General features: G+C 38.1%; 3 protein-coding genes across 3 annotated transcripts; 2 read left to right on the top strand and 1 right to left on the bottom strand.

Annotated features, from left to right (window-relative positions):
* Nucleotides 1-5,827: 5,827 nt before the first annotated feature.
* LOC140146350 (beta-catenin-like protein 1) lies at nucleotides 5,828-32,364 on the top strand. Its single transcript, XM_072168164.1, has 12 exons — nucleotides 5,828-5,933; nucleotides 9,717-9,890; nucleotides 17,329-17,435; nucleotides 18,301-18,538; nucleotides 19,043-19,136; nucleotides 20,047-20,211; nucleotides 21,714-21,772; nucleotides 22,584-22,732; nucleotides 24,637-24,812; nucleotides 25,140-25,318; nucleotides 27,513-27,726; nucleotides 28,172-32,364. The coding sequence occupies exons 1-12, from the start codon at nucleotides 5,904-5,906 to the stop codon at nucleotides 28,258-28,260; spliced, it is 1,674 nt and encodes a 557-aa protein (XP_072024265.1). The 5' UTR covers nucleotides 5,828-5,903; the 3' UTR covers nucleotides 28,261-32,364.
* Nucleotides 32,365-37,199: 4,835 nt separating this feature from the next.
* Nucleotides 37,200-43,567, bottom strand: LOC140146349 (glutathione peroxidase 2-like). Its single transcript, XM_072168161.1, has 2 exons — nucleotides 43,230-43,567; nucleotides 37,200-39,226 (listed from the first exon to the last, which is right to left on the bottom strand). The coding sequence occupies exons 1-2, from the start codon at nucleotides 43,482-43,484 to the stop codon at nucleotides 38,711-38,713; spliced, it is 771 nt and encodes a 256-aa protein (XP_072024262.1). The 5' UTR covers nucleotides 43,485-43,567; the 3' UTR covers nucleotides 37,200-38,710.
* Nucleotides 43,568-57,913: 14,346 nt separating this feature from the next.
* Nucleotides 57,914-59,954, top strand: LOC140141309 (melatonin receptor type 1A-like). Its single transcript, XM_072163140.1, has 2 exons — nucleotides 57,914-58,958; nucleotides 59,785-59,954. Exons 1-2 carry the CDS (start codon nucleotides 57,914-57,916, stop codon nucleotides 59,952-59,954), a joined length of 1,215 nt encoding a protein of 404 aa, XP_072019241.1.
* Nucleotides 59,955-65,471: the final 5,517 nt, after the last annotated feature.

Genomic DNA, 65,471 nt, shown 5'->3' with positions numbered 1-65,471 from the left:
TTCATGACATAGTCTCCTCAACCCGGGCCTCAGCTGCAATGGTTTGAGCGGAACAAAACTGGCGGTGTTGGAGACTATGAGAAAAAGTTTCCTACTGCGCATGCTCGTGGAGCCAGAATTCTGGCTCCAGACGAAAAAAGTGCACCAAAATTTTTCATGTTACGAATTCAGGCCCTGAATAAGGCAACGTGAAGGATTGTGGGTAATATAAAGACGCCGCAATTCTGGGCCTGGAAGGATTCAGGCTAGTGCCATACTTTGATCAGAGCTGATCAGCTCGTAATCGACGGGAATTAGCTGGAATTATTAGGTTTTTATCACTACGCGCTACGCCGAAAGTAGTATAGAACCACGTTATTGATACAGACTCATATAGTTGACCTGACTGATCCATAATGTACGTGAAAATTAACCAGAGAAAGTATAGGACTGCATTATAAATTTGTGATGTTTCTGGTGAGATGTCACATGGCAATTCTCAAAATAAAATTACTTGATATTAATGCGCGAAGGCCCAACGATTAAGCTCGATGTACGGTGTCTGATCTCCGCCAAACTCCCCCTTTTATAATTCATATCCCCAAATTTTAGTTTTCCCCCTTTTGCGAAATGCTTTCCCCCTTTTTCAAATATTTCCCCCTTTTAACTTTCCCCGTTTTCAAATAGTTTCCCCTTTCGACTTTCCCCCTTTTCAAATAGTGTCCCCCTTTTTTTCAAATAGTTTCCCCCTTTTCGACTTTCCCCCGACTTTCCCCCTTTTCAAATAGTTTCCCCTTTTCGACTTTCCCCCTTTTCATATAGTTTCCCCTTTTCGAATCCCCCCTTTTCAAATAGTTTCCCCTTATTTTAATTCCCCTTTCAAATAGTTTCCCCGTTTTCAGAATTACCCCTTTACAAATAATACCCTTTTATTTTCACCCATTTTGTAAAATTAATAGTTCCCCCTTTTTACAAATAATCCCCTTTTAACTTTCCTCCCGCTTTTCACAAATAGGTTCCCATTTTAAATAGTTTCTCCCTTTTTAAATAATACTCCCTTTTTGTTTTTAATACTCCCTTTTTGTTTGGGTACTCCCCGTTTTCCGTGCGTAGGCTTTACCAGTAAGCCTGGACCCTGGAGAGTACCGTGCACTCACTAGAGCTCATTTCGCTACATCCATTATTGGAAAGGCGTTCTACATGAATTTGGATACCAACGTAGGTAGATTTATAGCCTGTTGTGCAAGCGCCGCTAAATTCAATGGGTTAGGGATCCGTCAACTTTTATGCACATTTATAGAGGGGCTGTACAAAGAGCAAATCCGATATGATTGATAAACCAAATGATGTTCAGAATGTTAAACGGGTGAAATGGCATGCATAAATATTTATGCTGGTCAAATTCATAGCAATGATGTTTGAAAGTCTGTGAAGAACTTGTCTATAAACAGGGATATGTCAGAGACAACAAACAACTGGCTGCCATTGTTACAGAAGCCTAGATAATAAGAATTGTTTGTGCTATATAATTATTCAAAAGGTTTTTTTAAAAGTTAGCACCAAAGTTTAAAACAAGCGGTCTTAACAGTGAAATGACAATAAAAGCATACATTTATAAAACGGGCCTGGACAAAATGGGCATTGCATATTTATGACAAGTGTGGCTGTGTGATTTTATGCAACTTTATTTTTAAGCCAGTTCCGAGTAATTTTCTCTATTCTTTGTTTGTCAACAATCCCGTTAACAATAAAAAATAATGTGCTTTCTAATCAAAGGCTCTATGGCGTATATTCAATTGACCAGACAAATGAACCAGGGACTTCGGTCAGTGGTGCACGCCTCAAAAATCCCAAAAGAATTAGTAGGCCCTATATGTTAGATGAAGAATTAAGTAGCAATTAAGGGGGTACTACACCACTGCCAATTTTGTGCCTATTTTGCATTTTTCTCAAAAATTATGGCGCATTGGGGACAAGGAAGATATGTATATTATAGGGGCAAGGACTACAACTACTGCACAGGAAATTTTATTTCAGCACAGCCAACAGTTGTGGAGTTACAGTCAAAAATGAGGGAAAACCAATATTTGATCAATAAATCAATAACTACTTGCTTTGTGTTGCTGTATTTTCAGTACAGTAGTTGTAGTCCTTGCCCCTATAATATACATATCTCTTACTTGTCACCAATGTGCTATGATTTTTGAGAAAATTGCAAAAATAGGCGCAAAATTGGACAGGGTGTAGCAACCCTTTAGCCTATAGTCTTTTTAAAAGTCGAGACAAGTCCAAAATAATAACGATTAATAAGCCAATCTAATTGATTCGAATTCCAATCTCCTGGCCTTTTCCTTGGTCTTTATTTAGTTGCATGATATAATTCAGATTATGATTTTTCTTAAATGTAGATCTATATCCTATAGAATTCATAAATTACATAATAAGTATCATTTTATTCATTTTATTTAGCTCAAGAATTTGTATCAGACAATCACGTGCTTTCAACGTGTAGGCCGGACCTATTTCAATATCGAAGTACATGGGACGTGAATGCACGGTACTATAGATGGTCCGTGCCTACTGGTAAAGCCTACGCATCGTGAAAAGGGGAATAGAAAAAAGGGAGTAAAAAAAAAGGGAATAAAAAAATAAGGGAGAAACTATTTTAATGGGGGAAAAATCTGTAAAATGGTATTATGTAAAAGGTGAAAAGAAAATTCGAAAAGGGGAAACTATATGAAAAGGGGAAACTATATGAAAAGGGGAAATTCGAAAAGGGGATACTATATGAAAAGGGGAAATTCGAAAAGGGGGAACTATATGAAAAGGGGAAATTCGAAAAGGGGAAACTATATGAAAAGGGGTATTCGAAAAGGGGGAAACTATATGAAAAGGGGGAAATTCGAAAAGTGGGAAACTATATGAAAAGGGGGAAATTCGAAAAGGGGGAAACTATATGAAAAGGGGGAAATTCGAAAAGGGGGAACTATTTGAAAAGGGGGAAATTCGAAAAGGGGGAAACTATATGAAAAGGGGAAATTCGAAAATGGGGAAACTATATGAAGGGGGAAATTCGAAAAGGGGAACTATTTGAAAAGGGGAACGTCGAAAAGGGGGAACTATTTGAAAAGGGGGAAAGTCGAAAAGGGGGAACTATTTGAAAAGGGGGAAAGTTAAAAGGGGGAAATATTTGAAAAAGGGGGCAAGCATTTCGCAAAAAGGGGAAAACTAAAAATTTGGGGATATGAATTATAAAAGGGGGAGTTTGGCGGAGATCAGACACCGTATCGATGATAATTTATATGTTCGAGTTCTAAAAGATGCCGTCATGGGGCTGTACAGGCTCAGTAAGTAGGCCTGGCCTTAGACTGCTCTGCATTCCCCCTTTTTTTGATAAACAATTCATACCGGTACCTTTTTCCATGCATAAAACATAATACATCTGCAGTGACTGCCCTGCCCAGAGAAAAGAGGCTCTGCATTCCCCCTTTTTTTGATAAACAATTCATACATCATGCATAAAACAAATACAGGGTGAGTCAAAAAAAGTGCAATAGAGCAAATAATCGATATTTATGCAAGAACCAAGTCAAACTTTCCCATTATTGAAAAATTGTATAAATGCCACACTCAAAAGTCACCAACTTGATATGAAGTGAATCGCGACTTTAATTTTTATAAGTCCTTTTGCTGCGATACCCAATTTCGTTATTTGTCCACGAGGTACCATGTATTTTGAATGAGAGCACACATGCACGGTAAAGGCATTAGCTCTGAAATTGACATCAACTTAAAAAAGGTTGATTTTTGCGTTATTTTAATTTCTTTTTTTCTGTTCAAACAAACTTTCTAACATTACTTTAAGTCCTTCATACCTCACTCGACTCCAACTCCTGTTTTTTATGTCCAACTTTTTGTGATTCACTGATTTCACTCCACTTCAATTTGCGCGCATTTTATTTTGACATTTGAAAAAACCCGCCTACAAATGTGTATGTTTTTGATTGAGAATAAACATCTTTAAAGTAAAGGTAAGATAAAAATAACAACAAATAATGTTTCTCTTCCTTAAAAAAGACCAAGCGCAATAACACTTTGGGTGCTCAATTTAATTTCAATGCCAATGAGGTTAAGAAAATGGCAGTTGTTCCAAATCTACCTTTACACAGCGTGCGCTGACATTCAAATTTTAGATGTCTCTTGGACAAACATTAAAATTGGGTATCGCTATAAAATGTGTCATAAAAACAAAACGGTAAATGCTAATTCCTTTATTTCTTCACACAAAGTTGCTGATGAAAATATCATAATTATATAAAATGTTTTCAAACATAAAAGGTTCAACTCGGTTCTTTAATAAAAATGGATTCTTTTCTCTATTGCTCTTTTTTTGACTCACCCTGTACATCTGCAGTGACTGCCCTGCCCAGAGAAAAGAGGCTCTGCATTCCCCCTTTTTTTGATAAACAATTCATACCTTTCCATGCATAAAACATAAAACATCTGCAGTGACTGCCCTGCCCAGAGAAAAGAGCACTTTTCTCATTGATGGCCGAACTGTTGGATCAGAACAGGATTGATTTTCCATGGTCAGAGGGAGGGGATGATAAATTAAAGTGGTCTACTACAGTAGACTAGCCTGGCCTAGGCATATAGTACCTCCATTCCGGGGGCCAAAAAGACTAGGCAGGTACGCAGAATTTTTATTTTTTTGGGGGGGGGGGTGCTGATTTTTTAATGGACTTTTTTCCAAAGGAGGGGAGCGATTTTGTGAAAAGTGTACTTTTCCCCCCAAATTTGGACTTTTTTTGTCCAAAAAAACCGTAAAAACCTAATTTTTGGCTCGCGCGCTACGCTCGCAAATTCTTAAATTTTGGGACTTTTTGTATAGGCATACTTTGGCAAATTTGGGGAGGTGCCGTCGCACCGCGGCCCGCACCCCTGCGTACGGGCCTGCTATAGGCTAATTATTTTAGGCCTATCAAGTTCTCCGTGTCACGAATCTGACAGAAAAATCCACGGAATAGTAAGAAAACACAGAAATTCACGGAAAATGACATGTTTTTCCTATAATGAAAATGAAGTCTGTCTTCAAAGATGTCAACTAAAAAAATAATGTAATGTAAGTAACTTCTTTACCCTGATTCTTAGCGGTTCGCATCTTCTGTGACTGTTAACCTGGCCTACCTAGCACAAGGGCACCTTTATTAAATCTAAATCGCGGAATTTACCGCAGGCCTATATTCAAATCCACCCATCAAAACAGCATTTAATAGGATATCTCATAGAGCACCTTTTTATGAAGCTCAACGAGTAGGTCTACACAAAATCATCCCATGCACACTTTTACAACGATCTATATCTCCTCGTTTTTGAATTGAACTTTTCAAATTTGACAAGGAAAACCCAAAACCACAGCGTTGGGATATAGGCCTAATCATATGACAGATTTAAGTTCAAAATGGCTTTCTCCATGAATTGGACCCGGGAATTGGATCATCAAAATGACAAGAAACTCATCAAATTTTATAATATATAGGTTCTTATCAAACATGAATATGTTCTTATCAAAAATAACCCAAAAATTGAAATTTGAATAGTTTAATTATCTTCTCCGAGGGGGATACTAATAGGCCTATTCAGATTGAAATGGACATTCTTGTAATGAGTTGGAGATCTTTTTAATTTAAATACTAGTAGTTAGGCCTACTTAATAAATAAAACTAGGCCCTATTCATTTTGATAAGATCATAATGATGCTCAAATGATAGGCTACCTGGGCCAAGCCCCTAGTTTACGATGACCCCGGATCCCCCTGGGTAAAAGCAAATCTGTTACCGCCCAGCACTACGAGTTGTTGTTTTCCGTGTGGGGAAATTGACCGATGATTTGTGTTCTTTATTTGACAGAAATAACAGAATAAAATGGATATTGGGGAATTGCTTGCATTTCAGGTAAACTGCCAACAATTCGATGATTAAATATTTACAATTCTATTTGCTTTTGCTAATGTATATCTCCCGTAAATAGGCTAAAATGTAGCGTGTTCAGTGTCATGTGTAAAATACGGGAAGGTTGCCGAATTCTACATCTACAATCATACATTATGCATAATAAACATGATGAATTTGTAAGTTGTAACTGTACTGCAGCTGCATATTGCAAAGCACTATAATATTGTGCAGTAAACCTTTGATGAGAGCGTATTTTAAGCGTACATCGCGTATAATTTACTTGTCTCAGACTCTGATTGGCTGCTATTCAAGGCGATCATCTGCTGTTTCCGATTGGAAATTTACATACATGAATGAACTTGGGCTTGGCAAGCCAAGAATGGCATGTGCTGTACGCATTTAATATTAGCTGTGACTTTGCAACATCACGGTAGTACGCGCTCGCAAAGGTTTACTACAATTTATTATACATGTATAGCTTAGCCAGAGCTGCAGAGGTAATCGCACCTCCGTCAACACGATTAACCGTCGATTTCCACTAAATTCTCCGCACGCAGGTTCGAGGTAAAAATATTAAACACATAAGGTATATATTTATTAATATGCCTATGTGGCTATGGACCCTTTGTCATGACAATATTTAATGACATACAAAACATATAAGTTTACCAAAGTGTCCGTAAACACGGCTGGTCATCGCCAGTGTATTCAGGCAAAAAAATGAAAAAAAAGGAAAGAAAGTCTGTCTCGGATAGGCAGGCTCACATCACACACTATAGGTGGCTATTCGTCCATAGGTAGGCATGTTCACAAAATTTTCAAGTACCGTGGGATATTTCACATGGAAATTATTTTGTTTAAAAAGGTGATTATTTTAACTTAAAAATGAGGGGTCAACCATGTCTGTAGGTCAAAAACTAGCGAAGTTATGGGCAAATGTCTGTTTTTAAAAAAAGTAGACACTTTTCTGCGACCATCATTGACAATGCCTTACAATGACTTACTGTACAAAAAAAGCATGTAATGCATCATATTTTACCACAATGATCCATTTTAAACAAAGGCGATTTTATTTTATGAAATCTAATTGATAACTTTCACTGCATGCTGACTTCTGTATCAAGGATAAAGTACCAGCACTTTTTAGACTACGTCGTCAAGTTTCTGGTGTCGAAATTTCAAATTTTTGTATAATTTCCCTATGGGGATTACACAGTTAAGCATTGACTGTGAGCTACTGTGGTCCAAACTTTTTGGATTGAATGTCGCCCTCTATAATAAGCAATGTGGACATGTCTACCATAGGGAAGTGGAATGTGCATGTATGGTCCAAAAATGGCTTTAGGGTTCATACCACTAAATCCGCCTGTGAAGCGGTTTCAGGTAAAAGTTTGTCACGACTATAGTCCCAACTTTGCATAAAAAATGTGCAAAATCGGTACAATATTAACAATTTTAGTGTTGCAAATCATGTTTTGCTAGAACTTGTGAATGTGATCTCTACTAATTTGAACAGAAAACGCAAAAATTTGAGTGATGTTTACGATGATGAGTGCATGAACACACGAGGTCAAAACATGGTTAGCAGTCGGACGTAAACACGGGAAAATCAGGTCTTTTTATATACCGTAGCGCTATTTTTCTCAAAAAGTAGACCTAAAATATGGTGTCATTTTCAGATATGTTATGCAGAATTTTGTTCTGATTAAGATGATATCAAATATGGTCACGTGTCATATGGTGGGACCCCAAAATAGTGGGAGGCGTTACGGTACATTTTTCTCTCCTCTTTCAGATTTAACTTGTTGGTACAGAGCTATTCTTTGTCCAATTGCATTCTACTTTTCAAATATGTTTCACAATTTGAAATTATCATTTGTTTAATTAGTGAAAAATATTAAAACGTTAACGAGGATAAACCTGGAGGATAAGCGGTAGAGGATAAGCGGTAGAGGAGTATGTGCAATCTCTATGAGAAATGTTGTGGAAACATGATATCTTTTTGAATTTTAAATTTTATCATTGCCAAATTCTGTGCTACACATGCAAATCGTATCTCAAATCAAAGCTTGTTTATTCATTATTCATATTCAACTATTAGTTTGATTTATTTCATGTTTACAAGTACTCACTGAGAACCGCAAGTCACAAGACCCACAATTTTTCCCTATTCACTACACACAAATGCCAAGATTTTCAGTCACAACATGCATTTTGGCTTTAAATTGTTGTATCTTGAGAATTATACACCCTAAGAATAGGAAAAGTATACATTTTTGGAAAGCATTTTACCTCAGGAATCCAAATATGCAGTTAAAATAAATGTAGGATACACTCTAAAGAAAATATTTTCAAAAATGTAATCAACATTTGGTGCGTAAAGTTACGTACATTTTCACACCCTGTGACCCTGTACCACCACTTTGGTCAATCATAACATAGCAAAAGTATACATTTTATTAAAGCTCATAGTGTTGCCTGTCACAAAATTAGATTACATTAGAGGTACCGTATTCCATATCAGTAGCAAATGCAATAAATTATCAATTTTCTAGTAAAATTAATTCTTTTTATGATATCACCCTATATATTTTACACACCCTGTATACCAACATCATTTTTGCATTGTTGGATTCCTTGGAACATAAGCTTTCCAAAAATGTATAGTTTTGTTGGTGTGAGATGTATAGTTTTAGACATGTATCAATTTAAGTGAAAATGAGGACAAATGATCAAAATCAGTGTTTGTAACGCAAATGTGCCCCACCATATGACACATGACCATATATATTTCAAAGTAAAATGTAACTCGACTTATAGCCTAAAACGTGACCCCTATTTTGCACGTAAAGTCTATATGGAAAGCTATTTTGTGGCATGTACCCTTTACTGTGGGGCTCAATGGATAAAATTACTAAAAATGTATTTGACAACCAAAACCTAAGTGATGTTGACTTACGTTGGTACTGGCATACTGGATTCATAAACTATCACATAGTGCACACTGCAATCTATGTTCCACCAAGTCGACACTCGTTAACGCGCAAAAGCAATTTGTGTGTAAATCAAGACCATCCAAAACAGCTTTCTTACAGTAAAGAATAGGAGGTCATCTGGGGTCACATAAAGAAGTGTACATTGTACATGTGCCTGCTGTCACAATTTCACACACCAAATTCTGGACAATTTGGTGACACTATTTTTGTCTGTACATACATGTAACTTCAAAAGTATATGCACTAGAAACATGATTGATGACCCCTTATTGTTTAGGTAATTTGATGCTCTTTCAAATGAAAGAACCAAAAAATGTTGAACTTCAAAATTTTATGAACATCCCTATCTCGGACATAATTTGGTAAAGTGCTATATCATATGCTATAAGAAAGTGAGCTATGCGATATATTTTGCAATATTTATTTATTTTATTTTACAGTACAAGGCACAATATATACTTTTTGATATTCAAATACAGAAACATACATGTAGTATACAAATACACAATGAACAAATTGTTTACAATGGTGAAATGTGTACAAAAAAGAACCAAACTGCACAAAAACAACAAAATTGGATCCCTATAACGATACTGAAAAAAAAAAAATGTGAACATATGGGCAAAAAACAATTACGGCCAACTAACGCGTAGCGCTAAGCGTTAAGTTGGCAATTGGCATTCATGTAGCAATGCACGCTGGTGTACGAGACATGTACATTTTTTTGGCCTTATGAAGAAAAGTGATAAAAATTTTAATGTGAACGATGATTTGTTATTATTTACAGCCAGACAAGCCTGATCTAAAGAGACGTCATGGAGACGATGACGACGATTACCCTATGGAGGGCGCTATTCGTGACACTAAGCAACGGTACAGAAGAGGTGGAATAGAAGAAGCACCTAAGATAAGTGAAGAGGAAAGAGAGAAGATATTGCAGATGGTGGATGAAGAACCAGAGGTAATATGACCATATAAGGGATGATGTTCACCTTATAAGGGAGTAATATTACCTTATAGGGATGATATTCACCTTGTTATGGGATGATATCCACCTTATAAGGGATGATATTCACCTTATAAGGGAGGATATTACCTTATAAGGGATGATATTTTTCACCTTGTTATGGGATGATATGCACCTTATAAGGGATGGTATTCACCTTATAAGGGATGATATTCACCTTATAAGGGATGATATTCATCTTATAAGGAATGTTATTCACCTTTAAATAAGGGATGATATTCACTTTATAATAGCCTTGATCAAGTCTTCCTCCTTACTTTTTCTCTATTCGTGCTCTTCTTAGGACCCATGGTATTATATACTGGACTAGCTCTCTCAGATTTTTAGTCGGGTCAGAATGTTTGTGTTGGTGCTGGCAACATGAGCTAGGGAGGAAGTATACCTTGTGGGCATGGTGTGCATTTGCTCAAACACTACCCCTGTAGTGCACAGTACATGCCTAGGGTAAAGTATGGTAAGAAAGTAATAGCAATTCAAATGTCAAATAGATTTTCAGTTATGATGGTAAATAATAATTTTGAAAGAATAGATAAGGTCGCATGTCATAAGGTGGTCCACTTTGCGTTACAAGCCAAAAACTTACCAGAAAATGAGTTTTGAAGGTTTTGACCCCTTTTATTAATCAACATGACTTTTGAAGAAAAATTATGTTCCGTTTTTGCGAAAACGGACAGTTTCTGCCTAATTAATGTACAGGATTCAATGTAAATTTGAAACTTTAAATATGCATTTTTCTTGTTTTCGACTATTATCAGAGCAATTTACATTGCACATCATTGGAATAGAGTTTTTGGAATATTTTGTATCAGAATAGGTTCCAAACATGTTTGTGAACATCTTGGAGTCAATAAATGACTCTTTCAATAAAAGGCGCCTTGTATACAGGGTGCGTAAAAAGTACGTAAAATTAATAAATTATTTTTTTGAATTTTAAAGGACAACTTGTTAACACTTCAACCTACACAATTTTGAATGCAAATTTTGAATTTGTCAGCAAATTTCACCCCAGAAAATGTATACTTTTAGCATAGTAGGGTGATAATATAAAGCGTGCTATGGCAAAATGCTGTTTCTTCTAATTAGATATTAGAAAACAATAGAATACATAAGGAATTACAAGTGCATTCCTTGCAAATCAGCGTACCACTTTATAAGTAGTAAACTGAAAAAGTTTTAATGTTTCAGAACAATACTCTGATGTGTTACTCACAATTAAATACTTAAAACAGCCCCGTATTATGTACTGTTTAAAAGATATTCATTGCAAACATGTTTGGGTGTGACAAAAAATAACATTTCCATTCACACAGCACACACAAACCTCCTCCTGATCCACCTGCTCCTGATCCACGTGCTCCTCCAACCCCCGCAATTTCAAACGTAAACTGCTGCCATTTTTTTGTTTAAACTTCTGTTTTATTTGACATTTTCCACAATTTTTACCCCATCCTTCAGCTTTAAAATGATACCTAGCTCAATAGGACAATTGCAGTATAACATTTTTCATTCCGCCCCATTTAGAAAAATGTAACACCTCCACCTTTTTAGGGTACGAACTTGTGACATGCGACCATAACTTAAAAATTTTCAATATGATATTCACTTTATAAAGGATGATAATCACCGTGTTATGGGATGATATCCACCTTATAAGGGATGATATTTACCTTGAGGGATGATATTGCACCTTATAAAAGAGATATTCACCTTATAATAATGGATGGTATTCACCTTATAAGGGATGATATTCACCTTACAATGTATAAGGGATGATATTCATCTGATACTTAGGGATGAATTTACCTTGTTATGGGATGATATTAACCTTATAAGGGATGATATTCACCTTATAAGGGATGATAAAAAGGAAGGAATATGGGATCATAAGGGATGTGTCTCTGGACCTAGACCTAAATGCTAGGATCATTCATGGTTGACCTAAAAAAAGGAATTTTGCACTATCTGCGTGTTTATTTATTTATTTATTTAATCTTTCTTTAACCAGGGTAGCCCCTTCAGTAACTAGTACTGATCTCCAAGGGGGCCCTGAGTGACAATTCACAATATACATATACATTGTACAATTTCATAACAGAGATTAATATAAATTAAATTAAAAGCAATGCATGCAATCAAAAGTTACATGATACATTAGTTACATTGTACATCAGGTTCATTTTTACATTAGGTCTGGTAATACCAATAGTTACATGATTAAAAACTGATAATATTATAACAATGTACATGTTTGGCAATCAGATATAAGGAAAAGACAAAAAGATGAATAAATTTGTGGAAATTGATAAAATCTAATCACAAATCTGAAATACAGGTTTTAAAAGTATTAAGGGTCATGGAAGAAAAGTTTCTCACGGATGTCTTGAGGAGTTCATTCCAAGCATAACATGATCTGTAGTGAAAAGTTCTCTTGCCAGGATTTATGTTCCATTTTGGAATGGCAAGAGAATTGAAAGTTTGGCTTCTGGTACCATGAGTATGAAGAGATTGCATATAAATAAATTGAGAGGATAAGTAAGATGGCGCATTATGGGTAAGGCACTTGAACACAATAATCAGAAGTTGTTTTTCCCATCTTGTATGTAGTTTATCCCAGTTAAGAGACTCCATCATATCATTAATAGGAGTTCTTATATCTGCTGACAAAAGAGTACGAGCAAGTCTATTATGGTGCACTTGAAGTGAAGTTGAAAGGGTGTTTATGCAATTTGTCCAGACAGGACTACAATAGTCAAAGTGTGGCATGACAAGGGCATTGGCAAGCATTTTAAGGGTATCATTTGGAAGATAATACTTAAGTCTACGGATTATGCCAATGCGCTTTGAGATATTAGAAGAAATATGGCTTACATGTACATGTTCATTCCAAGATAATAATTCATCAAATACAACCCCAAGATACTTGAATTTATCAACTCTTTCAATATTATTACCATTGTATGAAACATCAATATCATCAAATGTATTCAACATATAACTTGTGCCAAAAATCATGAGTTTTGTTTTCTTGATATTCAATGTGAGATTGTTTTCATTCAACCAAGAGGCAACATTAGACAAATTACCATTTAATTCTGCTTGAAGAAGTGATGAATCATTAGAACTACATATAAGAGTTGTGTCATCTGCATACATTATAGTTTTACAGTTAACAGAGTTTGGAAGTGAATTTACAAAAATGATAAACAATAAAGGCCCTAAGATTGTACCTTGCGGAATACCAATATTCACATCTTTAAAGTCAGACATAGTAGAAGAAATATTAACAGCTTGAGACCTATTACTAAGATAAGATATAAACCATTTTAGACATGAGCCAGAAATACCACATTGCTTTAATTTGTTAATTAGAAGACTATGATTGATGGTATCAAAAGCCTTCTTGAGGTCAAGGAAAATTGCACCAGTTAATTTTCCATCATTCATATTTTAAGAATGTAGTCAGAGGTGTCAAGAAGGGTTGTAGTGGTTGAGTGGTTATTCCTAAAACCAGATTGAGATGAATGAAGAATACCATGTTTAGATAAATAAGAATATAATTGATTATGAACAGCACGCTCTAAAATCTTAGAAATAATACTTAATACAGAGATAGGTCTATATAGTTACTTACATCTGATTTGTCACCATCTTTATAAATAGGTGTGACTTTTGCAAGTTTCCAATCAGAAGGAAATACAGAAGTGTACAATGAAAGATTACATATATAAGTAAGAGAGTCACATATAATTGGTGCAGAAAGTTTCAAAAGTTTCACATTGAAATTATCAAGACCAGAAGATTTCTTATTAGAAAAATTACAAATTTCGTCAAATACAAAAGAAGGAGTAATAAAATCAAAATTGAAATTACTAGATACATCATCATTATTACATTCATCATTAGTAACATCATTAGCATCATCACTTTTATTTACATTATCAAATTTTTGAGCCAGAGTAATTCCAATTGATGTAAAGAATGAGTTGAATTCATTGGCAATGTCTTTATTACATGTTGTAAACCCATCATCAGTTTGAACAGATCTGACATTTGCATTATTTCTTGGAATTAGTTTTTTTATTGTTTTCCATAACTTAGTAGAATTATTTACATTTTCTTCAATGGCATCAGTACAATATTTCTTTTTTAAGTGTTTATTTAAGTTATTTACTTTGTTTCTTAAAGACTTGGCCATCTTCCAATCTTCTGGATCATTAGTTTTATGTGCTTTTGAAAAGAAGTAATCTCTATCTTTAGTCAGTTTAATGTAATCCCATTAATCCACTCAGGAAGATGACCTTTAATTCGTTTCTCTCTAAGTGGGGCATGTTTGTCACAAACATCATTAAATTTTTGCTTCCAAACATCCCAAGCACTATTAACATCATCATAATTTTTGATTTCATTCCAGTTTATGTTCAGATTGATGTTTTCAACAAAGTCATTAGGATTAAATTTTGTGAAAGAACGAGTTTTAATTATTTTTGGAGGAAGTTTAACTTTTTTATTTTTACGTATTATATAAATCATGCAATGATCACTAAGACCAAGATTATGAACTCCTGATGATGATACCTTATCTGGTTTGGTAACAAATGCTAAATCAATTTTAGTTTTACTTGTTTCAGTTATTCTTGTATAATCTTTAATAAGTTGTTTCATGTTACTGTGAGTGGCAAGAGTATTTACTTTACTTGCCTCATACCTTTTACATAAGTCTAAATTAAAGTCACCTACAATTATTACATCATCACAGTAGCGTAGCCAGCGGGGGGGCAGGTGGGGCAGAGTGCCCCCCCTGACAAAAAATGAAAGAAAAAGTGCCCCACAAAAAAAAATGAGAGAGAAAATCAGGAGGGCAAAGGAAAATAAAAAGGGCAAGGAGCCCCTTTTCTAGCAAAATTCAGGGCCAAAATAGTGTAAAATACAAAAATTTTCCGCGCTATGCGCGCAAATTGTAACAATGAAGCCCTTTTTAGCCGCATAATGGGCTAAAATAGTGTAAAATACCATTTTTTTCGCTACGCTACAGCACATCATCCCAATAAGGCCCTTTTCGGGAAGCTCAAGACATACAGTCTCTATGTATTGTATGATGCAACTGCAATTTTTTAGTCTGTGCCCCAAAATTTTATTTTGCCCCCCTGACCAAGAAAGCTGGCTACGCCCTGCATCATCATATAAGGAGGTGTGGTTTTGAAATACTTGATCTAATTTGTCAATATAATCTACCTTCGAGTTGGGTACTCTGTAAACTGTACCAAGAAGGAGAGGCTTTGTATGTGGCAAATTGATCTCGATCCAGAGTGCCTCAATACTATCATCATGCAAATTAGATTTTTCTTTAAAAACAACACCATCTTTTACATAACATAAAATACCACCATGCTGCATTCCTTTCCTATCAAGTCTACATAAATTGTAACCTTCAATAATAAGTTCATTATCAGTATCATCATTTGTTAACCAAGTCTCTGTTAAACATAAAATATCAATATTATTATGACTAAATAGAATTCTTAAATGATCAACTTTGTAGCGCAGGCATTGGATATTGAGGTGAGCAATCTTAAATCCTTTAGTTATATTACAATTAAAATCAATAAATGGTTCATCACAAAAAGGAAGTTCATAAAGACAAGTTCTAAAGAAGCAAGAATTACACCAATAAGAGGCACTAGAGTTGTAATCAATAGGTACACAATTAATGTGAAAATGAAGAGAACATTGTATACAAGAAACTATAGGCTGAGATGCTCTAATTTTACGGGAACAGGTGCCACAAAAATTCTCAGCTTTAGACAAATTTATAATTGAATGATTGTTATGAATATTATTTGGTATATTATTTCCATGAGAATGATTATTCGGAACATGGTGAATAACGTCATTTGCTTGCTGACAAGAAACATGTTTATGTTTATCGTCAATACATGTAAAATTTAGATTAGAATCTTTGTCAATAGAATCATCACAACATTGATCAATAGTTATTGAAGGAGATTGAATAGATGGAGTGGTTTGTTGAGATGAATGGTTAGTAGCACTTGAAACAGCATGGTTATCATTGACAGTTGAGCACTCTGTATTTTTACCCGGTAAACCTGGTAACCCACAATCCGATTCAGGCAACAACCACCACGTTTCTACTAATGCTTAAAATAAGGGTTGTGGTGTGTACCGGAAGTACTGAAAATATTTTCCTGACCCCCAAGCTGCTTTTAAGGTCACAATGTGATACATATAGAACGTGAAAATTTCCCACTCAAAAACGTAAGTCCAGTTGCCTAGATTGTAGTTCAAAATAATTTATTACAAAAAAGAAGTTCAACACACAGCAACCGTTAACCGTTGTGTTTCCACTGACAGAAATACCGGGTGTCACACCACATGGTCTACCTCATGAGGTGGATCACGGTTGCCGGGTGTCCACACCGCATCACTCTGAACAGATCTGTTTCCACTGAGCACATTAACCGGTAACACTCTAAACTAGACCACATTACCCGTCAATCGTTCCCCAGTAGAAACACGCAGATTGTTTTGTGTTTTTAATATGAAAATTGATACATAGTTTTCATGTCATACTCTATTAATGATATCAAAATGCATTCAAATTCAATGCATTTTGATATCATTAATAGAGTATGACATGAAAACTATGTATCAATTTTCATATTAAAAACACAAAACAATGTGCAAGATTCAATTTTTTTTTAGGTCAAGCATGAATGATCCTAGCATTTTGGTCTAGGTCCAGAGACCCTACAAAACCAAAAAAAAAAATTTTTTTGCAATTTCGGGTACCCGGTTACCCGCCCGAAAAACGTGCCGGGTACCCGGGCACAAAATTACCCGAAAATCACACCCCTACTTATAATAAGGGAAGAGATTCACCTTGTTATGTAATGATATTTACCTTATAAGGGATGATATTACCTTGTTATGTGATGATGAATATTCACCTTATAAAGGATGATTCAGCTTATAAGGGATGATATTTGCCTTATTAGGGATGATATTCACCTTGTAAGGGATGATATATACCTTGTTATGTGATGATATTCACCTTATAAGGGATGATAATCACCTCATAAGGAATGATATTCACCTTATAAGGAATGATTCACCTTGAGAGGTGATATTCACGTTTTAGAAGCAAGTGTGACATAAAAATCAATTAATAAACCAATCAATCAATTGATCAATCAGTCCAATTTTGTTGGCAGGTTTCCAGCCTTGATGAGGTGGGACTAAGGAGAGACTCATGCTGACCTTTGAGAAGAAAGTCTATAAAAATCAATCAAACCAATCTAACAATTAATCAATTTAGTAATCAATTAATCAATCAATCCCTCAATTTTGTTGACAGGCACCCAGCCTGGATGATGCTGGACTGAGAAGACTCATTCTTACATTTGAGAAGAAAGTCTATAAAAATCAAGAAATGAGGATTAAATTCCCAGATATGCCAGAAAAGTAAGTAGAATACTGTAAAACGTTTATTGGATGGCTTTGAGTGTGATCAATACAAGAATATGCAGCATGAGTCATGAAAATACTGACCGCGTCAAATTAAAGGCAAGTTCATTATTTTCATGACGAAAGCGATATTCTTGTATCACACGAATTTGATGTTATTAATTATTATATAATCAAAGATGCCACTTTCCGACTTTTGTTGTGATCAAAAGTTTATCCAACTTTGAATTAAAAAATAGCAATTTGAAAGAACCATAAGAAGTAATTGTAACGGGCCTATAATTTTGTTTTGTTTTTCAATTTTTGTAAAAAAAAATGCATACTTGTGAAAATTAGTAATCACCAGTGGCTTTCTAGGCAGTTCTGAGTGATAAAAAAAACTGGAATAGCCCAATAACTTAGCATCGGTTGCCTGGACAGGACCAGAATTTGTATTCAGGCATATTGGCAAGGTTGTATATACAATATGCAAGAAGTTGTTTGGAGGGTATGTGACAAAATTGAAACATTTTGCCTTTGGAACTGGGATGAGAAATATTTAGTTTCAGGTCAATCACCCCAATTCACATGGTTTATGAATACAGAGAACATTCTTTAACCATGTGACTTGGGGATGATTTGATGTGACCTCCACTTCGGAGATGAGTCTGGTATTTATTCCTAGCTATTATGTGAAATGAAACACATGTAGCAGCCGACAAGTGCATCGTTTTGATATGGATGTACACAATTGTCCTTTTCAGTCTCTGTGCAGGTCTGCAATACCCTGAAGAAGTGCTCGCGACCCACATATTTGGTCGCGACCCACTTTTGGCAAGCCATCAAGGACCCCTTTGCAATCACACCTTTTTTTTCTATGCAGGTTTATGGAATCGGAAATTGATTTAAACGACTCAGTACAAGAACTCCATGTGATTGCAACCACCCCAGATATGTACCACCACCTCGTGGAGCTGAATGCCGTCAAGTCATTGTTGCAATTAATCGGACACGAGAACACAGATATATCCATCGCTGTTATAGATCTATTACAAGAACTCACTGATGTAGACACTTTAACTGAGAGTGAGGAGGGGGCCACTGCATTGATTGATGCGTTGGTAAGTTATTATTAAAATGTAACAGTTTTAAGATGAATACCCCTCATCACCCTCAGCCTTACAGCATTTCCTAACTAAATCTCTGATTGGCTCAATATGAAGGAGATTTGGTTTACGCCAAAGTGTGATATTTCCCAAAATGGGATATACTCTTCTGTCGGCATGTTGAAGTCGGGTTTATGAAACAACGCGTCTGTCAATGTACATGTAAGTGGTCCAGCACAAAGATTAATCTGTTCCCAGTGAAGAAAGTCATTGGTTTTTGTTAACTTAAACTAACGGTGCGTTTTGTTGTGCATTTTGAAGTGATTTGGGGAAAAAATTGTTTCTGGGCTAGGGTGGTTGCCATCCGTAACAACTTTTTCCATTTTGCTTTTTGTTTTTTAACTTGATGAGCAGACAGAACTTGGACAGGGTTTGTGCATGGTTTGTGCCCTAGTCGCCAGACTAGACTTCTGTCATATTGCGAAGGCTCTGATTAAGAGTTTATATTTTTCTTTTTAGCTTGATGAGCAAATAGTTGCTACACTTGTACAGAACTTGGACAGACTGGATGAGAATGTGAAGGAAGAAGCACAAGGAATACATAATACATTAGGTAGCTAATGGGCTATTCCAGTTGAAATCCATACACCCCCTGTGGAAGATGTGACCATAATCTTCCACACAGGGAGCGTGAATTTCAAATGGAGTCAACCCATTCAGTGTTGTCTGCTCCAAAATGGGCTGTTGCAGTTGAAATCCATACACCCCCCCCCCATGGAAGACATGACCTTAATCTTCAACGCAGGGGTGTGAATTTCAAATGGGGTTACCCATTCAGTGGCGTCTGCTCCAAAATGGGCTATTCCAGTTGAAATCCATACACCCCCTATGGAAGACATGTCCTTAATCTTCCACACAGGGAGTGTAGATTTCATATGGAGTCACCCATTCAGTGTTGTCTGCTCCAAAATGGGCTATACCAGTTGAAATACATACACCCTGTATGGAAGACATAGCCTTAATCTTCCACACAGGTAGTGTGAATCTCAAATGGAGTTACCCATTCAGTGTTGTCTGCTCTAGAATGGGCTATTCCAGTTGAAATACATACACCTCCTATGGAAGACATGACGTTAATCTACCACACAGGGGCGTAGATTTCAAATGGTGTCACTGACCCATTCAGTATCGTCTGCTCCAAAATGGGTTATTCCAGTTGAAATCCTATCACCCCCTATGGAAGACATGACGTTAATCTTCCACATAAGGGGTGCAGATTTTAAATGGAGTTACCCATTCGGTGTCGTCTGCTCCAAAATGGGCCATTCCAGTTGAAATCCATACACCCCATATGGAAGACATAACCTTAATCTTCCACACAGGGAGTGTGAATTTCAAATGGGGTTACCCATTCAGTGTTGTCACAACAAATCATAAACAAACCGTTTCTGGTTTTGATTGACAGGTGATGTCAGGCGTGTAATTCTGACTTTTATTATAAACCATAATTTGTTTTCTTTCAGGTATTGTTGAAAACATGACAGAGTTTCGTACTGAGATGTGCCCTGATGCTGCCAAACAAGGTCTTATGCAATGGTTGTTAAAGAAGACAAAGCCTAAAGTGGCGTTTGATGGAAATAAGTTGTACGGCAGCGAGATCCTGGCTATTTTATTACAAGACACAGAAGGTGAGGGTTGCAAACCCATGAGAACTACCTGCCGATTAGCAAAAAAGAAGTTTTCATTATCAATTGGACCAGTCAGCAACATTGTTAGATTAATTTCACCACCCAAAAAATATTGGTTTGAATTATTTGCAAAATTCCATCTGATTGGTGATTAAAATGAAGATATCATGTAATTGACCAATCAGAGGCAATGTTAGATCAGCAGGTAGTACTCACAGGGGTTAAAACACACACATGCACACACCCCTGTCTGTGTTTGCCTCCAAACGTGGACATTGTGTTTTGCTATCTAACCGAGGACGTGTGTATGATGTTTTCATCGCCTAACCGTGGACTAAAATGGCGGATTTTTTGTGTGTATAATACGAAACAGAATTTTAGCCATCACCCTGCGGACGGTAATTTTTACACGTGTGGTCCTCGGTTTCAGGCAAATAGCGTTTAAAGCATCTAGCATGCATTTGAGGTCTTTTGCAGCAGTTTGAGACCGAGGACAGTCCTCGGTTGGAAGTAGGTCCACAGTTTAGGGTGAAAAATCTTGTGTGTGTCCTCGTTTGTCGGCGAACACGTACGCACCCCCACCCCCAACTGGCGTTCGCCTCCAACCGTCTACAAAGTTTAGTACTATGCAAACACGGACGTCTGAATCCACATTTTGTCGACATACCAAGGATGTTTTTCGCCATTTTGTGTGTGTGTGTATAAATTGCAATTCTTAATTTTTGGATGTAAATCCAGGCCCAATTACTGCCCCCTTTGGCCAATGTGACTCCCGGCTGGTCCAAGCCCACCCCAATGATAAACCAGAGTGGATAAACCATTATAGACAGAAAAATGTTGTGTAATGTTATTATGGAATTCTGTTGGCACACTTATCACACCATGTTGACAGATCTATCAATAAGAGTATCAGTATGGGATAATTGGAGGTATTAGTGGCTTTGATTTTATTCCTTTTTAATAGGGAACCTGGACTAAACATGTGTTTTATCCCCATTTTACAATGAATCTAATTCAGATACAGATGTTAAGGGTTGCAAATACATTATGATGATTTATTGTTAACAATATTTCTGAATAGAAAGCAAAGTAAAACGTTGACGCTAATCAACATTATTATACCGGCATAACCGGCGTATTCAACGGATGTTATTACTCGGAAGATTTGTTGATGGTAGTGATGTTGAGATACCACCAAACCAATGACGTCACAGGAGTGGACGACATCAAACAAGAAGATCAACTTCATCACCACAACATCTTCTTGTTTGATGTCATCAACACCTGTGACGTCATCAACGGTATCTCAACATCACTAGCAACAACAAATCTTCAGAGCAATATCATCCGCTGAAGTTTCTAGTTGAGCTGGTGAAAGCGCTCAGGTAAGTTGACCAAATCTGAGTAGCGTAGCAGTTTATTGTTTACTATTTATATATACCACCACATATGGATATACATCATTTAATATTACAAAAGATTCTTTCTATTTGTCTTTTTAGAAAACAGAGAGTTATTAGGGGAACTGGATGGCATTGATGTCCTTCTTCAACAGTTAGCGGTAAGTTAGAAAAACAGAATTGTTCTATACCATAGTCAGTCAGCTTAACTAGTTAATAACTGCACATCAGTTAGAAGGGCATTGATTGTGAAAAATCAAGGTTCAAAGCAAGATGTTTAGATTTTTCACAATGCCTGATACATATAACTGATGCAAAGTTATTAACCGAATTCATAACCGTCACTCCTCACCTGGCTAAATCTGAAGATTTTATTCTCAAAATTTTTTTGAAATAAACAAGTTACATTTCGCCCTTCAAAAAATCCAACAGACTTAACAATTGCAGCAAAGCAAAATTACGCCATGTGCAAATACGGTAGTTGCAAATGTATCAAAATGTTCTGGTGCAAATGATGTGCATATGTGGAAGTAATTTTATTGTGTAATTCCACGCTACGCTATTGATGGATATCAATAACATCCGCGCCTGTATGTGTATGTCATCTAAAGTGCAATTTGATTGGGACATATGTATGGTGTGATTTGCAGAGGCTATGAATTGATATGATCCATGGGCACCTGGTAACATGAAACAAGACTGCCATGCTACCAAATCTCAGGTAATGATTCACTACATAAACACAAGGATAAGAACTTTTTAGATTAATATCATCAAAATTAGTAATAACTTATAAATCCAAATCATTGTGTTATTCCATTTGAAACCCCTGCTTCCCTATGCAGACACAGGGAGTGTGAATTTCAAATGGGGTTACCCGACAGGGTGACTTCATTTGAAATCTACACCCCTGTGTGAGAGATTAAGGTCATGTCAGAAGCACTGTAAGAAATATTTTTGTTTAAATTTCAGGTTTACAAAAGGCACGATCCTTCAAGTAGTGAAGAAACAGAGTTCATGGAGAATCTATTCAACTGTTTATGTTCAGCCCTGATGCTTCCTGCCAACAAGGGCAGATTTCTGAGAGGAGAAGGGTTACAGCTTATGAATCTCATGCTCAGGTATGATGTATAAGTTTACTGTTGTTTATTGTTGAGCCCTGTAGAAGATATGCTCTATAAGTTCCATCACACGGCAAAAAGAGACTAGGGCGACAAAGGACAAGCTATCTGACTTTTATGTGACACTTTTGGACAGGTTATCAATTTTGAGTGTTGTACATGTCTTAAATATAGAGATATTTTGCTCCACAACGCCATTTTCCCCAGTGAAATCGGACATTCCTAAGCGAAGATATTGAGTTTGTATGTTATGGTATTATCAAAATGGAAATTGAGATATGGGCTAAAAATATTATTGACAATTTGAGTATAGGAATGACCATGAAAAATGTCTGAAAAAAATACAAGATGCCAGTTATATTCTGGTTTGAAACTATCAGAAAATATTTTAAACATTATTAACATCACAAATTTGCAACAAACCCAAATTGTGAAAAATTCATCCCGGGCAGATTTTTTTGCTTTTTCTCCATTTACGATCCTGCCCAAAAATGTTTTCGATATACCACGTCACATATACAATGTATGTGTTGAGAAGCTGCTGGGGATGCCAACAGCGATTTATACATTTACAACCAGATGCTATTGCTAGCTATGGATCATGATGCTTGTAGTCGCCTGCTCCACAGCCGAATGAAGAAGTTTACAAGGGGCATGTCAAAGTAATTAGAGATTAAAAAAAAAAAAGCGTAGTGATTTATAGTGCGCTACGCACAGGCACAACGCCTAGACGTTGATCCACAAGCCTCAGCACACTTTACAGGGTGTCGCTGACCACTACGGCCCACATCATTCCATAAACCATTAAACAACAAATCAGGGACTTTGCTGCTTCAAGAGCGCACACCCTAGACATTCCACAAATAACCATCGCAACCAGGATCAGCTCCCCGAGTTTCGTACGGGTTACAACGAGACAAATTAGCAGTAAGTTCCTTGTCCAGGGGAATTTCAAGCTAACTCAATTATTTTCCACGATAGCGTATTAGGCACCACCAGGGTTCGAACCCGCAACCTCTCGCACCATAGTCGAACGCCTTATCGATTGAGCTAACTTGACTGCCGAGTCAAGTTAGCTCAATAATAGGCTAATACATTTAAAATCCACACTCCCCCTGTGGGTGATTTTGTAAATATCTTCCACAAAGGGAGTATGAATTTTAAATGGAATGGATTTGTTAGGTAGCTCCATTTGAATTTCATACACCCCCTGAGAAAGATTCACCTTGAGTCATCCACAGAGGGAGAGTGAGTTTCAAATAGAGTTGGTTAAAGGGGCATTTCGTGATCCACAGCCTCATCCCCCCACTTTTCTCAAAAAAAGTTGAGATTTTTAAATCACTGGAAACCTCTGGCTACATAATGTTTATGTACAAAATATTTCTTGCAGATTAATTCGTTTAGCAAAGATATCGTGAAATTTGAATTTCGTTCTGGTGCACCAGAACGAAATTACAACGCATTGTCTATGGAGCAGTGTAATACACATAATCATGCATAACTCGTAAACGCAATATCGGAATCAACTGAAATTTTGGGAATATGCTTTTTTCGTGGATATGTACTGAAAAATATCATAAAAAGAGGATGCTAGGATCACGAAATACTCCTTTAATATGTTAATTTCATATCTTCATAGGAGTTAATGTTTTTCGTGCTGGTCATAGGCTTCAACATGAAAAGTCCAAATTTTAAGGTATTTTCTCAAAATATCTCAAGAACCGCTGAACCAATACAGGGCTTGTTTGTACTCGTTTTAATGCATTTTGCATACCGATTCTAAATATGGTCATGAAAATGTTCAATTCTGAAATTGTTGAAATTTTAAAGAAAATTTGGAACTTGTCGTCTGTATTCAAAGATGTTCTCACACTAAGCCCTTGTTTTATTCTCGCCTGTTACAGGGAGAAGAAGCAATCAAGGTTTAGCGCCCTCAAAGTATTAGATCACGCCATGACGGGAGCTGAAGGAGCCGATAACTGCGCTAAATTCATTGAAATCCTTGGTTTGAGAAGTCTCTTTCCGCTCTTCATGAAGACACCAAAAAAACTGAAAGGAACAGCAGAGAAAGAACATGAAGGTAAAGAAAGTTGCCCAAATATCTTGGGAATACACCCAAATATATTAGAAATACACCCAACTGTCTTAGGAATACTTCCAAATGTATGTATTAGGATTACACCTGTCTTAGGAAAACACCAAATGTATTAGAAATACACCCAACTGTCTTAGGAATACACCCAATTCTAATGTGAATACACCCAGTCTTAGGAATATACCCAAATGTCAAAATTTGATACATCCATCTTCTGAATACACTCAAATAATACACATAAATGTGTTAGGAATACACCCAAATGTCTTAAGAATTATACACCCAAATGTCTATTTTTCTCCCACCATACAGAGCATGTGTGTTCAATTATCGGCAACCTTCTCAAAAACACATCAGGACAGCTGAGGCAGAGACTACTAGGTAAATTCACAGAGAGTGATCACATCAAATTAGATAGACTCATGGAGTTACATTTCACATATCTGAACAGAGTACATCAATGTGATGATAGGATAGACCGGGAAAAACAGGTAAGCTTTCCTATGTATGTGTGTAGGGCTGTGTTTGCATGCGTATAATGAGAACACTGCTGGGTAAATTCACAGAGAGTGATCACATCAAATTAGACAGACTGATGGAGTTACATTTCACATATCTAAACAGAGTACATCAATGTGATGATAGGATAGACAGGGAAAAACAGGTAAGCTTTCCTATGTATGTGTGTAGGGGTGTGTTTGCATGCGTGTAATGAGAACACTGCTGGGTAAATTCACAGAGAGTGATCACATCAAATTAGATCGACTCATGGAGTTACATTTCACATATCTGAACAGATGTGATGATAGGATAGACAGGAAAAAACAGGGGAGCTTTCCTATATGTACATACTGCATGCGCATAATAAGGACACATGGTAAGTTCAAAGAGAGTTGTCACAGCAAATTAGACATACTATATTTTGGAATTTAATTTATATCTAAATAGAGTACATCTGTATGTGTTTGCAATCCTTGCCTAAAATGCCCTAAACCCTAACTTTAAAAATTTGCAGACTAATGACCCTCTGAATTCATGGCCTGTTCTGAATTCATAACCTCATTAATATACACGATACATGCGATCCAATCATTTTTATTTATGTGGCAAAACGCAAACGCTGAACGCGGTCACTAATAAACAACAGTGGACCTCCGCGCCATCAGCGTAAATATTAGTAACCTCCGCGCGCGCCGTGTTGTGGGTCGAACAAATTCCGAGAGCACTGGCCGCCGTATTTGGATTGAACAGATTGTGATTCGCACTTCTGTTATTGGTCGTCCTGTTTTAGCCTGATCGATTTTTGGAAAGGCAAAACGTAAAAATTGTTTATTTTTGAGGAAAATTGTGTGTTATTTTGTAAAGTGAAGATATGAAAGTGACGGTTATGAATGAGGTTAATAACTTTGCATCGGTAATATGTTGGGCATTGTGAAAAATCTAAACATTTTGCTTTGGACCTCGGAATATCCCTCGGTTCCAAAGGCAAAATTTGTAGATTTTTCACAATGCCCTCCATAAACCGATGCACAGTTATTAACCTCTAAATATTTGTACCAAATAGTTTTGTTGTTTCAGAGATATGTTAGAGCAAGTAACATCGTCGTTGGTGATGAAGGTGATGAGCACCATCTTCAGAGACTGGGCTTTTCTCGCCAATTGATTACATAATACATATCTTCAATTAAACGGAGCCCTAGATTGGTTGATTACATGATATAATCATCTAAGTAACCAATCAAAATAGAGCTTTGAGATATACCTTATGATCTATTCTAGCTCTACACAGCCATTTATTGCTTAAGCATAACATCCACTTTTTATCTAGGGACCCTCAATATCTTATTTTTATGAATGAACTTGTGCATAATGAGTGCGGAGTAAGTGTAAATTCTATGAATGTAGGTTAACATGTTATTGTACGTAGATTGTAGATAGGTACAGCGTACATAATAACAGTGAGCCTTATATTGAGGGCGCTCTCTGAAAGCGGTTGTAATAAAGGCCGTGTCCAGTGACTCCTTCATTGATTTCCCTTGACATTTGGATGTATTTTAATATAGGTATTGGCATTTTACTTTGAAAAAATTTATATAACATGGCTATAGTGCTAGTTTTCATTTCATGCGTCTCCAGAGAACTTGAACATTTATTTGCCTAAATCCTACCGAGGGAAATTAATGAGGAATCACTGGATGGAGCTAGAGTAGATAATAAAATATATAAACACTCTATTCTGATTGGTTACTCACATGATTATAACATGTAATAAACCAATCAGGGGTTCTGTTTAATTAAGATGTGAGAGATGCCACTGCAATTGGAACATATAATAATGTGTACATCCATATCAAAACGATGCACTTGTCGGCTGCTACGTGTGTCTCATTTCACATAATAGTTGAAAATATAAACCAGACTCATCTCAAGTGGAGATCACTTCAAATAATCCCCAAGTCACATTGTTAAGGAATGTGCTCTGTATTCCTAAACCATTTGCCATGTGATTTGAAATACAGTGGCCTCCACTTGAGATGAGTCTGGTATTTATTCCTAGCTCTCATGTGAAATGAGACACATGTAGCAGCCGACAAGTACATCGTTTTGATATGGATGTACACAATTACAGAATATGATGGGATTTTCTCTATCTGCTAATCCTTTTTTCCCCATTCTTTTTTTCAGAGGCGTGTAAGAGCGGGTGACATCATCGATGACGACGAAGAAGATGAATACTACCTTCAGAGACTAGACGCCGGACTCTTCTCATTACAACTGATTGATTACATAATACTGGAATTAAGTTGCTCATCAGGAATATCGTCAATTAAACAGAGGGTGTTACAGCTATTGAATATGAGGGGAGGATCTATATCTGCTATTAGGAATACAGTCAGAGGTATGTATACACATGTATGTGGTTTGGGGTGTTCTTACATTATTTAGGTGCATTCCTAATACATTTGGGTGTATTCCTAATACATTTGAGCGTTTATCTAATACATTTGGATGTACTCATATTACACCCAAATACACCCAAAATACACCCAAAAAAGGCAGAGGGAAGAACCATACTAACATGTTGCCAAAATCTGCAATGTACATTGTTTTCTTCCCGTTTTCCGGACTAATATTGATATATGTTGCTAGTGGCATGTGATGTTGTCGTGCAAAAGCACAAATTTCTAAATTTTGGCATTCCCCCCCCCACTTTCCTGGGAAAAAGTTTGGGTCAACAATTCACAATTTCAGTCATTCCCCTCAAAAAAAAAAAGCCCTGACTACCCACTGCTAGCAGGATTATGGGACTTTTTTATCATTTCCATTGTTTTTCCTTATTTCAGAATATGCCGGTAACCTTGGCGATGGTAACAACAGAGACAGCGCTGATGGAGAGAGGCAGAGATTATTAGCATTGGTTGATAAATTCTAGACTGAAAAGATTTGGGTGTATTTTACCCCATTTGATATTCACGCCCCCTGTGTGGAAGATTAAGGTAATTTTTCACATAGGGGTGTATGGATTTTAACTGGAACAGCAGAATGTGGACTTGGGTAGGACTAAATACAGGGGGTGCAAATTCATGTAGTAGCAGTTCGAGTGCAACATAATATTTGAAAGTAATTGAGGATGCTAGTTATCTCCAGACAGAAATAAAAAAAAAATTCCACAGCTCTTTCCCCAATGACAGAGAATGACGCGCTCAGACAAAGCATTGTGCCGCGCGATAACATATGTGATTGGATACCACAACGCATCAACGAATCACGCCATTGGCCAAGCTGATTACCCGGGAAATCCCGACCTATGACCCAGCTTGAAACTTGCTCTCTGCAGGAGATAAATTGAGTGTCACCGTGATATATGCGGTGAAACTGTATTCTGAAAAGGGGGTTTCACAGTCAATGCATTTCGAGATAAATGGCAAAGAAGGTTGTTATGTCCATATGTAGTTTCAATTCAAGAGGTGGTTTTGTTCATGCAGTTTCAATGCTCTACCACATTTATTTCACTATATGAAACTTGCACAGAGGGTGTAGATAACCCCCTTGGAATAGAAACTGACACTAACTCCATTTTAACATCAGATTTTGTGACTTAACCTCCTTTTAGAAGTAGCATCCTCAGTTGTAATGGATGAATGTATGTTATGTAATGCATAACAAAATTACACTCTGGGTATGAGAGAGTAGTTTTTTTAACATTCACCACACTGTGCAGACTTTTAACATTTACCACACTGTGCAGTATAGGACTATTCCAGTCGATATTCATACACCCCCTATGAAAGACATAACCTTAATATCCCACACAGGGGGTGTAAATTTCAAATGGAGTCGCCCATTCTGGTAACCCCATTTGAAATTCACACTCACTGTGTGGGAAGATTAATAAATTAATGTCTTCTATAGTAGGTGTGTGGATTTCACACTCCCTGTGTGGAAGATTAAGGATCATGTCACCCATATTAGGTGTATGGATTTCAAATGGACAAAGTACACATTGATGTGTAATAATGCCAAGTTCATCTTTCGTATTGATTGTCCTAAATGAAAGTTCAAAAATTGGACTTACAGTCCAACCTCTTTTATCCAGACCTCTTATACAGATCTCTCAGTTATCCGGATGTGTGATTTTCATGTGTTTTAAAGACACCATAGTTTGATGCTCCGAAGTATTATAATACTTGTGACACGATCTGGTCCATGGGGGCCAAAGACGGCAAATTTGAAACTGAGATAAAGGTAAAAATATGGAGTAAAAAAACAAGAAAATACATAAGAAAATAGACATCAAAAAACTTCATAACTTTAGAACCAAGTATGCTAGACCTTTGGTGTTTTCAGTAAATGATAGCCTATTGTATGCATAATGTAATAATTACAGTAACTCAATTGTCAAAAATGCCTCCTTCGGCCCCCCATGGACCAGATCGTGTCACATATAGAACATGTCTATGTTGCACATTACTACCTTCAAGTTTTAGTACAGTATTACCCGATACTGAGTAAGCTTTTGTTGTCCCAAATTTAGGACTTTTGGACATTCAGTGCAAAATTATTCATAGTTTACTTATCCTGGTATTTCACTTATCCGACCAATGCTTAGTCCCGTTATGGCTGGATTAGAGAGGTTGGACTGTATATAAAATCTGAAATCAATATTAACCCCCTGAGCACTCCCTTCCGATCTAACATTGCCTCTGATTGGCCAACTACATGATATCTTCATTTTAATCACCAATCAGAATGGAGTTTTGCAAATAATTCACCCCAAGTTTTTTGCGTGGTGAAATTATTCTAACAATGTTGCTGATTGGTCCAATTGACAATGAAAATTCCTTTTTGACCAATAGGCAGGTAGTTCTCATGGGGTTAAGTGAAGACTTAGAAGCATGATGATGACAGGTGATAAGTGTTTTGAAAACAGTTGTGGTCACCTGATTGACTGGTGTAAAAGCCATGTAAGGATAAAATATGCATATGAATTCTTATTTCAAGACACGGAGGCAAGTGAGACAAGATTGGTGTACTCCTAATACATTTCGGTGTCTTCCTAATACATTTGGGTATGTGTATTCATAATACATTTTGGTGTATTCCTAATACATTTGGGTGTGTTCCAAATACGTTAGGATGTATTCCTAATACATTAGGGTGTATTCCTAATTCATTTGAGTGTGTTCTCAATACATTTGAGTGCAGCGATCGAATTCGACGGTATCGCATCGCAAGATGCGATGCAATTTCCATCAACTGCTATGCACTTTTCCAAAATGCATAGCTAAAAGTGCTATACTGCTATGCAAACATGTGTTTTGCATAGCACAAACTGCGATGCAAAAATATTGACTGAATTCGAACCCTGTTTGAGTGTATTCCTAATACATTTGGGTGTATTCCTAATATATTTGGGTGTATTCCTAATACATTTTGGTGTATTCCTAATACATTTTGGTGTATTCCTAATACATTTTGGTGTATTCCTAATACATATGGGTGTGTTTCAAATACATTGGGGTGTATTCCTAATACATTTGAGTGTGTTCTCAATACATTTGGGTGTATTCCTAATATATTTGGGTGTATTCCTAATACATTTGGGTATGTGTATTCATAATACATTTTGGTGTATTCCTAATACATATGGGTGTGTTCCAAATACATTGGGGTGTATTCCTAATACATTTTCGTGTATTCCTAATACATTTGAGTGTGTTCTCAATACATTTGAGTGTATTCCTAATACATTTGGGTGTATTCCTAATACATTTTGGTGTATTCCTAATACATTTGGGTGTGTTCTCAATACATTTGGGTGTGTTCCTAGTACATTTTGGTGTATTCCTAATACATTTGGGTGTGTTCCAAATATGTTAGGGTGTATTCCTAATACATTTGGGTGTGTTCTCAATACATTTGGGTGTATTGTCAATACATTTGAGTGTATTCCTAATACATTTGGGTGTATTCCTAATACATTTGGGTGTATTCCTAATACATTTGGGTGTATTCCTAATACATTTGGGTGTGTTGTCAATACATTTGGGTGTATTCCTAATACATTTGGGTGTATTCTTAATACATTTGGGTGTATTCCTAATACATTTGGGTGTATTCCTAATACATTGGGTGTATTCCTAATACATTTGGGTGTATTCCTAATACATTTGGGTGTATTCCTAATACATTTGGGTGTATTCCTAATAACATAAACAATGCGATTTATAAAGCGCCTTTTACAAAAGTAGGCAAAGCGCTAATACATTTGGGTGTGTTCCTAATACATTCGGGTGTATTCCTAATACATTCGGGTGTATTCCTAATACATTCGGGTGTATTCCTAATACATTCGGGTGTATTCCTAATACATTTGGGTGTATTCCTAATACATTTGGGACAGGGTGTGTTCTCAATACATTTGGGTGTATTCCTAATACATTTGAGTGGATATACCTAATGGGGGTGTGTGTATACATTTGGGTGTATTCCTAATGCATTTGTGTGTATACATTTGGGTGTATTCCTAATATGTTTGGGTGTATTCCTACTACATTTGGGTATATTCCTGTACTTTTCAACGGTTGACCAACAGGGCCGCCAAGTTTTTCAGAATACCTTCTGTGAGATTGTAGAACAGGGGTACAGCGTAACAGAAATATTGTTTGCCAACTAAAAAAATTTCACCCCTGATTTTTTTTTGGCCGGGAGCTCGAGAATCTTAACGAGGGGGACAAACATTTTTCATGCGTTAAATTTTACTAGCATGGCACTTGTCGTTAGATTTTACTGCCAATGCTTGAGACAGTGCCCATATGCATGTGACTTGTGCTCAATGCATTAGAGTTTGCAACCCTGTTGGCCCGCCAAATTGTAGTGGGTATTTGTCATTGAAATTACATATACCAGACACATTCCATTTAGGAGGCACAACGGAATGGGTCTTAAAAGAAATCAGCACATTTCTTGTGCAACTTTGATGTACTTGCTGGATGTGTATACAATCATTAAACAGAAATTGTTTTGTATCACAAGATATCGCAGAATCACACCTTGTCTTTGTTATGCTGTTTGCCGCTTTTGTTTCAAAACATTGAAGCAAATTGGGACTCGAGGGGAAAAGAATAGTTTGTACTATCTACAATGTAATTGTTTTGTATCACAAAATATCACAGAATGACACCTTGTCTTTGTTATGCTTTTTGCCGTTTTGTTTCAAAACATTGAAGCAAATTGGGACTCAAGGGGAAAAGAATAGTTTGTACTATCTACAATGTAAAATTCAGAAGATAAATACAGGACTTTTTAAGCGTGACATGGGACCAGACAAATATTTTGAAGAAATGTTTGCAAGTGTAATTGGATTGAATCAGTATTAATTGATATCCACCAGTGGCGTAGCATCATAGTGGCACGCCCCCCCCCCCCAATCGATATGAAATTTAAAAAAATCCCAGAGGAAAATGGCAGAAAAACGGCTTGTGTCCCCCAAATCAGACCCGTGCCCCCCACCAATCGGATGACCCACGCTACGCCACTGGTATCCACCATATAATCCTGTGAGGTGTCTGGGTTTATGGTGTCAAAATACTGCCAGCAAACTGATTCAAATTTAGCTAATAATAACTAAATTAGAGAAGTTGTCAGTGCCCCCACCCTAACCGGCACTGATATGTAAACATGGTACTGGTATGTGCGGTGTCAAGGGTCTAAAGACACCTTGTTGGGAATCGTGCCCCAGTTCATGAGCTCCATTTCGAGTAAAACTCCCAAAATTGTAGCTCTTTAGCCACAATTTGTTTGATGATTTCATGATAGTTCTACAACCTATCACTTGACCCAAAAAATTGAGGTTGACTTAAAAAAAATTAAAGTAGTTATTTTGTGTTCGCGATATGCAAAGTTATCATTTGTGTTCATGTCATAGCTATTGATGATTTCAGAATAGTCTACAAATCCAATGTATTTTGAAATTTAATACCGTAAACGTTCGCCTAATGGCGCTTTTGGATTCTTAGAAATGTGAGAGCGCCATCCTCGTAAAATCTCAACAGCATTAAGGATACGTGTATGTTAAATTGAGTAACTTGGACATAATGCCTCAGAAAAAAATATCGTGACATGACCCAATACTTTAGGTCACTAGGTTAGTTGCTAGAGCATCAGATGTTTTGGGGTTTCTTCAGGTATTCTTTCTCAAAGTGCCATTTGACTTAATTTGTAAATCTTAATTTGTAAATCCATTTTGGTAAATTTTTTTATAACATTGTAATTTCTTCATATTTTTTGAATATTCTTCAGTTGAAAATTACACCCTGCTATTGTCTTACCTGTTAGCTCAGTCGATAGAGGGTGCGCCTTGAATGGGGAATGGTACTTGTTCGAATCTTGATTTCTGCTCCCACTTTTTTGTGAAAAAGGGTCAAGAAATGTTTTTGGATTTTGTCCCCATTTTACGAATGAATATTGTGAATTGTTTTTAATTTAATTTTAATTTTCTTATTTTTTTTAGATAAATAGGCACTGCGAACAAACGGCAACAAAAACCGCTGACAAAATTTGCTCCACCTGCTACCTATCAATGCGTGATATATATTCCACTACATTTAACAGTTAAATGACCTTTGAAAATAGAACGGCCTCAATGTTTCAAATTGTGTAACTACATTACTTTATTCATTTATGCATTATAAATGATCAGCTATTTTTCTTTTATTAAAAGGATCGAACCCAAGTAGATCAGACCATTGATCATATAACTATCAGACCACGAAGTAGTTACGTAACTCCGTGATGGTATCGGAACCAAGCACTGTTTGTATGGCGATCATTACGATCACGCTATTTTGGTATGCCTTTTTTCTGTACTGATTGTTTCGATTGTGGTTCATTACTTAAGCGCGTGATTCCATTGACATCGCTAACATTACGTAACTTCGATACCGGGCTTCGATACTGAATAGTTGTTGAGTGCACATAATATGGAAAACCATTTGGGTATTGTGTGCCTTCCAAAGCGCCTTATAACATGTTCTCATTGTGTTGTGGAATCCTAGCCAGTATTCAATGATAGCTATTATAATAATAGAGGCCTTATGCGTTTATCGATTGGCTCCAAACAAAGGATTTGAACCGGTTTCTTCCCGTAATCATGGCGCAGTGCAGTCCATTCAATCAAATGTTGTCATCAACCTATTTGATCGTAGTGCATTTTGTTATGTGTGTGAGACAAACTGTCGCGGTAGATGCAATCATGCTTTTGTTGAATGCATTTGAGTAGTCCGCCATATTTACGGGATGATACGTCATATGCACAGCCTCTATTCAGTTGGTCGCTGTATGATTTTGTTCGTTCACTCATTCAAATTTTATTTATATCATTTGAAGACTGAGCCTATTATGATACATCCTCCGTGGAACAGTTTCAAACAAATATAGCTAGGGATTATTGGGGCAGAGGTTATCTTTTGAATCCTCTTAGAGGGCTATCATTTTTTTCGGAAGGGGGTCCCAAATTTACAAAAAAGTCTGCGCCAATAAAATTGCGCACCCCTATTTCGCAACAGAAATTTTATGATCCCAAACCCCAAGATTGTATTGAAATCAGTCTTTTTGAATAAAATAACACACTTTCTGTGGTCATCGTGTGACTCCCTACATTTTGGTCATAAAACATTTTATGACCCCCTCCTATTATTCTTTCCAAGACTTTATGACCCCCGTATATTTGGGACCCCCCCCCCCTTCGAATAAAATGATATACCTCTTATGACCACTGATGCATAGGCAAGGACACTCGCGCGAATTGAAAGACTTGTCGCACACGACAGTTCGTCTCACACACATAACAAATGCTTATACAATCAAATAGGTTCATTACAACATTTGATTAAAATGAAACGATAACAACAAAGCATGAAAAAAGACACATACAAGATAAAATAATAAAATTATATAAACAATGTTAAAGATAAAATAGAGAATAAAATTTCCTCAAATCAGAAAAAAAACATTGACAGACATCATAATCTGTCAGAAATTACTGCATGAGATTCGAACCATCAATCTTCTCCACAAGTTCTCTTTATCCTCGCACTATAGTCTAATGCTCTGCTCACTGGGCCACAACGTATCAGGTGAATGATTAACGCATTATCATGAACAAGTTTGTTCGATCTTGTTCATAATTGTATGTGTCGATAGGTTTCACCATTTAACTACACGTACCCTTAATGATCAGTGATAATAGTCGGCTTTTACAGGGATGGCGCTCTCTCATTTCCATGCACTCCATAGCGCCATTAGGCGAACGTTTACGGTATTAATAGATTATAACACGAAACTATTTTGCGGGTGAAAATTGGGATGGAGTTTTCTTATGATAACCTTTGTGCACGGGAGATGCGACTGAAGGAAATTGAAGAAGCAATCACCTGCTTCGTGAGACATAGATAGATGACGTGTAGCTGAGATGACAATAGGGTAATAAAGTGTGTACAGTATCTTATTATGAAACTCATATCAATATTACATTTGAAAGTTATGATAGATGATTATCAAATACACCTATTGACAGGATTAGGTCTGGATACCTGCCAACTCTCCCTATTCCGGGGGGGGGGGCACTCAACTTAAATTTTGGTAGGGGTGTGCAGCGCAGAGTTGGAACTAAGAACTGATTATTAGACATAATAGGGGCTTGATGAACTGAAATTTCAACATTTTGATGGGGTATGTGAACTAAAATTGGGTCCAAATTTGAACCAAAGAGCTACAATTGTCAGAGTTTGAGGCTCAATGAACTGGAACATGATGCAAATGTGGGGCTTACGGAACTGCCAGAGAGCCTGAAAAAGGGACCCTTGAGCGCCGCACATACCCGTACCACCTTTACATGTGAGTGAGCCCCCCGGTCCCTATTTAACAGAGATTGTCCTATTTTTACTGAGAGTAAAGAGAGTGATTTTACCATGTGTCCCTAGTTTTGTAAAATTATGACTATATTAATGTATAGGAAATTTAGGAATGTCCTTTTATACTTTTCCCTCCCATTTTTGTCCCTATTTGTGAGGTTTTAGGTTTGACAGGTATGGGTCTATAATTCATTTTCATTGGAATTTGCTATCTCATACTGTCATGCATGCAGTGGCATAGGCCAACTGCGCAAAGTTTCCAAGAGTGCAAATTGTAAAATTGTCTCTACTAAAATGAGTTTACTGAGACAAAATGAGCACGATCGCCGGAAAATATGCAGTGGGTTAAATAGGGTTGATTTTGGTCTAAAACATGCAGAGAAGGTAATTTGCCTTTGTAAATTTTCCGGGTATTTCAATTGTTGGTAGACTCGGTTCAGTTCAGGTACCCAGCAAACACAAAACGTTTTGCAGAAAAACGGATTATAAGATAAAAATATTTTAATAATACTGTAAAACCTCGTCTACAAGCATATAGAGTGTTTTTGATGACAGCAATATACGAAACAGCTATAAATATGCCAATACAATAGATTCGTCTTACAATAATACTTGTTTGTATAATGCTTGTATCAGTAATTTATTATTTTGTTTATGGATGGCGCCTGGATTAATTTAACTTTTATCAAAAGCTCTCTTTATGCTTGTAGACGAGGTTTTACGGTATTCAAAAAAATATTGTTGAAAACCTGATGCAAAATATTCTAACATAATGTTATTTAAGTGTTGACAAAATATATCGCAAGAATATTTGCCCCAAAATATTTTATATTAACATTTTGACAACATTTAAAAAAATGTTGTTGTAGAGCTTTTTCATATGAAACATTTTAAAAACGTTTTCATGACTTTTATAAAACTCGACATTTAAAAGGGCATTTCGTGATCCACAAACCCCCACTTTTCTCAAAATAAGTTGAGATTTATACGACTGGAAACCGCTGGCTACATAATGTTTATGTCCCAAAAATTTCTTGTAGGTTAATTCGTTTAGCAAAAATATCGTCAAATTTGAATTTCGTTCTGGTATACCAGAACGAAATTACAACAGTGGCCGATGGAGCAGTGTAAATCATGCATAACTCGCAAACGCGAAACCGGAATCAACTGAAATTTTGGGAATAAGCTTTTTTCGTGGATAGCTACTGAAAAATGTCATAAAAAGAGGATGCTAGTATCACGAAATCCTCCTTTAAATGCTATCAAACCGCCTATAACGTTACAAGAAACACTGACGTCAATAAAACAATATAATGTGCGTCAATATCGGACACTCAGTGAACCATGGGAGTATAGGCTTCTCCGTCTTCTGGAGTGGTCGTTAAGCCATCGGTATCTTTTAGAAAGTAGGCCTAATACATGTGTACATGAAATATGTGTTTTGAGAAGAGTAAAAGCTATCGAGTATTAGGCACATTCTCCGATAAAGTGTTCAAAAAGCCAAATTTGTGTCGCCCATAGTTTCAAGTCGTATTCAGACTTGTTTCGTCAGAAAGAAATGACCTTTTTTAATATAACTAATACTTAGGAGTTGCTTTCTAAAATGTGTGGGGCTAGAGGTTCTAACATGCCTAGAACGTATAAAACAATAAAGCTGATTATGCATATCCATTGTTTTCCTCCATGTCGCCAGCCAAGGTGCGTTCCGTATAATGTGTCCCTGTTCGCTATACATGCGCTCATAATAATGGATTATAGGTACTATTAATTAGCTGGTATCATGCCCTAATTATAAAGTATAAAACATCACAACGCAGGTTATTAAATTTTTCCAACAGGTCTTTGAGACTATGTCGCCAATATTGTTCACAGATACGTTACCATATTTCTAATGGATAGCAATCTGTCAAAATAACTAGCTATATGAATGTTCTCATATGTGATGGATCAAGCAGGCTCCATAGTTATATTATATATGTGGTACATAACACAATGGTTTCAAAGTAAAAGAAATCAGGTCTATTAATGGCAAAAAATCCTGACGTTACGTTCATGTCGTCACAGATACGTTACCTAAATTCTACTCCCCTCTGAAAAAACGCTGTGATAAATGAAGCCAAATACCATACCAGACTTTAGTACTTTGGGTGATGACTGATCAAGTATGAGTATTAAGTCGATAAGTTTTTACACTTGCACGATTAAGACAAAAGTGTGAAAAGGCTTCACAGATACGTTACCACTGATACGTTACCACCAATGCGTACAAGTAATATTGCTCAAAAATTAAGTATTGTTGAAAAATCACCCATGCATTGTTTTGTGCTCTGAAACTATTAAAGTTTAAGATTCTGAATGATTTTCATGAATTCTTCGTGGTTGGAATTTTGCAATTTGCGAGACCAAACTTGGACGCTTTATCGGAGAATGGGCCATTAGTCAAATAGTTGCTACAATAGTCACATAATATTAGTGTATTTTTATTATCGCCTTCTCCTCTCTTCTTGCTCTTTTCTTTCCGTTTTCTTCAAATTTCTTCACTACATTTTCATCAGGCTCTTCGAACAAATTCAATCTGCTTTTTGTCATTTTATTTGGAAACGTTCTTTTCACTACTTCCTCAATGTCAAACGCTAAAGCTGACGCTCTTGTCCGTGACGTATATCTCTTCATCGGCGTCCCATCTGGCGAGATCAAAAACTTCTCAAAATTCGCTGAAATTTCATAATTTTCCGGATGTCGAGCATCGTCGGATGACGTCGGCAATCGTTGAGTAAGATACTCAAATACAGGATGTGTTGTCGGACCTGTGACGTCACATTTTCCCATCAGGTGAAATCGGGGCTTAAAGTTTCGGCCTGGTCGGACGTGTCGGAGACAATTCATTATCTCGTGGTCGTCATAAGGTTCGCATCCGAATTGATTGCAGGGAAAAGCCATGATGGATAACCCACGTGTACCATATGCTATCATCAGATCGTTTAACTGTTTAGAAAGAGAGAATGCTATTATTAGTTAAGGGCAAGGAAAAGTGGCCTATTTGGGTGCATTTTACACCTATTACGGTGTATTTGTCACCTATTTGGGCGTACTTTCACCTATTTGGGTGTATTTTACACCAATTTGGGTGTATTATACAACTACTTGATGGGTATATTTTACACCTATTTGGGTATATTTAACACCTATTTGTGTATTTTATGTGAGAATGCCGTTATTGGTTAAACAATGTGTGTTACACCTATTTGTGTTTACTTTACACATTTGGGTGCATTTTACATCCATTTAGTTATAGCGCCATTTCCAGTCTTCATACCCATAGACTTAAAGGTCCATTAAAAAAGAACCTCATTCAATTTGTAATAAAATTTGCAATGATTCTAATTGAGCAAGTACATAGGCAATGCGCCCTTTTCAAGAAAGGCTATTTAGTATTCAATTTTTTTGATATATTCTATATCACTGGTATGTCATGTATGTATGGTCTAAAATGCCCATCTGAAACATAATTGTATGGTTCGCCTCCAATTAATTGCAGGGTTGTAATTAGGGTTAGTATTAAGATATTAGGTTTAGGCTTAAAATAGTGTTCGTACTGAAACTCTGACCTGTGTAAATTCTCTTACTGTATTCATATCTCCACTCGTCACATTAGCCACTAATACCATAGGGTTATAATTAGGGTTAGTATATATTATGATATTAGGGTTAGGTTTAAGATAGTGTTCGTAAACTCTGACCTGTGTAAATTCTCTTACTGTATTCATATCTCCACTCGTCACATTAGCCACTAATACCATATATCCTCTTATCAGAGATAGGGTTATAATTAGGGTTAGTATTAAGATATTAATAAGAAATAGTAATGTCATCTTGCGAAAAAGTAAGATCATCAGAGTTGGAACCTGGAATGTGCGAACTCTTAACCAGAGTGGGAAGCTCGAAAATGTTAAGCAAGAGATGACCCGACTTAAAATCAACATACTAGGAATAAATGAAACCAGGTGGACAAATAATGGAGACTTCAAAATCGATGACTTCAAGATGATTTATGCAGGTGGTGACAAGCATGAGAAAGGAGTTGGGCTAATGCTAGATGCAGATATGGCTAAATATGTGCTGGGCTATTGGACTGTAAGTGAGAGAGTTTTGCTGGTCAAACTACAAGGACAACCTTTCAATATCTCTGTTATTGTAGTATATGCTCCCACAGCAGAGAGCACAGAAGAGGAGATTGATGCTTTTTATGATAAACTGGAGGAAGCAAAGTCTCAGTGCAAATCAGATGAAATACAACTGATCATGGGAGATTTGAATGCAAAGGTGGGGCAAGGACAAGATGGCAAAACAGTAGGCGAGTTTGGACTTGAAGAAAGAAATGAGCGTGGTGATAGATGGGTGCAATGGTGTGAAGCAAACAACATGGTAATCACAAACACTTGGTTTAAGGAGCACCCCAGAAGAATATACACATGGAAGAGCCCTGGGGATCGCACAAGGAACCAGATAGATTTCATACCCATTAATGACAGATTTAGAAGAGCAGTGAAACATGCGAAGACACATCCTGGGGCAGACTGCGGAAGTGATCATATTCCAGTAGTATGCACACTTCGTTGTAAGCTGAGAAAGTCGAAGAGAGCGAAGATCACGAAGAAGGTAGATTTTGAACAGCTGAAGAAACCAGAGATCCGAATGGAGTATTCCATCAAGGTGGAGAACAGGTTTGAGCAACTTACAGACGAAGGAGAAGAGATGACATGGGAATCAATGAGGGATATCTTGGTTGAAACAGCAGAGGAATGCCTGCCAAAGAAGAAGAGAGAAAGTAAAAGCAAGTGGATGACAGAAGAAATTCTATCAATGATGAAAGACTGGCTTACTATCAAGAACAGAATAACATTCAAAATCCTTGTCATTGTTTTCAAGTGCCTAAATGGCTTTGCTCCATCATACCTTGCCTGCAACTTGTCTCTGTACTCACCTGCACGAACTGGCTTACGATCTTCAACTGACACTACCAGACTCACTGAACAAACTTACACACCTCGCACTCTTCAATCTGCTGCCGACAGATCATTCGCATATGTTGCTCCTCGGTTGTGGAACACTTTACCACCTGCTCTGCGTTCTGTGCCATCACTTCAAATGTTTAAAAAAGGACTTAAAACACACCTTTTTACACAATGATTTTCTTTTGTTCCATATTATTTGCTTGCTTTTATTTTTGTTTTGTTATTTATTATATAGTGTATCATCACACACGCTGTGATATCTATGAAACAGCGTGTCATAAATAATTTGTATGTATGTATGTATGTAAGACAGGCAAAAGATCATGGACAGGGATTCGAAAGAATATAGAGAGTTGGCCAGGCAAATAAAGAAACGTTGCAAGGAGGCCAAAGAGACCTGGCTGAATAGTGAATGTGCCAAAATTGAGAGTCAATTTGGAGAGAATCGGAAATCAGGCTGTTCAAGCTCTGGGTGCATCAAGGCAAATGGTAATATGCTGGTAGGGAAAGATGATGTAATGAAAAGATGGATTGAATATGTTGGGGAGTTATTTCACGATGTAAGGGATGGTTTGCCAAGCTTTCCCGATTCTATTGAGGGTCCAAAGGTATTGCAGTCAGAGGTTCGATCAGCTATAAAAATGATGAGCAGAAATAAGGCTGCTGGGCCAGATGGAATAGTTGTTGAAATGATTGAAGCATTAGAGGATTATGGTAATGAGAAACTGACAGGAGTCATCAACAGAATGTATGATGATGGGATATTTCCAGAAGACGTGAGCAAATCAATCTTTATTGCTCTTCCCAAGAAACCTGGCGCTGTGGATTGTGAACAACACCGTACAATTAGCCTTATGAGCCATGTTACAAAGATAATTCTAAGAATCCTGTTACTCCGTGCAAGAAGTAGAATAAAACCTGAGATTGGTAAAGAGCAGTTCGGCTTTGTAGAAGATGCTGGTACCAGGAATGCGATTTATGTCTTGAGAATGATAACAGAGAGAGCGGTAGAGATGCAGAAGTTCATGTGTTTCATTGACTACTCAAAAGCCTTTGACAAGGTGAGACATGATCAGCTTTTTGGAGATCTTGACAGGCTAGACCTGCATGGAAAGGATCTACGACTGTTGCAGAACCTTTATTGGAACCAAACAGCGTGCATAAGGGTGGATGGAGATTGTAGTGAATATACAAGCATTAAGAGAGGAGTCAGACAGGGATGTGTGATGTCATCAGATCTGTTCAATTATTACAGTGAGCTGATTCTAAGGGAGCTAGAAAAGGAAAATGGTCTCAGTATAGGTGGACATAACATCACGAACATAAGATATGCAGATGACACTGTCCTATTAGCTGAGTCTGAGGGTTATAATTAGGGTTAGTATATATTATGATATTAGGGTTAGGTTTAAGATAGTGTTCGTAAACTCTGACCTGCGTAAATTCTCTTACTGCATTCATATCTCCACTCGTCACATTAGCCACTAATACCATAGGGTTATAATTAGGGTTAGTATAATTATATTATGATATTAAGGTTAGGTTTAAGATAGTGTTCGTAAACTCTGACCTGTGTAAATTCTCTTACTGTATTCATATCTCCACTCGTCACATTAGCCACTAATACCATATATCCTCTTATCAGGGATGGGGTTATAATTAGGGTAAGTATTAAGATATTGGGGTTAGGCTTAAGATAGAGTTCGTAAACGCTGACCTGTGTAAATTCTCTTATTGCATTCATATCTCCACTCGTCACATTAGCCACTAATACCATAAGGTTATAATTAGGGTAAGTATTAAGATATTAGGGTTAGGTTTAAGATAGTGTTCGTAAACTCTGACCTGTGTAAATTATCTTACTGCATTCATATCTCCACTCGTCACATTAGCCACTAATACCATGGGGTTATAATTAGGGTTAGTATTATGATATTAGGGTTAGGTTTAAGATAGTGTTCGTAAACTCTGACCTGTGTAAATTCTCTTACTGCATTCATATCCCCACTCGCCACATTTGCCACCAACACCATCCTTTTATCAAATTTCGAAAAGTGCACCATTTTTCCATCAATCCCAAGTGCCGACAACTCAAAGAATGATCTCACTGCCGACACTGGTAACAAAAGCTGACGATAATGCTGGGAAACCGACGATGCTAAACCAGCGTCGGCAGCGGCGGTGACGTCGGGAGAAGGTCGTTGTGTTGTAGTCCTTAACCCCGTCATGTCATCTGTAGGCTGAGATCTTCACATGCCGATATGATATGAATGGTCATGTTTTTATTCCAGTGCTGGCTGTATCAGGTAATGTTTCGCGACCCGTAGGCATAATGTCGGCGATAACTAGATTAACGGTGTTATCACGCGCATGCAAAAACTATGCGCAGTTTGCACACTGTGCATTACGGCTGTATACTGAGCTTGCGGCGCGAGACTGTGTACTGAGCCTGCGAGCGACTCGCTCTTTTGCAAAAGCGACCGAGTTCTTATTAATATGCTTTGTGTACGTGATGGTGATGTGCCTCACAACGAACGGCGGAAACTGCTCAAACATTCCACCTGTCCGCGTTTCCCTCACTGTAGGCATCGGATGCCGAGATGCTCGCTGAGAGTCCTAGCGACAAGTTCAAAATATAATTTATAAATTCAGAATTGTACATTTTATGACCATATCTGAAATCATGTTTGAAACATGCATTTAAATGAGTACAAACAAGCCCAGTATTGGTTCAGTAGTTCATGAGATAGCTCCTGATATTTTGAAAGATTACTACAAAATTTGGACTTTTTATGTTGAAGCCTATGACCTCCAGCACGAAAAGCATTAAAACCACAATGTACGATTTCCGTCATTCTTAATTTGGTTAATGTTCACCCAACATGAAGAAATAGGCCTAATATCAGTAATAACTGCCATTCATTAGGAAACGAATTTGGAGAAAACATTCTGTTAATAAAATACTATGCTGAGCCACCAGCCTGGGTGGCTCACGCTCCAGTAATTTCAGATGATTGAGCTCAGTAATACATCAAAGAATGTCTTCCAATTCATGAAAACAAATAGATAATCAGCTCATCGGATTAAAAGCTTAGAGGGAAGGTCTTGCTGCTCAGCGAGTGTTTGTAATTATCAGAAGGGTTTCTCCAAATACATTTTCTAATGTAAAGAATTCGCGGGAATATGAAAGAAAACGCATTTCCTATCTTGGCTGTGCTGTTCTATGGTTGATTTTAATATAAATTAATTCAGTGTTGTGGATGCCTTGCAATGTGACACAATTACAAAAACAATCCGATGATTATTTTGTTTGCTCTACCGCACAGTGTCGATCGACACCCTGTATTATAAATATAAACTTAATACTCCGTTGGTGAGCGACGGGCGATTGGTATTTCACCGAACGCAAGAAAAGGTGTCCTATCTGATTGGCTAGAAATCGATCGCTAGATCGCTCAGTGGTACAAACTCAAAATGGAGAGATGTATTCAATTCGATTGAAATCAATATTCTATTATTGACGCAGATAAAGAAAGTGGCATAGTGTGTCGATATGTACATTGTATTGTATTATAGACTTGTGATTTAATATTCTTACATAATTGTAATTCTCAAACAGTTGAATATATCACAATTTTGATGAACGATTTCAAAATCGTTATGGATAAAATGCAGTAAAAAATATCCACAGCAAACAGCAATCCCCGCTAATTAGTGTATTGCATTTCCAGTTAGTGTATTGGAAACAAAACCTGGGTTTTACCTGACAACAAATCGTAGAAACGTAGAATAGAAACTCTGTGGCAGGCTCTGTGGTATCTCATATCGTGTAAATGGTATGCTTAGCCTGAGTCGCTCGGCCTATCTCGAACAAAATCGCCATGCGTAGCTGTTGAAAAACGAGAGGATTCGCCGTACTATCACGGCAATTTTTTACACGAAGACAAGGGATGATGACGCTGTATACCGTGCAAGGCGATAAAAAGGCTTTCATCAACATGATCAACGAATATAACTTCATCAGGAATGCTATTGCTTGAAGTGGATCCATTACAAATCCCACACATGATTAGTGAATCGACATTATACTCTGCTTGCTAGCCGAAGCCTTCAACCTAAAATGTCCAAGTGTTGAGACATGAGTAACGACAGTGGCGTCCAAATGTGATTTGATCCCACAGAGCACATTGGCGTAGCTAGGGTTTGGGATGCCCGAGGCTTAGAATACATAATGGCGCCCCCCCCTCTTGAAACGATTGCTAATTAATTTTGGTTATAAGGGCTAGTGTGCAATAATTATGAGCCCCTAAATTGCTTGCTCCTCCCCCGGCCTGCCAAAAATCGTCCCTCCCCGACCTGCCAAACATCTTCGCCCCCCCCCCTTTGCACATGCCAAATTTGGAGATCCCACTTAGCATGCTTAGCAAACCTTAAAGAGTTAAATGGTCTAGAAATATGTTGCGAGCACAGCGACCAGGAAAATTTGCGCACAAGCGTTTCCGTACTGTTTTCTTAAGCCATTTTAGAAAGGCGCCCTTGAATGTGTGCCAAAATCGTTTGCCCCCCCCTCATCTTGGCAAAAATTGCTTGCCCCCCCCCCATCATTTTACCCTCCCACCAGGGCTCACAGCTCCTAATAAAGTCGAAGTCTTAAATTGATCTTTCAAATGACTATTTGTGCTGAAATGCGCGTGAAGCAGGGCAAAAACTTTTACTTTCATCGCTTGGAGGGAGCGCAGAATCGATGCTGCTGAATTGATCAATTTGGCACCCCCAAGGTGGCGTCCAGGGCGCGTGATTCCCCTTCCCCTCAGTGGCTACACCACTGCAGTCCCACAAAAAATGATAAATTCGCAAGGGTACTATCGAAGATACAATCCACTAAACACGACAAAATTCAATACAAACCCAAAGAAATTCTGGAGGAAATATCTATTTTAGAAGAAAAGTCATTGTATCATATTTGGTATGATTTTAAAGGGTATGAAATAAGGATTTCAAATCTGGAATATCTCAGAAAGTATTTTTGTCATCTTTATGCTCCTTATGTGGGAGGCACTGGGAGCATCTGAATGGACACAAAATGGTGGTCGAGTCTTACATTAGCTGCTAAACACATTCAATGGAATTTGGATATTCCTCTTGAAATTCACACACCCCCAATGGAAGACACGACATTATTCTTCCACACAGGGAGTGTGAATTTCAAATGGGATTACTTGATTTGGTTACTCCAGTTAATATACAACCCTCTGTTGTTAACGTCTTCCATTGTGGCCATAGATGGTGTGTAAATTTCAACTGGGACAGCTCGATACCAAAACGATTTTTACAAACTAAGTGGTCATGGTTTCGCAGCGTATGCTCCAAGAGGTCTGGCTTAAATTAACAGCGTTTTGCGCATCTGACGAGTCACCTGATGTTCTGCTTGGCTGCGAGTCATGGTTAGATGACACTGTAGGTTCTGCCGAGATCTTTTCTAGCGATTACCATGTCGTCAGAAACGACAGGAATAGACACGGCGGAGGTGTGTTTATTGCCATAAGAGACCATTTGCCCCGCATTGAGCGACCTGATTTATCAACAAGTGACGACGAGCTGATCTGGTGTCAGATTGTCACCGGGGAGTATTCAAATGTCTTCATTGCATCCTTCTACAGACCGCCAACACATAGACATAACTTTGCAACAGCCTTAAGAAAATTCGCAGTGAGTGTAAGTCACCCTACATTATTATTGGAGGGGATTTTAATCTTCTTAAGATAACCAAGTTGCTCACGGTGAACTTCAAGAGAGTATTCTCCGAATTGCAGCTGACATTGGACTTGATCAACTTGTTCACTTTCCAACCAGACGAGACAGTAATGATACCGAGAACATCCTCAGCCTATATTTCACCAATAGACCATCGCTGGCTGACAGTGTTTCTCCTCATTCAGGCTTAGCTGACCATGACATCGTGCTGGCAAGTTTCTCGCTGCAAGCTCCGCTACCAAGAAAACCACCTAGGGAAGTTTACAAGTGGGGAAAAGTCGACGAGACAGGCTTCAAAAGTGATGCCAAAGTCCTAGCTGATAACTTCCTTGATAGTGCACCTGAAACAAGATCCACAGAGGAAAACTGGTGCAGACTGAGGGATGGACTGCTTAATTTAACTAAGACACAAGACTGTCAGAGGGAAGAACAATGCACCTTGGTTCATTCAGAAGCACAAGAAATTGTGCAGGAAGAAAGAGCGTTATTACATCAAAGCAAAAAAGACCGGTAGTGATCACCACTGGGACATGTACCTGAAGGTGAAACGCGAGGTGGAGAGAAACCATGCTGCTGATATTGCTGCCTCTGATGACCAGAAAGTCATGTAGAAATACATCAAAGCCAAAAGAAAAGACAATGTTGGTGTTCAGACACTGAAAGTGGATGGTCAAACAATCTCTGACGACCTGGGTAAAGCCAGTGCTCTCGCGAAACAGTTTAGTAGTGTTTTCAACAGAGAGGCAGATGATCCTCCGGTTTATCTACCGAGTCCATACCCAAGCATGCCTGATGCAGTTGTTGATCAAGCTGGCGTCCTGAAACTCCTGAAAGAAACCAACGCCAATAAAGCGGTGGGACCAGACAACATCCCAAACAAGGCTCTGAAATTGGCAGCCGAGGAGTTGGCACCTGTTGTTTCACAAATCTTGCAACAGTCGCTTGACGAGGGCTACTTGCATGAGAACTGGAGACGCGCAGACATTGTTCCGCTCTTTAAAAAAGGGTCAAAGGCGGAACCATCTAACTACAGGCCAGTGTCGCTGACCTCGGTGCTGAGTAAACATCTGGAGCACATAGTTGATAGCCAGATGATGGCGCACTTCGACAGCCAAAATATACTGTCTGACTGCCAGCATGCCTTCAGAAAACAGAGATCTTGAGAAACCCAGCTCATCACAACACTTCATGACCTCGTCTCCTACCACAACAAGTCAATTCAGATTCAGATTCAGATTCAGATTAAATTTATTTCAAATTCGTGGCCCGTAGGCCAAATTACATGAAATATTACATTTGCATTGTTTACATTAAAAGACATAAAAAAAACACATATAAAATATACATAAAAACACCAAAAATTACTCAAAGAAATTAATTGCACTTGTTGAGGCAAAATCTCACTCTCTCCTCCATACAGCTCACACACCCCCTATATCTCCACACACACTTTACATACACCCACACCCAAACTATCAGCCCTCCATATACACACACCCACACACACCACAGATGCTCTAAAGAATTTAATTTTATAAAGCAGTATTTAATAAATAACATAATAACATAACAAAATATTGCACATATTTAAACTGGACCAGCCAAATTATAAGGAACAAATTGAATACATCAAGATAAAAATGCTGTCATAAAATCATTAAAACACACCAGCTGAATATGAACATAATGAGATGCACTAATTAAGTAGATGAGTGAGATAGGGTATTGAGCTGTTCCCATATCTTTTTGTTTTGGTTCTGGGGACCTGATACTTATTGCACTGTCTAAGGGTCATATTGTGGGTCCTCATATTGTGTGGAAACCATTCTGAGTACCTATCAGATTCGACACATTTTTGAGCAAACTGTGTACAGAGATGTAGTCTTCTATCATTCAAGGTTTGGAGTTCCAACTGGTCAAGGGAATCTGTGTAGGATGAGTAATTAGCACCAAGGATAATGCGGCAAGCCCTCTTTTGGATGCGCTCTAATTGATGTGCCTGGTCGTTGGTAATACTACCATGCCAGACAGGGGCTGCATATTCACATGTTGGGCGAACATAACCAATATAAACAGAGACTAGGTCACCAGTTGGAACACCAAAGCGTTTGAGACGTGAGAGCATGTACAACCTTCGACTGCTTTTTGATACCATATTGTTAACCTGAGACTGCCAGCCAAGATTGGACTGGACAGTCAGTCCCAGGAGCTTAGTCTCAGACACCACCTCAAGCTCAATCCCAGCAATGTGAAGACTAGGAGGGATAGGTGGTTCCCTCATGAAACAAACCTGCATCACCTTGCACTTACTCGGATTGAGCTTGAGATGATGGTCTTTTGCCCAAGCATCCAAGTCCTGAACATCGGGTCCAATCTGGCTGACTTGTTTAGCAGGACGAACCTCTCCAAGGGTGAGATCATCGACATACTTAAAGCTTTTAGTCAGAGACTCCTCAGAAGCATTGTTGATCACACCAAGAAATGTGATGGGGCCCAGCTTAGTGCCCTGTGGGACACCACATGAGATAGTTTCCCATTCTGACAGGGCAGAGTGGTACTGCACCCGTTGACGACGAGCTGTGAGGAAGTTTATAATCCACGGCAGTAACTCGCTTCTGACACCAAGCTCGTAGAGTCTCTGGATAGCTAAAGTATGGTCGATGCAATCAAATGCCTTGGAGAAGTCCGTCACAACTAGGGTTCCTACAGTTCCTCCTTTGTCTGTACCTTTGAAGAAAACATCAAGAATTTCAATTAGACAATGAGAAGTAGACGACCCTTTGATACTACCATATTGGTTGCGGTCAATTGCATTAGAAATATCATCAAGCACCCAATTTGCAACAAACCCCTCACATACTTTTGCCAAAAGGGAAGTCAATGAGATTGGCCTTAGTTTTGAGATTGTAGCAGGGGTTTCCTTTGGAATTGGGGCAATTGTGGCATCTTTCCAAACATGGGGGACCATTCCATCTTTTAAAGATGAGTTGAATATATCTGTTATTGGGATGCTAAACTCACAGGCAAACTCTCTAATCAACCTCCCAGGAAGACCGTCAGGTCCTGCTGCTTTTTTAATCAATTACCATTGATATAGCCATTCTAGACTTTAGTAAGGCCTTTGACGTTGTGCCTCATAAACATTTGCTGTTGAAGCTGAACTACTGCGGCGTCCGTGGTAACGCACTTGAATGGAAAAAAGCATTCCTGACTCATCGCCAGCAGAGGGTGGTTGTATACGGCCAGAAGTCTGAGTGGGATACAGTACTGAGTGGAGTACCGCAAGGTACAGTTTCCGGGCCACACGACTTCATCGCTTTCATCAACGACATCGTTGACGGTCTATCATCCATTGCAAAAATGTTTGCAGACGACCTCATTGTCTACAGGGGTATACGTGGGACACAAGACGAAGTGGAGTTTCAAGAAGATCTTGATAAGCTAGTTAGCTGGGCTGAACTGTGGGGAATGAAATTTAACGCCAGCAAGTGCAAGGTTATGCGTATCTCCAGAAAACGGGATCCTGGTCACCCAACCTACCAGATGCTAGGCACTACACTGGAAGAAGTCACCTCCACACAATATTTAGGCATTCATATCCAAAACAACTTGAAGTGGGATGTCCAGACTCACTACGCAGTCGGAAAGGCTACTAGAGTTCTCAACTTCCTGATGAGGAATTTCCACAACTGTACCAAAAAGATCAAAGAGCAGCTTTACAACTCAATGGTGAAACCCATCTTCAATACGCTTCCGCTGCTTGGAATCCAGGCACTGTAAAGAATAAGGATCTCCTGGAGAAAGTACAGAGAAGGGCAGCAAGGTTTGAGATGGGTGATTTTCATCGAACATCGAGTGTTACAGAGATGTTACAGCAGCTCAGTTGAGAAACAATTGAAGAGGGAAGAATCAAGACCAGAACAAGAACCCTTCAGAAGATCATCATGAACCGGTTAGCTATAGATATGGGTCAAAATACTTCAAGCCAAAACCAAGCAGGAGCAGAAGGGGGCATGAAAACCAACTTGTTTTACATGAGACTCCTTACACTGACATCATGAAGCAGTCATTTTTCGCAGAGGCAATTGCAATTTGGAACAGGTTCCCTGTTGTGCCTGTACCCGACGACGACGACGACAGTAAAAGTTTGACCAGCCAGAAGCCCCAACTTAATTTTTGACTAGACAAGACCCAGCCAGCACTCAAGTCAAACTCCAGTGATACTCTCGTGTGGATGTGTTATGGAGGAGGTAACGAGGTAACGAGGTATGGTCATGCAAACCAGCATCAAAAATCTTCTCCTCAGTATCTGTCTCACTCTCCCTCTTAAGCCCCTTACACTTCTGGTCATCTAACAGCATTTCTGATTGGTTGATAACTTGAAATGCTCATTTCAATTGCCAATTATGACTAGGCTTTAAACTATTTATGGTTAAACTTTTACAGATGATATTAATACCATCCTTGATTGGTTCAAAATTGAGCACAATATTCATTTTGGACAATCGACAGGTAGCTCTCATGGGTTTAAAAGTTACTATAGTTGAATCATTTTCTTACGATCCGTGACCATCCATAGCATACCTTTGTTTCTCTGTGGATTTGACTAGATGGACATATTCTAAGAAAAAATAGCTCCTATGTCCCTCCCAAAATGGCGGAAAATCTATTTATAGCTCATTTTTCAAAATGGCCGCCAGTGACATTTTGAAAAACATGAATATCTATATACCATGTTCTGGGTAGGCTATAATGACAAAAAATATGCCGTTTTCCACTATCTTTGGCATGCTCAACCTTTTAAGATAAAATTCAAAGTGTTGAGAGGTCATCTTGACCCCTAAATCCAAGATGGCCGCCAGTTTCATATTAAAAAGCATAAAAATCGATATATCATGAAGTGGATAGGCTATAATAACAAACAATGTGTCGTTTTCAACTATATTTGGCATGCAAAACCGTTTAAGATCATATTCAAAGAGTTTGGGGTCACATTGACCCCTAAATCCAAGATGCCGCCAGCGCCATATTGACAAAAACATGAAAATCTATATACCATGAAGTGGATAGGCTATACTGACAAACAATGTGTCGTTTTCCACTATTTTTTTGGCATGCCAAATCTTTTTTTGTCATAATTCAAAGCATTTGGGGGTCATCTTGAACCCTAAATCCATGATGGCCGCCAGCGCCATATTGAAAAACATGAAAATCGATATATCAAAGTGGATTGACTATAATAACAAACAATGTGTCGTTTTCAACTATTTTTGGCATGCAAAACCATTTAAGATCATATTCAAAGAGTTTGGGGTCACCTTGACCCCTAAATCCAAGATGGCCGCCAGCACCATATTGACAAAAACATGAAGTGGATAGGCTATACTGACAAATATTCCACTATTTTTGGCATGCCAAACCTTTTCATGTCGTATTCAAAGTGTTTGGGGGCATCTTGACCCCTAAATCCAAGATGAGTGTCTAAGCCATGTCGAAAAACATAAACATCGATATTTAAGATGTGACACACATGAGGCCAATACTTATTTTTACTCAATTACTTATACTATAGATTTTGAAAGTGTTACCTTTGTTCTTTCAGGAAAGTTGCACGTTTAAGAGCATGTGATGGAGAACAGAACAGACACTGAAGAGCTACAGAGCAACCAAGAGACTGATATAAACTAGAATGCATGCTGAAAGATCATTGCCCTGTAAAAGACAGGTTAGAAAATATAGAGAAATGGGAGAACACAAATTTTTATAATGGAAGGGCCTTGATAAATTTCAACATGTCAATACAACAGTGGAATGGGATAAAGGACCTTAGGGTTTTCATAAGCATGCTACTTGTTGTACCACGATGTCTAACACACACGCTCACTGCCAAGCCACAAAACGCAAGCACAAATCTGAGAAATAAAAAAAAAAAGGCTGGGATGTCCGGTCAGCAATTATCTTTCTCAGGACCTCCTCCCAAGAAACTTCGTTCAAGTAAAGGTGTTCTGCATGATAAGGCATTGTGCGTCCACAAAAGTCTGGTAACCGGGACAAAAACACTTTTGTTACTTTTGACACAAGATGCATGGAGATGATTCAAGGCACACACTATCTACATTGCAGACGAGGATACAAGAGAGTGGTTAGATACGTTTATAACGTCAATCCCAGACAGGCAAACAGCCTTTGGCTTGGAAATCAGATTCCACCGTCATTGCTGGCGTCAATATGTCAGCAATCAAGCGAGAGATAATCTCAGTGAAAATGCAGATCATCTACAGCATGTTAACCTTCGGGAGGCTCAAGCTTTGTTCTTTCAACATATCCAACAAGTCATATTTAAAGATCGTGAAATACACACCCTTGAAGGACTGCTCCAAGATTACATTCGCATTACTTCAAACTACGGGCACTTTTCCCAAGTAAGGTCCAGCTACCTCGAGGAACTTCTGATCAAAGGATTTGGAAAAGTCATAGGATTTCACGAACGTATTCAGAAGAATGTTAGTGAGCTTGTATGATACAAGAGCTGCCGGTGCATACATCGAGGCCGCGCTGTTATCACTAGGAGTAACGGATGACCAGTTGGTCAACAATGTCGCAACACGACTTAGAGAACAGGTCATCAAAAGAACCACTATTCCTTGGGCCCCGTACATACATGAGTTGGAGCAAGATGAAAACTTTAGTGAGCTCCTACTAAAGCTCATTACCTGGTTGAAAAAAACCTAACACAGGTTCAGCTGATGACAAGCCAAAGGTCTGATCAATTTCGTCAATCTTTAGAGCAATAGTTATTTACGACAGGGGTTGGCATTTTGAAGGGGGAACCCGATTTGTTTTATCTTGAGGGGGGGGGGTCGAAATTTTTTGTTGAACCAGGAGGGGGATTGTTAAGTTTTAAATTGAGTAATTAGTTTAAACAAGGGCGGAATTTGAAAATTTGCTTTCCCCCTCGCATCCACTCAAAATTGTCAGATTCACCCTTTTTAAACTTAACAATCCCCCTCTTGCTTCAACAAACAATTTTGCGTTTCCACCTCAAGATCAAATAAAAAATTCGGGTTCCCCCTCAAAATGCCCATTCCCCCTGTCGTAAATAACGATCTCTCCCTACGATTGATGTAATTGATCGGACCTTTGGGTTGTCATCAGTTAGACCTGTGTTAGGTTTTTCATCCAGGTAATGAAGTTTAGTATGAGCTCACTCAAGTTTTCAGCCTGCTCCACCTCATCTATATACGGGGGCCAAGGAACAGTGGTTGTTTTGATGACATGTTCTTGACCCACTGGTCATCCGTTACTCCTAGTGATAACAGCGCGGCCTCGATGTATGTATCGGCAGCTCTTGTATCATACACAAGCTCACCAACTTTCTTCTGAATACGTACGTGAAATCCTATGTCTTTTCCAAATTCTTTGATCAGAAGTTCCTTGAGGTAGCTGGACCTTACTTGGGAAAAGTGCCCGTGGTTTGAAGTAATACGAATGTAATCTTGGAGCAGTCCTTCAAGGGTGCGTATTTCACGATCTTTAAATATGACTTGATGGATATGTTGAAAGAACAAAGCTTGAGCCTCCCGAAGGTTAACATGCTGTAGATGTTCTGTATTTCCACTGAGATTATCTCTTGATTGCTGATATTTTGACACCAGCAATGACGGTGGTATCTGACTTCCAAGCCAAAGGCTGTTTGCCTGTCTGGGATTGACGTTATAAACGTATCTAACCACTCTCTTGTATCCTCATCTGCAATGTAGATAGTGTGTGCCTTGAATCATCTCCATGCATCCTGTGTCAAAAGTAACAAAAGTGTTTTTGTCCTGGTTACCAGACTTTTGTGGACGCACAATGCCTTATCATGCAGAACAACTTTACTTGAACGAAGTTTCTTGGGAGGAGGTCCTGAGAAAGATAATTGCTGACCGGACATCCCAGCCTTTTTTTTTGATTTCTCAGATTTGTGCTTGCGTTTTGTGGCTTGGCAGTGAGCGTGTGTGTTAGACAACGTGGTACAACAAGTAGCATGCATATGAAAACCCGTAGGTCCTTTATCCCATTCCACTGTTGTATTGACATGTTGAAATTTACCAAGGCCCTTCCATTATAAAAATTTGTCCTTAATGTTCTCCCATTTCTCTTCTTATTCTAAACTGTCTTTTACAGGGCAATGATCTTTCAGCATGCATTCTAGTTTATCAGTCTCTTGGTTGCTCTGTAGCTCTTCGGTGTCTGTTCTGTTCTCCATCATATGCTCTTAACGTGCAACTTTTCTGAAAAAACAAAGGTAACACTTTCAAAATCTATAGTATAAGTAATTGAGTAAAAATAAGTATTGGCCTCATGTGTGTCACATCTTAAATATCGATGTTCATGTTTTTCGACATGTCTTAGACGTCATCTTGGATTTAGGGGTCAAGAGGCCTCCAAACACTTTGATGCGACATGAAAAGGTTTGGCATGCCAAATATAGTGGAATATTTGTCAGTATAGCCTATCCACTTCATGTTTTTGTCAATATGGTGCTGGCGGCCATCTTGGACTTAGGGGTCAAGGTGACCCCAAACTCTTTGAATATGATCTTAAATGGTTTTGCATGCCACAAATAGTTGAAAACGACACATTGTTGGTTATTATAGTCAATCCACTTCATGATATATCGATTTTCATGTTTGCAATATGGCGCTGGCTTCCATCTTGGATTTAGGGTTCAAGATGACCCCCAAACACTTTGAATATGACAAAAAAAGATTTGGCATGCCAAAAATAGTGGAAACGACACATTGTTTGTCAGTATAGCCTATCCACTTCATGGTATATAGATTATCATGTTTTTGTCAATATGGCGCTGGCGGCTATCTTGGATTTAGGGTCAATGTGACCCCAAACTCTTTGAATATGATCTTAAACGGTTTTGCATGCCAAATATAGTTGAAAACGACACATTATTTGTTATTATAGCCTATCCACTTCATGATATATTGATTTTCAGGTTTTCAATATGAAACTGGCGGCCATCTTGGATTTAGGGGTCAAGATGACCTCTTTGAATTTTATCTTAAAAGGTTGGGCATGCCAAAGATAGTGGAAAACAGCATATTATTTGTCATTATAGCCCATCCAGAGCATGGTATATAGATATTCATGTTTTTCAAAATGTCACCGGCGGCCATTTTGAAAAATGAGCTATAAATAGATTTTCCCGCCATTTTTGGGAGGGACATAGGAGCTATTTTTTCTTAGAATATGTCCATCTAGTCAAATCCACAGAGAAACAAAGGTATGCTATGAATGGTCACGGATCGTAAGAAAATGATTCAACTACTAAGACTAGAACAAGTCTTGTAACAATCCAGCAAATCACAAAACGTTTTACTGAAAACGTTTTATTGTCGGGTTATATAAAGTGTATAAAATGTTTTTAAAAGATATTTTCAGAAACGTAATTCTGTTTCATCTGGTTCATTTCGTTTTGTCGATTCCCTTCCCCGTACATTATTCCTCCTCCTTTGGGACTCTTTTGGGAGTTTAGCTCCATAATAAAAAAAGAGTTAACAAACTATTTTCGAAAAACATTTGCCCAAAATATTTTACAATAGCTACCTGCCAATTTGCCCAAAATATTTTACAATAGCTGCCTGCCGATTGGCCAATAGCATAGTTTTGACATCTTCATGTTTTCATGACAATGCATTTAAAATGTTTTGAAACAAACCAAAAGGTGCTTGTAACACGTTTACAACGTAACGTAACGTAACGTAACGTAACGTAGAAAAAGTGACGTTTTAAAAACATTTTTGTGTTTAATTATCACAATTGTCTCGACTGTTTAAAAAAACCCTGCGCATGACCAAGTTTGTTTCAGAGCCACGTTTCTCGATTCCAGGGCGTCGTTGGGCATGAAAAAACACTATGTATACTTGTGGCCCATGAACATGTTCAAAACAAAACTGCCAAGAGGTTGCAAAGGAGGTTTTACTTTAAACATGTTCAAGGGCCAATGACATAAAGGAGCCGGGTACAGGAGGTTAAAAACGAAAAACAAGAAAAACGCAGTAAAAGTAAGTATCTGGAAATGCAAACAAAATGAACAATATGGTTTCTTTTTAATGAGGTTGAACATTCGTAAAGGTGGATTTATAGTTCATCGCTGAGAAACCAGCGATTGGTTTTTTGACTAATGAGGTAGGGTGCTTTTTGTTGCGTTGGGAAAAACGCGCTATCTCATTGGTCAAAAAAGTGAAAAAACAATATTGCACGTCGCTCACCAATGAAGTGTTAATATAGGTTTAATAAACATACGTGGGAGATGCTGAAGCCCGGTGCTGAAGTAGAAAGGTTTCTTAACGTTTTGCTCTTCCTCTTGACCATGTTTACAACTAAATTACGATCAGTGCGTCGAAGGCATCGTTTGAGCTAACAACAGGGACGAAAAAATGTGAATCAACGTGACTACAGTGTAAAGTTGAAGGTATCTAACATCACGGAGAAAGACGCGATCGATCCTAATCTATTCGTCAAACTGGTTTTATACATGAGTGTATATTAATGGACGACCAAGAATGAACGAGTAGCAGAGAGGTGGAGTGCGCTATTCCAGTTCAAATCCATACATCCTCTATGGAAGACATGACCTTAATCTTCCACATGAATTTTTAATGGGGTTGCCTGAATAGGTTACTCCGTTTGATTTCTACACCCCCGTTTAAGATATTAAGGTAATATCTTCCATAGGGTGCGTGGATTACGTAACTGCAACGTTTTCTAGCCATTATTTTGTTGATTTTACTGAAGACGGATCTCTTGGGTTAGCTACATATATCTTCTACAGCAAAACGAGGTTCATCATAACACATAGCGGTACCGCAGGGGTCTATTCTGGGCCCACCATCTTTTAAGCACCATGACTACTCTAAACAACGCTAATGATGACGAGCCTCCACTGAACCCTACTGACACTACCGCGTATTTAATCTGTAAAATTGTGTTACTGATCATCGGTGCGTGCGGTAATATCTTACTTATAACATCTGTTCTGACGGTAAAAAAGTTACGAACTCTGGATCATGCTTTTGTTTTTAACTTAGTGGTCGCAGATAGTCTTGCGTTGGTTCTCCTAGATGTACTAGGAATCATTGGTATTATCGCTGATGAGGGACATAGTCCGTTAGCGATCGATTCGCGTATCTGTAAAGCGGTATCGTTCTTCTGTTTATCGGCCTGCATTTGCTCCGTTTGGAGCGTAGCCTCGTGTGGGTTATACATCTATATGCGGGTGTGCCACAAGGCTCTATTTGATGTCTTCTTTACACCACAGATAGTCACTGTTATGATATTCTGGCTATGGACACTATGCCCTATGATCGTGTTACCGTCGATGATGGGCTGGGGAACTCACGGGTTCGATTCTCGTCTGATGCATTGTACGTACGACCCTTATATGTCATTAAGTTTTACCTATTTCATGCTGACGTTGGGGGCATGGGCACCAATGTCCATCACGATATATTGTTTGGGTCGCACTGTGTCAGAGCTTCGCAATCAGGCTGTTGATGTGAATCCACCACACGCACCCACTATACATGTGGTGATTACTGGGGATTCGGACTCGCCACCTCCTCCACCACCGCTTAACATCTCAACACGTGGTAACATAAATACTATGCGCTCGGTGATGTCCGTTTCTTTTTACATAGCGATTGCATGGGTTACAATGAGTACGATTTGGATCCACGGTGGGCGGAAGCAGTTAGGTGATGTGCAGTTTGTTTTCAGCATGGTTTTAGCCCATTCGCCGTGTTGTTTTAATGGCTTAATCTACGCACTGACAAATGAAGATTTCCGTGAGGCCTACTGGAAGTCATTGACATTTTGTCGCCGATGTGGCGAAGATGATGATCATGAAGGACCAAGTGATGAAGGAGTGGCTATTGCGCATGTGCAGCCAGGTAGGTAATGCGAGATTAGTATAAACCGTCTCTGTAGCGACTTAATACTCAAATATCACTCAGTGTCAGAATGATGCAAAGGTATGCGTCGTGGGCGATTTATAGTAACGAACCCATTTCCTTGGTCGTATAGCGCGATCGGTGCCCAAGTAGGCCTACTTACCCAGCAAACACCAAACGTTGACAGAAAACGTTTAAATGTCGGTTTATATCATAAAGGGTATATAGATGTTATAACGCGTTTTAATAACATTCAAAATCATTTTTGAAAACTTGCTACAAAACATTCTAACAAAATTTTGTCAAGTTTTGACGAAATATTTAACAAAAATGTTTGCCAACAAATGACATTTTGACAAACATTTTTAAAAGTTGTGGTGTTTTCATATAAAAAGTTAGGGGCTGTGCAATAATTAGGAGCACAACCACCGTTGGTCACAAATTTTCAAATGGTGTGCCCAAAATATCTTGTCTCCCTCACGGCCTGCCAAGAAATGCTTGCCCTTAATATCTTTGTCCACTCCCCATTCGCAATGTGGAATGTGCATGCACATGCCAATTTTTTGGTTCTCAATTTGCAAACTTTAAATGGTCTAGATATTATGATGCGAGCGTAAGGTGCAGGAAATTTTGCGTATTTGAACGTTTCTGTAATGTTTTCCGAAGTCGTTTTAGAGTGTGTTATTTATGTATTTAAAAGTTTAACGGTGCACGGCACTCACGGAATAAAGCGCGACTTCTGACTGGCATTACAGGTATACCTTATTACTTCATAGATCGGTTAAACTTAATCCTATACTTTATTTCGCTTGATTTCTCTATACAGAGCTGAATTCCCCGACGGGTACCTCATCTAGACGTCCTGTTGTTTGGCCTACTCTTCCCAGTGATGGCGCTGTTTTACACCAATCTCCGCAACTCCTGAATACCTTTCCAGATGGCGAAAACGACGGTTCTGTTTACACTAGACATAGCAGCATAGCTGAAGTAGATTAAATGGATTCATTAAGATCATTAATGGCGTCCCTCATGGGTCCGTTCTTGGTCTTCTGCAAAGACATTTGGGGGTATTCCTAATATATTTGGCCGGAACATTCGGGTAAACCCTAATACATTTGGGTGTATTTCTATTACACTTGGGTGTATATATTCCTAATACATTTGGGTGCATTCCACATTTGGGTTTATTCCCAAAACAATGGGTGTAATCACAAGACATGTGGGTGTATTCACAAGACATGTGGGTGTATTCACAAGACATTTGGGTGTATTCACAAGACATGTGGGTGCATTCACAAGACATGTGGGTGTATTCACAAGACATGTGGGTGTATTCACAAGACATGTGGGTGCATTCACAAGACATGTGGGTGTATTCACAAGACATGTGAGTGTATTCACAAGACATGTGGGTGTATTCACAAGACATTTGGGTGTATTCACAAGACATGTGGGTGTATTCACAAGACATGTGGGTGTATTCACAAGACATGTGGGTGTATTCACAAGACATGTGGGTGTATTCACAAGACATGTGGGTGTATTCACAAGACATGTGGGTGTATTCACAAGACATGTGGGTGCATTCACAAGACATGTGGGTGTATTCACAAGACATGTGAGTGTATTCACAAGACATGTGGGTGTATTCACAAGACATTTGGGTGTATTCACAAGACATGTGGGTGTATTCACAAGACATGTGAGTGTATTCACAAGACATGTGGGTGTATTCACAAGACATGTGGGTGTATTCACAAGACATGTGGGTGTATTCACAAGACATGTGGGTGTATTCACAAGACATGTGGGTGTATTCACAAGACATGTGGGTGTATTCACAAGACATGTGGGTGTATTCACAAGACATTTGGGTGTATTCACAAGACATGTGAGTGTATTCACAAGACATGTGGGTGTATTCACAAGACATGTGAGTGTATTCACAAGACATGTGGGTGTATTCACAAGACATTTGGGTGTATTCACAAGACATGTGGGTGTATTCACAAGACATGTGAGTGTATTCACAAGACATGTGGGTGTATTCACAAGACATGTGGGTGTATTCACAAGACATGTGGGTGTATTCACAAGACATGTGGGTGTATTCACAAGACATGTGGGTGTATTCACAAGACATGTGGGTGTATTCACAAGACATGTGAGTGTATTCACAAGACATGTGGGTGTATTCACAAGACATGTGAGTGTATTCACAAGACATGTGGGTGTATTCACAAGACATTTGGGTGTATTCACAAGACATGTGGGTGTATTCACAAGACATGTGGGTGTATTCACAAGACATGTGGGTGTATTCACAAGACATGTGGGTGTATTCACAAGACATGTGGGTGTATTCACAAGACATGTGGGTGTATTCACAAGACATGTGGGTGTATTCACAAGACATGTGGGTGTATTCACAAGACATGTGGGTGTATTCACAAGACATTTGGGTGTATTCACAAGACATGTGAGTGTATTCACAAGACATTTGGGTGTATTCACAAGACATGTGGGTGTATTCACAAGACATGTGAGTGTATTCACAAGACATGTGGGTGTATTCACAAGACATGTGAGTGTATTCACAAGACATGTGGGTGTATTCACAAGACATTTGGGTGTATTCACAAGACATGTGGGTGTATTCACAAGACATGTGAGTGTATTCACAAGACATGTGGGTGTATTCACAAGACATGTGGGTGTATTCACAAGACATGTGGGTGTATTCACAAGACATGTGGGTGTATTCACAAGACATGTGGGTGTATTCACAAGACATGTGGGTGTATTCACAAGACATTTGGGTGTATTCACAAGACATGTGGGTGCATTCACAAGACATGTGGGTGTATTCACAAGACATGTGGGTGCATTCACAAGACATGTGGGTGTATTCACAAGACATGTGGGTGTATTCACAAGACATGTGGGTGTATTCACAAGACATGTGGGTGTATTCACAAGACATGTGGGTGTATTCACAAGACATTTGGGTGTATTCACAAGACATGTGGGTGCATTCACAAGACATGTGGGTGTATTCACAAGACATGTGAGTGTATTCACAAGACATGTGGGTGCATTCACAAGACATGTGGGTGTATTCACAAGACATGTGAGTGTATTCACAAGACATGTGGGTGTATTCACAAGACATGTGGGTGTATTCACAAGACATGTGGGTGTATTCACAAGACATGTGGGTGTATTCCCAAGACATGTGGGTGTATTCACAAGACATGTGAGTGTATTCACAAGACATGTGGGTGTATTCACAAGACATGTGGGTGTATTCACAAGACATGTGGGTGTATTCCCAAAACATTCGGGTGCATCTGTGGTCACTGTCAATCAAATTCCCCACGACGCTTGACTGGATAGTATCGCGTAAAAGGAAGGTTGAATCATGGTGCCTTAGTTGAAAAAACAAAAAGGTAATCGCAGAAAATAGTGATGGTGAAAAATACGATCATGCTTTCCTTTTACAAGGCAAAAAGCAACTTTTCTAGGAATTGTTGACACACGCTCTACCTTCAGAAAAAAGTTTCCTATTTCTATATAAGACCTAACTTTTGAGAAGGTGCACAATTAACATGAGGACACGCTGTTTTACTGCCGTGTTTAGAAATTTCAATCATCATGCCAAAACTTGTAAAGAAATCGTTTCTGAGTTTGATTGGCAAGTGACGTCATCAGACGCAAACTAGTATTTTCATTTCTGGCCCCTGCACCGTATAATTGATCATTGTTTCGGATGTTTTAGTGGTTGTATTATATAATATACTGACATGTTTTGTAATATTTTTGTTTTTATGTCATGCAATAGCTATGAAATTATGTATACACCTAAAGAAGATGTGGCATTATTCTTCCACACAGGGAGTGTGAATGAATGGGTGACTCAGTTTGAAATCTACACTCCTTTTGTGGGAGAGTTTTACGATCTGCGCATGCTCATATGAGTAATATATTGCCCTCTTTGATGTTGCCAACACAAAATTCAATTTGTTGTCAGTTTTGTGTTTTCAATTAACTCACTGAAAGTTCATCTAAGATCCCGACACTAAGATACGATTATCTTGTTTTTTCAACACATATATTTAACTACAATTCCACAGAAACGTTTTTAAATCGACCGATATAATAATGTGATATATACAGCTGTTTGAGAATATAATCATATGAAAAGAATATGATATTTTGGTCTATAGCTAGGAATAAGTAACAGAAATACTTTAACGCTCACATGCTATGAATAAAATTATCGGCAAATGGCCCGGGCAAGTGGCGGTCTTTGCAAATCATAAGCTCTTGTATGTATTCAACTGTGTGTGGTGTGTGGCTCAATCAATTCTATAGAATTGAGTGCTAGCTTCAATTATCCTGGTCAATAGGATTTTGAGGACCCCCCCCCCCCAATATTCAATTATAAATATCACATACCGTTATATTTGGTATTAAGGCAATAGAAACAAATTAGTTCGATCTTTCGATCGACCATCGATGCTTGGTCGATCCTTATTATTTATGAAATCAATTAATTTACTATTGTTAATTGTGATAAAATAGTAATTTGTGCATGTAGGGATATTGACCAATATAAATTTAGCGTTAATTCTGCTTAATTAGTTCATAGTTCATTAATAACAAGCATCGAAGTAGCATCGACGGTCGATCCAAAGACCGAACATATTTGTTTCTGGTGCCTAAGTTGGAGTGAGTTACCAAAACAACTTATTGGGGGGATTCAACACCCTAACACCCCGGAAATACCCCACTCCAGGGCAGATTATAATATATTCCGTTAATCGCCCCCAAAGGGGAGGGAATAATTTTACCCCTTTGGGGAAGAATTTTGGATTTTGAAAAAGAAAAAAAAATAGAGGGAAAAACAGAAGAAAGTCAACAGGATTCAAGGAAAATTAAAAATAAAATTAACTAATTTGGGGGGAAATGTATAACTGGAACATGTATTATTATGTTTTATGGCTATTTTTGGAATGAAATTGATGGTCACTGGCTGGCAGTGACTGCTGTACAGGGTAGGTGAATTCATCAAGTGTCATTTAGGGAAGAATTATAATGGGTACATAGCATTAGCATATACATGTAATGGTCCCTTGGCCATTCCCATCCCAAAAACAATTATTTTGAGGGAAACCATGGACTTTAGCATAAAACAGGAAAAAGTTGGGTCAGTAATTCTTCCCTGCCTGGGCAATATTGACTAGTGGTCATACTAATAAATACTATAGCTCATAATGCAAACAAAGATTACGGGAGCTCTGCTTTGCATATATTTCATACAAAATCCATTTTCTTTTTAGTTTGGACATCTGCCTATCTATTCTAGGGAAGCATTTGAGATTCTAAGGGAAGACAGAACTATCAATTAGTTAACAGCTCTATTGTTCAAGTTTATCTTCCCTTTTAAACCTCCGCTTCAGATCCAAATTCTTGATTATCCTTCCCTAGGCCTAGATGCAATAGTTCAGTGGCAATCTTCGAACTCTGCTACAGAAGAATTTTAATTCTAAGACATGTGAGTCACCATATATAAAAGAGCTGAAAACGCTGAAAACAGTCAGCAAAAAGCTCAAAACACCTAGCAAAAAGCTGCAATTTTGGAAGATCCTATACTTTTGTACAGAGCATGTGTACTGGCAGTACTAAAAAGCTGAAAATCAAAACAAAAAAGCTGAACTCTCATAGCCCTGTAATATAATAAATCACAGCTAGCTCTGAAAATAATAAAGAGCCTTTTTTAGCTTTAAGGTGTTTGCCAGCCTGTCTTCCCTTTGAACCATTAGTCCTTAGATGCAATGATTTAGTGTCCAGACTGTACCATCCAGGAAAGAATTTGATGTTTTTAGAGAAGACAGAATAGAACAACTCACAACTTAGCCTAACAGTTGTGGGTCTGACAACACACCTATAGCAACCAGCCTATAATTTTCCCTTTTGGGTCCATTTTTGGGGGATCTCAGTTGGGGAAGAATCTGGGGATGGATGTGACACAGCACGGTAGGGTGAGGGAATAATTTCAATTTTCTGGAAGAATAGACACCCCTGGATTATATACTTCCGGCATTATTGTCAAGAACCCGAAATTAATTGACAGATAATTTGCGTCTTTAAAAGCTTTCGCGTTACAAATGTTTGCGCAGGGTACACCCCAATGCGGCACACGTAAAACGCAAACAACCACGCACAGTGAATCGCAGTTTGCCGGACGCATAGCGAAATAATCTGGAGGCCTGTGATCAATTCATCCATTGATATGTTCACGTAAATGCCTATTATAATATCTATGAACGTATTCAAAGAATCCTGTGTCTCCATGAAATTACTAGTGTAGTTGGTACTCTTTGGTTGAAATTGCTAAGCAACGTAAAATTACGTGTTTTGATATAAATGTAAATAATAGTAATTGAATGTGATTCAACAGGGATCCTCTTGTGTGTTCATGGAAGGCCATTTTTGGAAGCCTTATTGCTA

Source organism: Amphiura filiformis, chromosome 2 (genome assembly GCF_039555335.1).
Source record: "Amphiura filiformis chromosome 2, Afil_fr2py, whole genome shotgun sequence".
Classification (NCBI taxonomy): Eukaryota; Metazoa; Echinodermata; class Ophiuroidea; order Amphilepidida; family Amphiuridae; genus Amphiura; species Amphiura filiformis.
Note: the sequence above shows the minus strand (reverse complement) of the source record. Positions and strands in the feature narration are given on the sequence as shown.

Coding starts and splice junctions, on each gene's coding strand:
- LOC140141309 (XM_072163140.1), top strand. CDS start 57,914: ATGACTACTCTAAACAACGCTAATGATGACGAGCCTCCACTGAACCCT. Junction 58,959..59,784: donor TATTGCGCATGTGCAGCCAG/GTAGGTAATGCG, acceptor TTCTCTATACAG/AGCTGAATTCCCCGACGGGT.
- LOC140146350 (XM_072168164.1), top strand. CDS start 5,904: ATGGATATTGGGGAATTGCTTGCATTTCAG. Junction 5,934..9,716: donor GGGAATTGCTTGCATTTCAG/GTAAACTGCCAA, acceptor TATTATTTACAG/CCAGACAAGCCTGATCTAAA. Junction 24,813..25,139: donor AGCAGAGAAAGAACATGAAG/GTAAAGAAAGTT, acceptor CCCACCATACAG/AGCATGTGTGTTCAATTATC.
- LOC140146349 (XM_072168161.1), bottom strand. CDS start 43,484: ATGACGGGGTTAAGGACTACAACACAACGACCTTCTCCCGACGTCACC. Junction 39,227..43,229: donor CAGTAAGAGAATTTACACAG/GTCAGAGTTTAC, acceptor CTTTCTAAACAG/TTAAACGATCTGATGATAGC.